The 70,878-nt window shown below is 51.3% G+C and overlaps 2 protein-coding genes and 1 pseudogene across 2 annotated transcripts; 2 read left to right on the forward strand and 1 right to left on the reverse strand.

Annotated features, from left to right (window-relative positions):
* Nucleotides 1–39,019: 39,019 nt before the first annotated feature.
* On the forward strand, nt 39,020–39,807 carry LOC139684077 (olfactory receptor 14C36-like; annotated as a pseudogene).
* A 7,226-nt stretch (nt 39,808–47,033) lies between these two features.
* LOC139684078 (olfactory receptor 14A16-like) lies at nt 47,034–47,801 on the reverse strand. The gene has a single exon (XM_071579679.1). It carries the CDS (start codon nt 47,799–47,801, stop codon nt 47,034–47,036), a length of 768 nt encoding a protein of 255 aa, XP_071435780.1.
* Nucleotides 47,802–58,447: 10,646 nt separating this feature from the next.
* LOC139684079 (olfactory receptor 14J1-like) lies at nt 58,448–59,413 on the forward strand. The gene has a single exon (XM_071579680.1). It carries the CDS (start codon nt 58,448–58,450, stop codon nt 59,411–59,413), a length of 966 nt encoding a protein of 321 aa, XP_071435781.1.
* The last annotated feature ends 11,465 nt before the right edge of the window (nt 59,414–70,878 follow it).

Here is a 70,878-nt window from a genome sequence, read left to right on the forward strand (position 1 = left end):
GAGTCAGCGTTTGCTTTGGCAGCAGAATTTGTCTTGGATGAGATACTTTCCAGATTTTGCTTTGCCCCCTCTCTCCCATGGTTTTATTTTTTTATCTGGTTCCCCCAGGGGAAAAGGGGAATGGGAAGCACAAGTTGATAACCATCTATACATAAAAGGGAGTTGAGGGCGGAGAGACAAAGTGATTTCTCTCTCTCTTGTTGCTTTGAACTCTTGATATTGTTGTCTTTGCTGCTGTATTTCTTCTCACTAAACTGCTACTTTTTCACTTAATACCTCCTCTTATTTTGTCTCTCTGTACTGGTGGGGAATAAAAGGGGAGTGAATTAATTTAATAGGATTTTCCATCACAGTATTTGTCTTTAAGCCCAGACAGGTTGCTCAAGGCCTCCCTGAAAGGTGGCATCAACCACAAAGGACTTGAAAATCATTTGGTCCCATTGTATAGAGAGATAATAAAGATGTTCTACAGTGGTATTCAAGGGCTGATCACTAGGAGATCTCACCAGGATGTTTCTGCCAACTGGAATTTTTTCTATTGATTTTATTTGACACTCTTTGTTCAGCCAAATTCCCACCCACCACAGGTTCCACTTCTTCACTCCAGCTCTCACCAATCTGGCCATAAGGACACCATAGAAGACCATGTCAAAGCTCTTGCTAAAGTCTTGGCACACAACACCCCCTTTTTGTCCATCCCACATGGGTTCTGCCATCCCTTCCTTGTCCTTCCAAAACCTGGAGATGGCTGCAGAGGACTTCCCATATCCCCTTCTCTGCTGAGCCTGACCAGTCTGGAACTCTCTCAGTCCTCCTCCCTGCCCTGTTTGCAAACTGGTTCCATCTCTGCTTTTCCCAAGTCCCCAGGAATCTCTATGATGGCTCTGGCCTTCCCAAGGTGTGTGAGAGAGGACTCACAATGACACTGCCCACCCTCCTCAATATCCCTGAAACCAAAGGCCTTTTCCATATCCCACAGTTCCAGTTTAGTGCCCACAACACAACACAGGCCTGTCCAGCTCCTTGGGGCCATTCATAAGGGTGGCAGCAGGGATTTCTTCCTACAGGAACACCACCCTTTGTGCACTCCATGGTTGCCCAGAGCACTTTCCCTGGTGCCTCCCTGCCCTGAATGTTTCTGGCCATCAGGCTGTAGGTGAGAGGGGTGAGCAGGTGCTGAGGATGATGTAGAACAAGGGCTGTGTCAGACTCTCTCAGGAGGGCTGTGCTGGGCAAGGCTGAGGGTGCTGCAGAAAACAGTGACACTGTTGAGGTGAGAGGGGCAGGTGGAGAGACCTTGTGGCTGCCTGTGCTGGGCAGGAGCTGCCCCAGGATGGCAGCTCTGAAGTGTTGGGATTTTATATGCTCTTAGATCTAAAGTGTGAGTTGTGTATTGAACTTGTTTCTGTACTTAGCGTGTTGTAGCTTCTAGGACTAATTAATGAGGTCAGCGGCTCCTGTCACCCTCTCAACAGATGTGTGTAATCGGCCAATTAGAGCGGGCATTGTCATGTAAACAGCATTGTTAACCAATTATCAGTGCCAAGGTGGCAGAGCTGCGGAGGGATTCAGCTTTTGAAGTGTATAAGAGTTTTGTGAGCGGATGAATAAAGTTGCCTGTTGCAGTAACTTCTGTGAAGTTGTCTCAGCAGGTCACAAACCCGCCTCCCTCCGTTACATCCCAGGGTTCCTTTGGCTCCGTTAGGCTCTGCATTGTGACAATGGCCCCAGGATTCCATGAGGTTCCTCAGTGTCCAAGGCTCCCTTTTTTTCCACGAGTTTCTGCAGTGCCCTGAAGTCCCTTTGGGACTATGAGGCTCTGCACTATTACAGGCCTTTAAACTTGATATCAGGCAGGAGGGCACAATATCAGGCTTGTCCCTGGATACCTGTGGCATAATAGGAAAAAGTTAAAGGACAGGGGTTACCTGTGAGGGCCCTGTGTGCTGACACTGGCATGGACCAGCCACACTGGGGCACACCTGATGTCTGACAGAGATGGGACAGGCACTTCTGGGATAGTAGAAGCCAACAAGGAAATATTGGAGAAAGTCCCTCAGAGCCAAAGGAGGCTTAAGAGGGAACAGCTGCATCAAGCACAAGCAGCCAACCTTGTTCAGGTGGAAGCAAAGAATACCCAGGAGTTGGAAGTGGGCTCAGGGTACTTGGAATGAATGCAGAGAGGTGGTCAGGATATGTAGAAAGGAGACAAGGAAGGCCAATGCCCATCTGGAATTAAATGTGGCCAAAGATGTCAAGCACAACAAGGAAAGTTTCTTCAAATATATTAATAGCAAAAGGGAAACGAAGGATCCTGTGGGCTCATTTCTAAGTGGAGAGGAGACCTTGGAAATAGAGGATGAAGAGGCTCAACAACTCAAACTCTCTCAGCCTCTCCCCACCAGAGAGGTGCTCCAGCCCTCTGATCATCTTGCTGGCCTCCCCTGGAACTGCTCCAACAGGTCCGTGTCTTTCCTGTGCTGAGGACCCTCTGGAGCTACATGAGATGCAGGGGCTGGCAGGGAAATCACCAAAAGTGATTCCCATTCAGAGCAGGTGCATTACAGAGACAGAGAGGTGCCCAGAGCTGGAAGCAGCACTGCAGGTGGGATGTCACCTGAGCAGAGCAGAGGGGCAGAACTCACCCTCACCTGCTGCCCATGCTGTGGGATGAGCTCAGGACATGGGGGATTTCCAGACTCTGAGCTCACATTGCTGGGTCACATCCTGCTTTTTATCCACAAGCATCCCCATGTCCTTCTGTGCAGGTCTGCTCTGGATCCCCTCACCCCAACCTGGCCGGGTATCTGAGAGAATTTTGCATCCTCTGGCTCCCTTTATACCCTCTCCTTTCCATCCCAGATCTTGGCAGAGGACCCAGGGCTTCCAGGCTTCCTGTGCCCCTCCTTTCCCCTGTGCTCCTTTGGGATGCAGCTCATGAAGCCCTGGCCAGAAGCTGTTCCCTGATGTGTTTCCAAACCCAGATTCCCCAGGGACTGTCCCTGTGCCCCTCACCTTCCCTGGCCCCTGAGGGGATACACCAGAGTGCCCAAACCCGCCCTGCTTGGGGGGCACATGGAGAGGGTAAAGGGGATTTCCCATGCAGAGACCCCCAGGAGCCCCCTGAGAGCTCTGCTGATTGTTGGAGTGTGGGCAGAGAGGCACTGGGTGTGCAGGGGCTGGAGAGGGGAGGGGACAGAGACATGGGAACCCACATGGACATGGGGACACACACACAGACACGGGAACACACATGGACAAGGGAACAAACACACAGACTCAGAGCATTGCTTTGCTGAAGGGGTTTATTGATCATTCCTGGGTGATTGCCAGGGCTGCCAAGGGGTCAGAGGTGTCCTCCAGGGATGATGATCTCCTCATACCGCTGGAGAGGGACAGGACATGGGTGTCATCAACAGTTCCAATCCTGAAAGGCAGAGCCCAAAACATCAGCCTCAGTGTCCACTGGGACATGAGAGAGACATTGTCCCTACCCAATCTGTCTGAAGGGACCTGGAGAAAAGACAGGAATTAAATCCTGAGATCCATGTGGCCCAAAGAGTACCTAAGCCTGGGATGCCTTGAAATCTCCCAGAGCCCCTCAGTGCCTTTCTGATGACACTGGGGGTCTGCAGAGCCCCCTGAGTGCAAGGAAAGGTGTGGGGGCAGTTCTGTCCAGCTCAGCTGGGACACAGGTCAGGGACAGCCACCTCTGTGTCCATTTGCTGTGCCCACGATCTCCCCAACCCAGAGGGTTCAGCCATCACCCAGAAACCTCCCAGGCCTATTTCTGGGTGCTGAGGACCCTCTGATATTTCTCACCTGGAGAGGCATCCAGAGAGGCAACTGAGCATCACTCGCGCAGAAGCTTCACCTGCTCAGCCACAGGGGGCTGTGGGGAAAGGCAGGGTTAGAGACACTGGGATGTACTGGGGCATACTGGGATGTACTGTGAAACATTGGGATGGCCTGGAGGGTCGTGGCCATGAGAGGGGAGAGTCTGGGCCCAGCAGGACTCAGGGTACCCACCTCAGACCTCTTCACTCGACCAACGTTGACACCTCCCTGTAGAGAGACCATGAAGTGTCACTGGTTCATTCCCACTCCTAGGACATGATGGGGGGGAGAGGGGGGGGACTAAACTGCCCCTCCTCTTTCCCACCCTGTGTGTCCCTCAAATCCAGTACTTACCCCAATACATGCAAGTGCACCTGATGCCGTGGTTGGCTGGGGAAGGAGAGCACAGGTTTAAGCAGGATTGGCCCCTGTGGGGCTGTGGGTGACACAGGTGTCCCCAGCCCCCCTGGGACTGCCCCCTGGACTAAGGGGGAAAATCCCTTCTGCTCCTCCCAATCCCAAACTGCCCAGTTTCACTTGAGATCCCTGATCCTGCAGGGACCAGGGTGGGGATGGAGACAAGGAGAGCCAGGGAAAATCAGGGTGTCCAAAGAGGACGGGGGTGAGAGGGAGGGCACCCAAAGATGGAGAACTGGGGGAAACTGGGGATCAAACGAGATGGGCATTGGGGTCTAGAAGGGATGGGACTATAAGGGAGGCAGGTGAGGAGAAAAGAATTCCAGTGGAGGGGAAATGGGGAATGAAGCAGGGGATGAGTGAGGTCAGGAGAAATGGGAAAAGAAAAAAAACTCAAAGGGATTGGGAGGGGCTTTGGTACTGGGGAGTCAAGGAAGGGGATTTAGGGGCATCACTGTCTAATGAAATGGGAAAGGGAAAGGATTAGTGGGGAAAGAGGGGAAGAAATGTTCTGGGAATGATATTCTATGTGTGTGTACTGGGGTGGACTGGGTAGTATGGTAATACAGTGGGGGCCATGAGGAAGGGGCCTCTCCAGGAAACACTGGGGTGGACTTGGAAGCACTGGGATGCCCTGGAAGGTTTTGGCCATGAGAGGGCAGGGTCTCTTCCCAGAAAAACTGCTGGTACTCACCATGCCAGGCCCAGAAGTGACGGTGCCTTCCTGCAGAGAGACCATGAGATGTCACTGGTCACTGGGGTGTCCCCAGTCTCAGTAAGGGATAAGAGAACCAAACTGCCCCCCAGTTCCCCCACTGGGTGACCCCAAATCCAGGACTTACCTCACCACAGCCACCACCAGCAGCGTTGATGGGGGCCTGCAGAGGGAGAGCAAAGACTTGGTTGGGATTGGCCCTTGCAGGGCTGTGGGGGGCACACAGGTGTCCCCACCCCCCAGCCCACGGCTACACGCCGGTCTGAGCGGGAGTGCTTGGGATTGAGGGTCTCATGGAAATGGGTGACAGAGGGGAAAGACAAGGGGTTGAGGGGAAAGACTGGAGGAAAGCCCCTGGGAAACATCCACGGGAGGACATGTCCCAGTTCAGCCTGGCTACGCCTTGCCCCAGTTCAGCCCAGTTTGGAGCTTGGTCCTGATTTTTCTAATTTTACTCAATTTGACCATGGTCCAGTTTTGCCCAGTTTAGATTCAGCCTTATCCTTGGATGGGAAAGAGAGGAGATCCTGGGGAGAGGCCTGAGGGGACCAATAGGATGGGATGGGAAGGTCCAAAAAGGTGGGATCTGGGGGCAGGAAGAGCAGAATCCAGTCTGACTCTGCCAGGACAGAGCTGAGTCCAACCATGCCAGGAGGAACCAGAGCTCCAGCAGCAGGAGTGGAATTGTGGGAAGGGCAAGGACAGAGGGAATTGTGGTAGGAAGAAAGTGTCATAGGCTGGGGCTGGGAGTGCTGGGCAGTCCTGGGGGAGCCCCTGAGTTGGGAAGGGGCCCATCCCTGAACCTATCCCGGTGGCATCGTAATCTCACCAAGGCATCTGCCGGATGGCTCAGCAGGATGGTGAAGAGCAGGGCCACGCTGAGCACAGCGACCTTCATCTTCCTCTCTCAGTGGGGAGCACTGGGTGAGGCTGGAGAAGGTGAGGAGCACATTTATCCCTGCTGGGACTCCTCCCTGCACCCTCCCCAAGAGCCTTCCAGGCAAAGCCTGACTTGGCACAGCCCCCAGCCCTGGCAACAAAGCCAGGCCTGGCATGGATCCAGCCACCTTCCCTGGCATCCATCCAGCTCCCTGCATGGGACACCTGCCCCTGGAAGTGCCCAGTCATCTGAGGGTACAAAGAGGGGGTAAGCAGGAATAATAAAACAGCTGCACACCCAGTGGGGACCACCCCTGCTCCAACACAATCCATCCTCCAACAGCCCCCTGAAGCCTTATCCCCCCATCTCCTGGTGCCTGTCCTTTCCCAGAGCTTTCCCTCTGACAACACCAGAGCTGAGCCCAGCCCCAAACCTGGCACATCGGAACACAATTATCCCTGTTCCCACTTCAGACCCTTGGCTGAATGGGGGGCGGACACTGAGCCCTCTGCTTGGGGCACCAGGACCCCAGGATGAGGGAAAACAGGGAGATGGCAGATAAAGAAGGTCACAGCCCATGGGAACAGCCTGGGATCTCCAGTCTCTGGTTAGCTCTGGAGGAACTGGGGAGCACTGGGGAGTGTTGGCACTGGGAGAGAAGGGCTTGGCTTTGAGAAATGCTGGGGTGGTTGCAGTGCTGGGTCCAACCCATATCCTGCCACTGCAACCCCAAACTGGTCAAGGCCCAGCCACTCCCTTTCCACGCACAGCCCAAAGGAGAAGATCCCCTGCCCTTGCCCTGCCCCTGTCCCAACTGGGGACAGTGTGTCCTCCTGAATCACCTGGGTCCTATCTCTGCTGAGGTGTCCCAGACAGGGGGTCCCAGTGACTCCAGTCCAGCAGGGCTCTGGTTGCAGACTGGGCTGAGACTGGGACACAGCTCCCACAGACCCCCCTCTCCTCAGGGATGTCCCTTCCCTGCCCTCAGCCCCCTGCTCTCCCAAGCAGGATGGGACCTTCACACCTGAGTGTCCCTCACTCCCATCCCAGCTCAGAGGCCCCTGTCAGGTGTGACCCCCATGGGCAGAGATCAATGACAGTCACTGATCAGGGGCTCCCGGGAGGTGCCAGAACCTCAATTGTCCACTGACATTCAGTGACATTTCCGGGAGATGTTCCACCCTTACGGGACACTGACCATACAGAGAGAGCAGTTGTGGGGCAGGTGGGAAAACATTTCAGGTGACTGACTTGACTATTTGCTTTGGATTTTCCTGAGGAGCTGGCAGTGACCTGGAAGGTTTCCCTTTGTCCCTTTTCTGCTTTGTGCCTCATTTATTGGATAATTGAGGAACGTTGACTGGGCAGAGGCTCAGGAGAGCTGAAGCTGCTCAGGTGGGCACTTGGAGCCCCTAACACAAAAGGTACCCTTCTGGACAATCCCAGTGGTGCCATTCCAGACCTGCTCATGGTTGTGAATCAGCAGCTCATTGGAAGAGGGAAATGTCTGGAGTTTGGTGTGGAATGTTGTGGGATGGTGCTCAGCAGGTGCAGGATAGGCCCAGCCACATCTCTCAGGCAGAGCCAGGGCCAGGGCTCCCTTGTTTCCAACCTCCTAATACTCTGTCAGGAGGCCCAGTCCTTGTTTGGGTTTAGGTCCCAACTGTTGGATGTGAAAACCATCAGAGGTACCTGCTTGTGTTCTCAATTGTCCAGCAAAAACAGGAGCAGGGCACAGGCCAGAGGAACTGATGGTCAATAGCTCAGAGTCCCAATGGACACAAGTGACCAGTGGTGTCCCTCAGAGCCCATCCTGGGACCTGTGGTATTTTATAGCTTGGTTAAGGAGGTAGAGAAAGGGATTGAGGGCACCCTTAGCAGGTGACACTGAGCTGAGCAGTGCAGGTGACACACCTGAGAGACACAATGGCATCCAGTGGGACCTGGACAAGCAAGAGAAATGGTCCCATGGGAATCTCCTGAGGTTTAACAAGACCAAGTGCAGCTGCTGCTTGTGGGTCAGGGCAATCCACAGTATCAATCCAAGCTGGAGGATGAAGGGATGGGAGTGCCCCGGGACAGGGATCAGGGGGTGCTGGCAGGTGACAAATGGGACACAACCCAGCTCGGAAAGCCCCCACATCCTGGGCTCATCCTGGGCAGCAGGGAAGGAGGGGAATCTGCCCCTCTGCTCTGCTCAGGTGAGACCCAACCTGCAGTGCTGCCTCCAGCTTTGGGGTCACCAGCACAGGAAGGACATGGACCTGTTCCAATGGATCCAGAAGAGACCACAAAGATGCCCTTATAGCTCGAGCATCTCTGCTCTGGAGACAGACAGGGACAAATGGGATTGCTCAGCCAGAGAAGAGAAGGCTCCAGTGTCTAGAAGGGCTCCAAGAAAGCTGGAGAGGGATTTTGGACAAGGACCTGTAGTGATGGGAGAAGGGGGAATGGCTTCCCACTGACAGAGGGCAGAGTTAGGTGGATGTTGGGAAGAAAATTTTCCCTGGGAGGCTGGTGAAGCCCTGGAGCAGGTTATCCAGAGAAGCTGTGGCTGCCCCATCCCTGGAAGTGTCCAAGGCCATGTTGGATGGGGCATGGAGCAACCTGCTCTAGTGGAAGGTGTCTGTGCCCAAGGCAGGGGGTGGTGTGAGATGGGCATTAAGGTCCCTTCACACCTAAACCGTTCCATGACTCTGTGATATTATGCTGAGATGAGGCAGGTCACTGGCATGGCCTGTAAACCAGTCAGTTATCCCAGTCACAACCAGTACAACAGGGCAGAGACCTCCTGCTGAGTTCGGTCCCCCACCATGCACAGGTACTGAGGGACTCTGGGAGCCAGAGAGCAGCAGGAAGTTGGGATGTGAGATGTAAATTTGGGGAGAACAGGGCCCCCTTCTCTCCTCCCCTTTCCCTCTGAGAGTCACTGTGACACCTCCCTGCAGGTCACGGGCTGAGAATGGCCAGGCCCAAAATTGATTTGAAGCCTGAGTGTGGGAAAAATGCCACAGAAGGGACTGCAGGGACAGGAGGAATTTGACTAGGTCCTCCCAGCCTTGCTCAGGGTGGGGAAAGGAGACAGTCCAGGTGGGATCAGCTGCACCCTGGTCATGTCTCTCGTTTATCTCTGTCAAACACCAAACTCCAGACATTTCCCTCTTCCAATGAGCTGCTGATTCACAACCATGAGCAGGTCTGGAATGGCACCACTGGGATTGTCCAGAAGGGTACCTTTTGTGTTAGGGGCTCCAAGTGCCCACCTGAGCAGCTTCAGCTCTCCTGAGCCTCTGCCCAGTCAACGTTCCTCAATTATCCAATAAATGAGGCACAAAGCAGAAAAGGGACAAAGGGAAACCTTCCAGGTCACTGCCAGCTCCTCAGGAAAATCCAAAGCAAATAGTCAAGTCAGTCACCTGAAATGTTTTCCCACCTGCCCCACAACTGCTCTCTCTGTATGGTCAGTGTCCCGTAAGGGTGGAACATCTCCCGGAAATGTCACTGAATGTCAGTGGACAATTGAGGTTCTGGCACCTCCCGGGAGCCCCCGATCAGTGACTGTCATTGATCTCTGCCCATGGGGGTCACACCTGACAGGGGCCTCTGAGCTGGGATGGGAGTGAGGGACACTCAGGTGGAAAGGTCCCATCCTGCTCAGGGAGAGCAGGGGGCTGAGGGCAGGGAAGGGACATCCCTGAGGAGAGGGGGGTCTGTGGGAGCTGTGTCCCAGTCTCAGCCCAGTCTGCAACCAGAGCCCTGCTGGACTGGAGTCACTGGGACCCCCTGTCTGGGACACCTCAGCAGAGATAGGACCCAGGTGATTCAGGAGGACACACTGTCCCCAGTTGGGACAGGGGCAGGGCAAGGGCAGGGGATCTTCTCCTTTGGGCTGTGCGTGGAAAGGGAGTGGCTGGGCCTTGACCAGTTTGGGGCTGCAGTGGCAGGAAATGGTCTGGACCCAGCACTGCAACTACCCCAGCATTTCTCAAAGCCAAGCCCTTCTCTCCCAGTGCCAACACTCCCCAGTGCTCCCCAGTTCCTCCAGAGCTAACCAGAGACTGGAGATCCCAGGCTGTTCCCATGGGCTGTGACCTTCTTTATCTGCCATCTCCCTGTTTTCCCTCATCCTGGGGTCCTGGTGCCCCAAGCAGAGGGCTCAGTGTCCGCCCCCCATTCAGCCAAGGGTCTGGAGTGGGAACCGGGATAATTCTGCTCCGATGTGCCAGGTTTGGGGCTGGGCTCAGCTCTGGTGTTGTCAGAGGGAAGCTCTGGGAAAGGACAGGCACCAGGAGATGGGGGGTCAGGCTTTAGGGGGCTGTTGGAGGATGGATTGTGTTGGAGCAGGGGTGGTCCCCACTGGGTGTGCAGCTGTTTTATTATTCCTGCTTACCCCCTCTTTGTACCCTCAGATGACTGGGCACTTCCAGGGGCAGGTGTCCCATGCAGGGAGCTGGATGGATGCCAGGGAAGGTGGCTGGATCCATGCCAGGCCTGGCTTTGTTGCCAGGGCTGGGGGCTGTGCCAAGTCAGGCTTTGCCTGGAAGGCTCTTGGGGAGGGTGCAGGGAGGAGTCCCAGCAGGGATAAATGTGCTCCTCACCATCTCCAGCCTCACCCAGTGCTCCCCACTGAGAGAGGAAGATGAAGGTCGCTGTGCTCAGCGTGGCCCTGCTCTTCACCATCCTACTGAGCCATCCGGCAGATGCCCAGGTGAGATTCTGATGCCACCAGGACAGGTCCAGGTATGGGCCCCTTCCCAATCCAGGGGCTCCCCCAGGACTGCCCATCACCCGCAGCCCCAGTCAATGCCACTTTTTGCCTGCCATAATTCCCTCTGTCCTTGCCCTTCCCACAATTCTACTCCTGCTGCTGGAGCTCTGGTTCCTCCTGGCATGGTTGGACTCAGCTTTGTCCTGGCAGAGTCCCACCGGATTCTGCTATACCTGCCCCCAAATCCCACCTTTTTGGGCCTCCCCATCCCATCCTCTTGGTCCCCCCAGGCATTTCCCCAGGATCTCCTTTGTTTCCCATTCAACATAAAGGCTGAACCCAAATGGGGCTTAACTGGACCAAGGCCAAATTAAATCATATTGGGACTAATAGGACTAAGCTCCAAACTAGGCCAAAGTGGGACATGTCCTCCCATGGATGTTTCCAAGGGTTGTTCCCCTCAAGCCTTTGCCTTTCCCCCTGCCCCCAGTCTCCAGGAGACCCTCAATCCCAAGCACTCCTGCTCAGACTGGTGTGCAGCCATGGGCTGAGGGGGTGGGGACACCTGTGTGCCCCCCACAGCCCTGAAGGGCCAATTCAGACCAAACCTTTCCTCTCTTTCTGCAGCCCGTTGGAATTGCTGGTGGAGGCTGTGGTGGGGTAAGTCCTGGATTTGGGGGCACCCAGTGTGGGAACTGGGGGCCAATGTTTTCCCTTTATCCCTTACTGAGACTGGAGACACCCCAGTGACCAGTGACATCTCATGGTCTCTCTGCAGGTAGGTGCCATGGCTGGAGCACCTACCCAGGTGAGTACCAGCAGTTGTTCTGGGAACAGACCCTCCCCTCTCAAGGCCAAAACCCTCCAGGGCTTCCCAATCCACCCCAGTGTTTCCTGGAGAAGCCCCTTCCTCATGGCCCCCACTTTATTATCACACACCCCAGTCCACCCCAGTACACACACACAGGATATCATTCCCAGAATATTTCTTCCCCTCTATCCCCACTAATCCTTTCCCATTGCACTTGACAGTGATGCCCCTAAATCCCCTTCCTTGACTCCCCAGTACCAAAGCCCCTCCCAGTCTCTTTGAGTTTTCTCCTGACCCCACCCTCCTCTTCTTCATTCCCCATGTTTCCTACACTGGAACTCCTTCCTCCTCACCTGCCTCCCTTATAGTCCCATCCCTTCTAGACCCCAGTGCCCATCTCGTTTGATCCCCAGTTTCCCCCAGTTCTCCATCTTTGGGTGCCCTCCCTCTCACCCCCATCCTCCTTGGACACCCTCAATTGCCCTCACTCTCTTTGTCTCCATCCCCACCCTGGTCCCTGCAGGTGAAAATGGGCAGTTTGGGATTGGGAGGAGCAGAGGGGATTTTCCCCCTCAGTACAGGGGGCAGTCCCAGGGGGGCTGGGGACACCTGTGTCACCCACAGCCCCACAGGGGCCAATCCTGCTTAAACCTGTGCTCTCCTTCCCCAGGGACTCGCAGCATCAGGTGCAGGGGCATGTGTTATGGTAAGTACTGGAGTTGGGGGGCACCCAGGGTGGGAAATGGGGGGAAATTTAGTCCCCCCCATTCTTTACTGGGAGTGGAAATGAACCAGTGACACCTCATGGTCTCTCTACAGGGGGCTCTCGGTGGCGGTCGAGTGAAGAGGTCTGAGGTGGGTACCCTGAGTCCTTCTAGGCCCAGAGTCTCCCCTCTCATGGCCACGACCCTCCAGGGCATCCCAGTGTTTCTCACTACATCCCAGTGTGCCCCAGTACATCCCAGTGTCTCTAATCCTGCCTTTCCCCACAGCCCCCTGTGGCTGAGCAGGTGGAGCTTCTGCGCCAGTGATGCCCAGTTGCCTCTCTGGATGCCTCTCCAGGTGAGAAATATCAGAGGCTCCTCAGGTCCTCAAAATGGTTCTGGGAGGGTTCTGGGTGAACCTTCTGGGTTGGGGAGATCTTGGGCACAGCAAATGGACACAGAGGTGGCTGTCCCTGACCTGTGTCCCAGCTGAGCTGGACAGAGCTGCCCCCACACCTTTTCTTGCACTCAGGGGGCTCTGCAGACCCCCAGCGGCACCAGGAAGGCACTGAGGGGCTCTGGGAGATTTCAGAGCATTCCAGGCTGAGGTACTGCAGGGGCCACATGGATCTCAGGATTTATTTCCTGTCTTTTCTCCAGGTCCCTTCAGACAGATGGGGTAGTGACAATGTCTCTCTCATGTCCCAGTGGACACTGGGGCTGATGTTTTGGGCTCTGCCTTTCAGGATTGGAACTGCTGATGACACCCATGTCCTGTCCCTCTCCAGCGGTATGAGGAGATCATCATCCCTGGAGGACACCTCTGACCCCTTGGCAGCCCTGGCAATCACCCAGGAATGATCAATAAACCCCTTCAGCAAAGCAATGCTCTCAGTCTGTGTGTTTGTTCCCTTCTCCATGTGTGTTTTCGTGTCTATTTGTGTGTGTCCCCAAGTCCATGTGAGTTCCCATGTCTCTGTCCCCTCCCCTCTCCAGCCCCTGCACACCCAGTGCCTCTCTGCCCACACTCCAACAATCAGCAGAGCTCTCAGGGGGCTCCTGGGGGTCTCTGCATGGGAAATCCTCTTTACCCTCTCCATGTGCCCCCCAAGCAGGGCGGGTTTGGGCACTCTGGTGTATCCCCTCAGGGGCCAGGGAAGGTGAGGGGCACAGGGACAGTCCCTGGGGAATCTGGGTTTGGAAACACATCAGGGAACAGCTTCTGGCCAGGGCTTCATGAGCTGCATCCCAAAGGAGCACAGGGGAAGGGAGGGGCACAGGAAGCCTGGAAGCACTGGGTCCTCTGCCCAGATCTGGAATGAAAAGGAGAGGGTATAAAGGGAGCCAGAGGATGCAAAATTCTCTCAGATACCCGGCCAGGTTGGGGTGAGGGGATCCAGAGCAGACCTGCACAGAAGGACATGGGGATGCTTGTGGATAAAAAGCAGGATGTGACCCAGCAATGTGAGCTCAGAGTCTGGAAATCCCCCATGTCCTGAGCTCATCCCACAGCATGGGCAGCAGGTGAGGGTGAGTTCTGCCCCTCTGCTCTGCTCAGGTGACATCCCACCTGCAGTGCTGCTTCCAGCTCTGGGCACCTCTCTGTCTCTGTAATGCACCTGCTCTGAATGGGAATCACTTTTGGTGATTTCCCTGCCAGCCCCTGCATCTCATGTAGCTCCAGAGGGTCCTCATCACATGGAAGACACGGACCTGTTGGAGCAGTTCCAGGGGAGGCCAGCAAGATGATCAGAGGGCTGGAACACCTCTCTGGTGGAGACAGGCTGTGAGAGTTGGGGTTGTTGAGCCTGGAGAAGAAAATTATGTGGGGAGACATAAGGTGGTTTATTAGAAATGTGTGGGTGTGTCAGAAAAGGACAAGGGGTGAGGAATTTGAAATAAAGTAGAAGAGGGTCAGTTCAGATGACAGATAAAGAAAAAATATTTTATGATGGGTATGGTGGAACAGTGGAACACATTTCCAGGGAGGCAGTGGATGCCCCATCCCTGGAAACATTCAAGGCCAAGCTGGATGGGGCTTTCAGCAACCTGATATGGTGACAGCAGTCTCTGCTCCCCCCTCCAGGTGACCTCCTGCCCTGTGGTGTTGGCTACCAGAGGGACTGACATCTCTGGCAGGTGCCCCAGAGAGCAGAGGGAACACACAGTAGCTGTGTTAGCAGGGGCATATTCAGATGAAGATGGTGATATTTTGAATCAACACTCTCAGGCCACTCTGCTTTGCCTCTCTCTGTAAGGGTTTGGGGGGGAGGATCCCCCCACTACAAGCCCTTTTAAGGGGGTGCATCCTTCCCATTTAAGGGTGTTTGGGGAGACCCCTCACCCCATATGCCCCTTTTAGGGGGTCTTGCCCCTTTAGGTCGCTTTGGGAAGAGGCCCCTCCCCACACAAGCCCCTTACAAAGTGGCCTGACCCCTTTAAGAGTTTTTTTGAGGGCACTCCACCACCCTGAAGCCTTTTTAGGGGTGTTTTACCACCCAGGGTGTATGTTTGGGGTTCCCTTTACCATCTCCACTTTAAGACCTCCCTTCAGGCGGCCCATTCTATACCCTCCTCCTTAAAAGGGCAACACCACTCCCCGTTTATTCTCACAGTGGAGCTCGCAGGGGGTTGGGAGTTACGGAGGGGATTTGGTTTTTTGGGGGGTACCTGTGCGATGGGGGGGTATTGGGGGGCTCTTAGTACTTTCTTTGGGGCAGTGAGAGTCCCCCCAGGAATCTCGGGGGGAAAACAGCTCGGGGTACCCCCAGGAAGGGGTTGGGGGAGACCAGAGAGAGTTTTGGAGGGGGTTGGGAGGGGCCCAGGAGGGGGTCGGGGGGTCCCCCAGGACGGGATTTGAGGGGTCTAGGGATGTTCCAAGATTTTGGAAGGGTTGGGGGGACCCGTCAGGAGGGGCCCAGGGGAACCCAGCAATCGCAGGAGGAGTTCGGGGGGTCCCCAGGAGTTTTGGGGAGAATTTGGGGGGACCCCCGACCTCGCTCGACACCGCCATGGCCTCGCTGGGGCCGCACGTGGGCGAGGCCGGGATCAATCAGCACCGATCGGGATCGATGGCGACGGCGCCCCACCCCGAGACCGCCTGGCAACCGATGACGTCACTGAAATCGCGACGTTCTATTGGATGTGTCACACTAAAGGCGGGTAGAGAGACGAGCACATTCCTCCCAGCAACTGGTGACGTCACAAAACAGCGCCATCCTATTGGCTGCAGCGCACGAGGGAGCCTCAAAACCTGTTCATTGCTGGAGTTGGTGGGGGGAGCAAACCGGGATGGCCGGGAATGGGAATCGGGGGGATTGGGGGCAGGTTCCAGTGCGCAGGAAGGGGGCACAGACCTGTCCCGGCTGTCTCTCAATGGCCCCCCAGCCCATCCCAGTCTTTCCCCTCTCTCTCCCAGTACCCTCCCAGCCCAGCCCAGTCTCTCTCCTCTCTCCCATTGCCCCCCCCAGCCCATCCCAGTGTCTCCCAGTGCTCCCCGTGTCCATGTCACTGGTGCCGCGGAACTCCCAGCCTGGCCCAGCCCCTGCTCTTCCCCCGGGAAAATACAGCAAAAGCTCCTGGTGGTTTCTTGGAGCAGCAACAAAGTGTTTTGGTTGGATTATTGTGGGAAGAAACGTGACACATTCACAGTTCAGGGCTGGGCTGTGGCACACAGAATGCAGTCAGGATATAATAAAACTACCATTTTCTTTTTCTTCTTCTGATACAGGAAAAAACAACCAAACAGGTCCTGATATGTGTGTCAAGTCAAGAGGAGGGGAAAAGCTTTTTTGATTTTTAGATGACAGAGACAGATTTACTTTGTAGCAACTGGACAGGTAATGAAACTGGTTTTTTCAAAGTATGCATTTCAAACCTTTTTTCTATAGGTTTTCCTTTAATAGTGTAATAAATTTGCAGTTCAAGGTAATGTAAAATACACGTTTCATCATCTTAACATAGTTTAAATCAAAACAAAATAAAATCTAATAAATACAAGTTGCAAGAGCTGCATCCCTGTAAGTGCTGTGGAAGGACCAGAGAACCCAAAGAGGAATAAACCACAGGAAAGGTCTGAGCAGAGGAAGAGAAAAAAAGGGAAAATATGAGTTCAGAAAGGAAAAAGCTGCCCATGCTTTTGCAAACCCAAAGAATGACAAATCTCTTGTGTGTGATTGCAGCTTGTAGTTCCTGGAAATGGAGAATTTTGTTTAATATTTGTAAATATTTCCCTGGACAACCCAGATAAGTATAGTTTGTAATGCAGGTGATGAACTAATAACTAATAATTTCATGCAAAAATTAATATCTTTTCTTTTTAGCTGGGCCTGCTGATACTGAGGCCCAGCTAAAACTAAAGCCAGAACTACCACAACTATATTCATGCATATATATCTATATATAAAATGAAAAATTACAGACAGTTCTCACTCCAAATTAGCTCCCCTTGTGGTACACAACATGTTTCCCCATCTTTTTGCCTTACCCACCAAGTGCAACCAGGTCCTTGAACAAAAACAATCCCTCAGATGGGTTTGCATTTGCTTGAGGTGGGATTAATCCAAACAGTCTTTCCTAACATGCCTCCCATATGTACCACAGGGACCTCATCTACAGTATTCAAGAGTTCTTATTGGACAGGGCCAGCTCAATTGGTGGAGCCTCAGGTGGTGACCAAGCAGGTGGCCTTTGGTAAATGCAGCTCCCAGTGTTTGTAATTTCCCCCACTCAGCATCTTCAAGGTGGTTTTCAGCAGTCCATTGCACCGCTCAACTTTCCCGGCAGCTGGTGCATGGGAGGGGACATGATACACCCACTCAAGGCCGTGCTCTCTGGCCCAGGTGTCTATGAGGCAATTCTAGAAATGGGTGCCATTGTCAGACTCTGTTCTCTCTGGGGTGCCGTGTCTCCACAGGACTTGTTTCTCAAGGCCCAGGATGGTATTCTGGGCAGTGACGTGAGGCACGGGGTATGTCTCCAGCCATCCAGTGGTTGTCTCTACCATGGTCAGCACGTGGCGCTTGCCGTGGCGTGTTTGGGGAAGTGTGATGTAGTCAACTTGCCAGGCTTCCCCATACCTGTATTTCGACCACCATCCACCATACCACAGAGGCTTCACCCGCTTGGCCTGCTTGATGGCAGCACATGTGTCACAGTCACAGATAACCTGTGAGACTCTGTCCATGGTTAGATCCACCCCTCGGCCCCGAGCCCATCTGTATGTCGCATCTCTGCCCTGATGACCAGAGGCATCATGGGCCCATCGAGCTAGAAACAATTCTCCCTTGTGCTGCCAATCCAGATCTAACTGAGGGACTTTAATCCTGGCAGCTCGATCCACCTGCTCGTTGTTACGATGCTCCTCATTAGCCCGGCTCTTGGGTACATGAGCATCTACGTGACGGACCTTCACACTCAGCTTCTCTACCTGGGCAGTGATGTCCTGCCACATCTCAGCCGCCCAGATGGGTTTCCCTTTGCGCTGCCAGCCGGCCTTTCTCCATCGCTCCAGCCATCCCCACAGAGCACTGGCCACCATCCACGAGTCAGTGTAGAGGTAGAGTTTTGGCCACTTCTCTCATTCAGCGATATCCAAAGCCAGCTGAATGGCTTTCAGCTCTGCAACCTGACTTGATCCACCCTGTCCTTCAGTGGCTTCTGCAACTCGCCCTGTAGGACTCCATACAGCTGCTTTCCATTTCCAGCTTGTCCCTACAATGCGGCAGGAGCCATCCGTGAGGACAGCATATCACTTTTCCTCTTCTGGTAGCTGGTTATAATGGTGGAGCCTCTTCAGCTCGTGTCACCTGCTCCTCTTCTTCTCCAGAGGATAGTCCAAAACTCTCACCTTCCAGGCAGTTGCTGATGAATTCCAAAATCCCAGGGCGATTAGGATTCCCCACCCGGGTTTGCTGCATAATCAGAGTGATCCACTTACTCCATGTGGCATCAGTGGTGTGATGGTTATAAGGAGCTTCTCTTTTGAACATCCAGCCCAGTACTGGTAGTCGGGGTGCCAGGAGGAGCTGTGCCTCAGTGCCAATCACTTCTGAGGCTGCTTGAACTTCCTCATAAGCTGCCAGGATCTCTTTCTCAGTTGGGGTATAGCTGGCTTCAGATCCTTTGTGTCCCCAACTCCAGAATCCCAGAGGTCGTCCTCGGGTCTCCCCAGGTACTTTCTGCCAGAGGCTCCAGGATGGGCCATTCTCCCTGGCTGCAGTGTAGAGGACATTCTTCACATCCTGTCCTGACCTGACTGGCCCAAGAGCTACTGTGTGGGCAATCTCCTGTTTAATCTACTCAAAGGCTTGTTGTTGTTCAGGCCCCCACTGGAAATCATTTCTCTTCCATGTCACAAGGTAGAGAGGGCTTACAATCTGACTGTACTCAGCAATATGCATCTTCCAAAAGCCCACGGTGCCTGGGAAAGCCTGAGTTTCCTTCTTGCTGGTCGGTGGAGACACAGCTGCTGTTTTGTTGATCACCTCTGATGGAATCTGGCCATGTCCGTCTTGCCACTTCACTCCTAGGAAGTGAATTTCCTGAGCAGGTCCCTTGACCTTACTTTGTTTAATGGCAAAACCAGCTCTTAGGAGAATCTGGATTATTTCTTTCCTGCTGTGTTCCCCATACAATGATGTCATTGATGTACTGTAGATGTTCTGGAGCCTCACCCTTTTCCAATGCAGTCTGGATCAGTCCATGGCAAATGGTGGGACTGTGTTTCCACCCCGGGGCAGTCTATTCTTGGTGTACTGCACACCCCTCCAGATGAAAATAAACTGTGGCCTGCACTCTGCTGCCAAAGGAGTTGAGAAAAAGGCATTGGCAATGTCGATGGTGGCACCTCTTGGCTGCCTTGGACTCCAGCTCATACTGAAGCTCCAGCATGTCCGGCACAGCGGCACTCCGGGGGGTGTGACCTCATTGAGGCCATGGTAATCCACCTTCAGCCTCCACTCTCCACTGGACTTCTGCGCTGGCCATATGGGGCTATTAAAGGGTGAGTGGGTCTTGCTGACCACCCCTTGGCTCTCCAGCTCAGGAATCATCTTGTGTATGGGGGTCACAGAGTCTCGGTCAGTGCGGTATTGCCGACGGTGCACTGTGGCTGTGGCCAGCGGTACCAACTGTTCTTCAGCTTCCAGCAGTCCCACAGCAGAAGGGTCCTCTGAGAGGCCAGGCAAGGTGCTCAGCTGTCTGATTTCCTGTCTGCACAGCAGCTATGCCAAAAGCCCAAAAAAGTCTTTTTGGGTCTTTGAAATACCCACTCCTCAGGTAGTCTATGCCAAGGATACACAGGGCCTCTGGACCAGTCACAAAGGGGTGTCTGTGCCATTCCTTCCCAGTCAAGCTGACTTCAGCTTCCAGTACAGTCAGCTGTTGGGATCCCCCTGTCACCCCAGAAATAGAGATGGATTCTGCCCCTGCGTATCTTGATGTCCTCAATATGCATGTCAGCTTAAGCCTTGTATCTGTGTGTGTGTGGGGTGGGGGGTGAGTGTAAATGCATCCCTTAAGGAAAGCTGTTTGGAGGTTCTACCTTGAAGAGAACAGAGCTACCTGGAGTATGTGCGGTGACTTCTGACCAATGAGAAGCTGTGGTGTATGCAAGGTGAATTGGTTAACCAATTATGTGATAGCATGTTGGATATGAGAGTACTTAAAAGGTGTGGATATTACTGCATGAGAGAGAGATTTGCTAGGATGTGAGAATGAGTCAGATCTAGATCTACTGTTGTAATAGGAACTAACTTCTTCTCCTATGAGCTATGAGAACTGTCTGTTAACCTATCTTGAATAAACTCCCTAAGTTGTGAGCCTTGTGATCAAGCCTTCTGATGTCTGGTGTGCCTGAGCTCTTCTGACCACCAGTCCACAACCCAGCTCGGTGTAGGTGGCTCCACTGATAGGTGTGATGTACCAGGCCATCGAATTCACATGGTCCATAAACCCAAATGTCCCTCTCCTCTGCCGTGCTAGAGGCAGGGCCCCCCTTGTTCTGGTCGTGGAACTCACTGCAGTCTTCCTGTAAATATGACCTGAAGGGCCCTTCAAGAGTGTCCCAGTTCAGCAGGAGGGAGCAGCTAACCCTGTGTGGGGGTGATCAAAGCTGTGTATTCTACCCCCTCTATTCATTCCCCAAGGACAATGGGCCATTAGCAGCAGCTGCCCAGGGAGCTATTATCACCTTCACACCCAGCCTGAGGGGGGCGGAGCTGCTAATGGGCCATCAACAGTTCAATACCCCCTGGCTCCCAGAGTTAACCACCCATTGTGTGAGTCCCCACCCAGGGGGAGGGATTGGGTGCTCCCTGAGGGTACATAAGTGGTGGGTAAGAAGACCTCGGGAACTTCTCGTCGGATCCAGAGCAGCAGCAGGACCTTGACAGGTGGAGATCACCGCTCTTGCCCAGACCACAGCCCTCGCCTGCACCAACAGCAGGTTTTTCTTTTCTTTTTCCTCTGGACTTGGGGGAACCACAGGGGTCTCAGCACAAGGGCAAACAAACCCCCTTGGGTTTGTGCCCCAGAACACTGGGTTATACTGCTGGGGTTTTTTGAGTTGAAAGCAATTTCCCTTTTGTGTCAGTGTTGTTATTGTAATATTGTTATTAAATCTTAGCTCTGACTTATAATCTCTCTCGTGGTGAGTTCATTTCCCCTGCTGTTTAACCTTTAAACCAGCACAAAGAGGAACGGACATGACATCACTCTTATACCATCTGGAGTCTTGCCCACAAGAGACCGGAGCAGCATTTAACCTTGAAGAGTTTCTTGTGGTAGTTGTGCCTCTTTTCAGTTCATGTACCTGTGCTGCTAAGAAGAGCTGAGTTTTCCATCCACTTCCTCATATTTTCTCCATGCTCATGGAGGAAAAAACATAGATTGCCATGTGGAGTGTACCCTTTCTACTTGGCTGGGGGATGCCTGCTCCTGATGGCAGAGACTCTTATTTGTCCTGGTAAGATATGGAAGATTCCTTCCTTAATCTTCTCTTCCAGTTCAACCAGTTTTGTTTCCAGAGCTGAGATGTGGGCTCGTAATGGGGCAGTGACAGTGTCTTCATAAATCTCCAGTTTGCTTTACCAGCACACCCACCTTGTCCTCTCCTTCTCTCCACTGCCACATTGCAAGGTAGCGAGAATACAGTTCTGCCCCAAGCCGTGCAAACTTTAACCACATCTGGGATGTGCACTGTACAGCATCTGGACTTTTAGGGCATCTCTCGTCCTCTGAAAAGATTATCTCCAGTGTGGCTAATTCCCTTAAGCACTGGACACCTTGTTGCAACATGTTCCACTGTCCTTGCTTTACATGGAGGTCCTCCTTGCAAAGATATCTCTCCCTCACGCTTGACAACAGTCGCCACCAGAGGCTGAGAGTTTCCTGCCTTTTTCCAGTCTCCTGGTCAATGACGACATCCCGAGACAGGGATCCCAGCTGCCTTGCCTCACTCCCATCTAGAATTGTATCATTGGCCACGGTGTCCCAGATTCGGAGCAGCCAGGTCAAGATGGACTCATTCGCCTGTCGTGTGAACTCTCTCCGGAGCTCACACAGCTCACCCAGGGATAGGGACCGGCTGATTATTTCTGGCTCCGTTTCTTCTGCTTGATGTGAAGGTCCTGCCTCTTCCTTGTCATTCCCTACACAAAGTGATTTGGTCTTTGATTTTCTGTTCTGGACAGGGACAATGGCTATTAGTTTCAGTTCCCTTCTGGCTCCTCAGCAGTTTGCGTGGACATGATGTTGGTTGATGTATTTCTTTATCTCTCTGGCTCAGCTGTGGTTTGGGTGGACACGCTGCCTGTGCAATTGCTTCTCTTCTCCTCCTCCTGATGGGGCTGTTCCACACCAAGCAGTGCCCGGTAGGCCCGTGAAAGGGCCCAGCAGGTTGCTGTGAGCTGCCCATCTCTGGATCTGCCAGAGCATTTCCCTTTCACGTGGCTTATTCTTCCAACAGGGTCCTGCAGTTGTTCAGGGTTGAATTTCCTCATCATTGGAGGAGAGAAACTCTCCAAATACTGGCCCATGTCCTCCCACTTCCCGTGCCACTCAGCATTATCCACTCTCAGGGTAGGCCTCCAAACAACCTCCCTAGAAGGCCCTGTGCTGACCCCTAAGCATGGTGTGTACAGTACAGAGGAGACAAAGCAACACTAACAACAGTATTACACTGTCCTTAATATCAAAAGGAAACTCAATATTCTCAAAGACTGTTGTAGCAGGTCTGAAGGGGGAGAAAAAGGTGAAAAGGTGGAAAGAACCATTCCCTTCTGTTACCCCACAGGCTGGGTGCTATTTTTATTGAGGCCCCAGAGGCAGCAACCCAAGCTAGGACAGGCAAACAGGACTGAATACACATTCACAATGAAGCTCACTGCTTCTGATGTTATGATGATATAAAAATAATGTATTAATAACAGAATTTTGGTCCCTCTCCCTGGTCTTAAAAGTGGCATCAAATAGGGAAAAAGTTCCCATATGTTGAAATATGAACAGGCTGAGAGACACATCCATGGGAATACATCAAGCAACATGGTAATCAGGGAGTTTCTGTACCCAAATACACAGATGTTTAAAATGAAATTGTAAGTCTGACTTCTCTCTCGTGCCCCACATTGGGCTTTAAAAGATGTGCTGGTTTAAAGGTAAACCAAGAGGAGAAATGAAACCAACATGAGAGAGATGAAGTCAGAGTTACAATTTAATAAAAATATGACAATGAATGCAATGATACAAAGAGAAATTGGTTTTGACCCAAAAACCCAGAAGTATAACCCAGCACCCTGGGGCACAAACAGAATGGTGTTTGTTGGCCCCTGTGCTGAGTCCCACGTGATTCCTCTGCGTCTAAAGTAAAAGGAAGAGAAAAACCTGTTGGTGCAGATGACAGTCACAGTCTGGACAGGAGTGGTGGTCTCAGTCCTGTTGGGGTTCCGCTTCTCCTCTGGATCTGACAGGTGGTCCCAGAAGTCCCCAAACCCCAAGATTCTATGCCCTCTGGTTCAGATGGGAACACCCAGTACGTCCCCCAGGGAGGGGAGTTCCACAATGGGTGATCTGGCTGTGTCAGTCATGGGGTATATTTGGAGTCATTGATGGCCCATTAGCAGACATGACCCCTCAGGCTGGGTGTGAAGGCACTAAGGACTCCCCAGAGGGGAGTTATCACAGCTCCTCTCTCACAGGTGTCTTTCACACCCAGCACAGATCCTGGGGGGTGTGCCCTGGGGAGCTGCTGCAAATGGTCCATTATTAACAGTTCATGAGAAATGACACAGGGGGTTTAGAATACACAGCTTTGGTCACACCCAGACAGTGATAAACTGGTCTCAGTTTGCTGAACTAGGACTGTTGTGTAGTTGCTAATAAAGCATTTGCCAGCAGTTGGATTACGTCTCCTAATACAGACCACCGTACAGGCTCTCGTTCCATCTGGTGGGTTTAGTGGCTCAGATCAATCCCAATACTTGGTAGCTCGAGCTGGTGCCTCAGCAGAGCGACCTGAACAAAGAAATCCCTGGGCAGGTCCACCCTTACGATCTAAACTGCCCATCCTGCACACAACAGTCTGCACCAATGGAAATATCAGCAGCTGAGGTCTTGTCACTCTGCAATGGATTTGCTGTTTTGTTGCCAAGTGTTTGTCACAGGGTTATTGGTAAAACTGACCGAATTATTGAGGCCAACATTCAAAACTTAATTTTTAGTCATTTATTGCAGCAACAATAGACAAATAATTCACGGCAGCAACTATTAGACAAAGAAGCAAACAGGACATCCTAGGAAATGCCCTGGGCGACCAGCTTAGGAGCCCAGTGCTCCCAGCTGGCTCGCAAAGGATACAAGTTATAGGCTTGGTTTTTATAGACTGTGATTGTTCCTTGTTGTCGCTCCTAATTCAGGTGGGTCTGAAGGACCAGCCTACAAGTCTCGTTTTCACCTAAAAGGACATGTTTCCAGCCTCAGCCTATGGAATCAGACCTCCGTACCTGGGGCGGGGTCACTTAAGGAGATATATACCTGTATTTTTGAATAAACTTTGGATCTTGCTTGCACATCATACTGGTGTGTGCGGTCTCACTAGCGCCTGGTCTGTAACATCTGGTGGACCTCGACGTGATTCAAGACATGAAAGCCATCTGCAGACCTGCCTAGACCCTTAAGTAGTGGCCCCTGAGAGCTGCTGTTCCCCAATTTTCTGGGAGGTTTGTGTATAGGCCCCTGAGAGCTTCTGTCTCCTGTAAACTCGGGAGGTTTTGGAAGTGGCCTTTGAGAGCTGCTGGAAGAACGTGGACTGAAAGAAAAAACCATGACCTTCAAACCAGTGAGTTAAACATGGGAAATTCCAAGTTGACTAAGACGAACTTATTGCTTGATAAATTTGAAAAATTAGCTCTTGTTACAAAAACATTGAAAGACAAGCCTTACAAAAATTTCTGGACTGGTGCTTTAGTCAGGGCATTTAACCGATGCCAGCTCCACGCTTTCCATAGAATTGTGTGACAATATCGGGGCAGATTTGTGGAATTTATCGCAAATTGCCCCCGAAGATCTCTTGCCGCTTATCCCGTCACATACAGCTATAAGGAAAATGCTGTTAGAGGTAGATCGAGCCCGAAAAAACTCAAGCTACCTGAGAGAAGGGAAAAGAGTCTCCTTTTGCAGAGCGACTTTTCCCCTGAGCACCCTTCTGCACCGCCGTGGGCGCCGCCGTTCGCGGAGCCCCCACCGCGGTACCCTTCTGCACCGCCCGTGCCGCCCGTCGGACCCCCGCTGCCGTTCCCTTCAGCATCGCCACCGCCCTATCCGCAAGCGCGGAGCCCGGAGCCGAGCCGCGGAGCCAGCGCTGTGCCATGCCCGTCGTTGCCGCCCGCCCCCGCTCCGGGAGATCCGACGAGACCACACCAGCCATGGGACCAAGGCTTTTCCACGCCGTTCGTCGCCGCAAACAGCAGAGATATCCAACAGTACCAAGGAGTAAGTGATTTTAATTCATGTTCCAAGTCTGCGGTAGAGCTGCGCGCCATAGCTGAGTTTGAAACCGAAACCGTGAGAGGCTTTGAAAACCTCATGGAAATGCCCGCGAAATCAAACAAAGGGATTGCGCGCGCTTACCACGAGGCGCCAGGACCGCCCCATTCCCCTCCCTACAGTATGCCCATCAAGGCGCATGCGCGAGGCGCAGGTCCCCCCGCAGCCCGCAGGTGCCGGGGTCGGCTCCACGTCGGCTCAACGGGAGGAATCGGCCCGCCCCCACGGCAGATCAGTTCCCGCGCCACCCCCACTACCTCCAGCGTGGATAGATTGCGTCATGGAGAGGGGAGAGGCCCCTCCCCAGTGGAGCGGAGCCAGCAAAGCCCACCCTGCGTGTTCCATCCACTGTGCGCCGTCCACAGTGCGTGCGTCCTGAGAGCAAGTTCCCACAGCGACGGGCGCGCGGGACCCAGGCCCTGCAGCGCCGGCAGGGACTTCCCCTGCACCGGCAACCCAGTACCTGCAGTCTTCATCATTGACAGCCACACCCACCAGCTGCATCCCAGCAGCAATGGCGCAGGAAGAAGCCTCTGTTTGGGACATGATGGCGGGAGCCGGGAATCGCGAGGTAGTTAACTTAATTTCAAAGCCTTCTGATACCCAGGTACCAGATTCGGTAGATGGAGCAACAGCGCCACCTCGCGACCTCACATTTAACAGCCAGCAAAGGTACAAAGAGTCTCTTTGGCGGCTGACACAGGTACACCTTCACCTTCCCTGCGACCTCTGGTTTCTGCGCCTCTGATGAACACTACACAAGGCTCAAAATGGGAACCACTTGATTGGAAAATTGCACAAAAAATACACACTATAGTCTTTCAATACGGCTATGACAATGCCTTATTAAAAAACCAAATCACAGCCTTTATAAAATACAACAACCTAGTTCCAGCAGACACTAATTAATGGAGTTAATTCTACCTCCTACTGCTTATATGATATTTCTACAGAAATGGAAAGAGCAGCTAATGGAGGAACAGGAAAAAAATATACACTTAGAAACTGGACATCCCTTAAGATTAGCATCTTTAGACCAGCTAATGGGATCAGGAGCTTATGAAGACCCACAAACACAAGCTGCATTACATTTTCATATTCTGCAACAGTCAAAGAATGCTGCTTTGACCGCATTCTCTAATCTGCCTAAGAAGGGAAAACCTCTACCTTATATGCAAATAATGCAGAAACCTGGACAAACATGTATGGAATTTGTAGACAAAGTAAAAGAAGCCCTGGACATGGCTCCAAATCTTACCCCTGAAATGAAACCAGTATTATTGAAAGATCTGGTAATTAATAATGCCAATCCTCAATGCAAACAGCTCATAGCCTCTCTACCAGCTACAGCTACTTTGGTACAGTTAATTGAAGCCTGTGCCAGATTGCCCTGGGTAGAGGAGGAAGAAAAAGCAAAGCTACATCCCTCTGCCCTAGCCACAGCTCTTAACAAACAATCTACCCAAAAAAGGGGGAAAAGACCCTGGAATTTAACAACAAAATCTTGTCCAGCACAACCAAAATATAGCAGAACTCAAAGCTTCACCGGGAAATGTAACCGTTGTCACAGGCTTGGCCACAGGGCCCAAGATTGTCATTCTAGATATAAAAAGGATGGCACTCCTCTAACAAACATGGGATGGGGAGCTGGGCCTCCAGAAAACCAGAGGGGCTACAGGCCATGGGGCACAGCCAGTCAAATACCTCATAGAAACTGGAGCCAAGCTGCCTTCCCCATATGGCAACCACAACCACAAGCAGTAGTAGCCTAGGACTAGTCATTGACTGTCCAATCAAACAAGAACAGTCCAGTTCAAGAGCATGTTGCTTAGTCTGTCTCTCCAAGTTACAAACAAATCCTAAAAGCTGTAATTTTGGTATTTCAGCATTTCTCTCATCAGCCCGTTAACCTTGTTGTCGATTCTCTGTATGTAGCAGGAATTGTTACTAGAATTTCCCGTTCCTTATTAGGGTACGTTTCAAATTCAAAACTGCAACCCTTGTTCATCACATTATGGAATTTAGTTGAACATCGTCAGCACCCTTTCTGTGTACTCACATTCACAGTCACTCAGATGGAGAAGGCATACTTGTTCAAGGTAATGCATTTATTGATCAGGCTGTTTCTGCTGCTGCAGTCACAACACCAACTCCTTTTGAACAAGCTACCCGGTCACATTCCTTTTCCCACCAATCAGCTAAAGCCATACATAATGAATTTTCTCTGTCACGATCACAAGCCAGGGCTATTATTGCTTCCTGCCCTGACTGTGCCAAAATAGCACCCATTCAATCTGGAGGAGTGAACCCACGAGGGTTAGAAGCTCGGAAAATTTGGCAGACTGATGTCACTGAAATTGTATCTTTTGACATTTAAGGTACGTTCATGTGTCAGCTGACACCTGTTCTAAAGCAATGGCAGCCAGTGCTGACGTCTCCACTGCTGCCAAGGCATGTATTAAGCATTGGCTTAGTGCTTTTGCTGCATTGGGTAAGCCTGACATTATCAAAACAGATAATGCTCCAGCATATAAAGGCAAAATATGTGGCACCTTTTTTAATCAATGGCAGATTAATCATGTCACTGGCATCCCCCATAACTCTGGAGGACAAGCAATCATTGAACGCCACCACCAAGATTTAAAACGCATGGTGTCAGTTTTAAAAAGAGAGGGGGAAATGGAGATGCGTAGCCCACAGAATGTGCTGATGAAAGCTTGTTATGTTTTAAATTGGTTAAACCCAAGGGAGACTAATGATCCCCCAATTTTTTCACGCTTCTCAGAAAATTTACACAATTTCTCAGCCTCAGATGTTCAAGTTGCAGTGTATCAACCTGCCTCGAACATATGGAAAGGTCCCTTTCAGCTGATAACGTGGGGCCGTGGATACGCTTGAGTATCTTCGGATCAAGGCAGTGAGTGGATACCAGCAAAATGGGTAAAGCCCTGGATCTGAAAAGATCCAGCCAAATCTGCAGGGAACAACATGCCTGTTAACCCTACAGATGGCAGAGGATCCACAGCTCACTTAACCAGTAATGCTGACACATGAATCTGAGTACTAGTTAAAAAGTCTAACTTCTGACCAAAAGTTTAATTTCACTGTTCAAATAAGTTCACAAAGTGCCTGAAGTGACTGAATCTCAAGGCTTTTCTCAGTCTACGATGGCCACGTAGAACTGAGAATTGCTCTTGTGAAGTTGCATAGGGAATTAGCTCAGCTGGACTGAAGCTAACCCTTGATAAGTGAAGTCACTGCACTCAGACACTATTCATTAAATTTGTTGTTTTGTTTACCATGGTCAGTGTGGTGACGGCCACACGAAAGGACCAAGAAGTCTCACGTGAGAAAAGTTTTCTTGTTTTGCACTGATTGTAATTTATGACAAATTACTGTGTTAGTTTTGTATTATGTTGTCTGTATTTTCATTTTGTTCTTTGAAACAAAAGGGGGAGATGATGTCGCCCCTAATTCAGGTGGGTCTGAAGGACCAGCCTACAAGTTTCGTTTTCACCTTAAAAGGACATGTTTCCAGCCTCAGCCTATGGAATCAGACCTCCGTACCTGGGGCGGGGTCACTTAAGGTGATATATACCTGTATTTTTGAATAAACTGGGGATCCTGCTTGTACATCAGACTGGTGTGTGCGATCTCACTAGCACCTGGTCTGCAATAGTTCCTCTTTTTAGCTTAGGTTTTTTCATTATTGATAATGTCTTAGTCTCTATTTTTAATTAGTCCCTCCCAGCCTTGGCTTGTGATGGCTCTTGATCTTCATCTCATCAGGCTCGTGATAGCTCATGATGTTCACCTCTGCGTAGGTTTGGCTCTGTTGCTGGGGGTTTGCTTTCTTTTGATTGGACATAGAGTGGTCTTAGGGGGGTCTTCAGGCTCTTCTTCTCATGCGCAGTTCACATGTATGATATGCAGGTGGTGGTCGCAGCTACGGCGCTGATGATGAGGTCGTTGCCCAGGAGGGCAGCCAGGGAGATGCCCAGGCAGAGCCACAAGTGCAGGAGCTGCAGCTGCCGCGTGTCTGCCAAAGGCAGGAGGAGGAAGTGGCTGATGGAGCTGCTGTTGCACATCTATTGCTTCTTAGCAGAGGGTCTTCTCAGAAAAAGAAAAGAAAGATTATTAAGCATAGAGGTCAAAGTCAGTCTGTTTCTAACCAAAATCAAAGATGTCAAATATTGCCAAATGTTTTGCCAAGGAGCCAGTTTTCCTCTGCTGCAGTGGGACATGGAAATCTTTTCTCACAGCTTTGACATTCACAAGGTGTATCAGATTCAACCCATCTTGAATGCAAAAGTTTCTTTTCTGCACTCGTAACTCAGAAGAGACATCTGATAAAAGTTCTTTTCCACTTTAAGAACTCTCAATTTTCTTGCCCAGCACAAAGTGCCCAGCAGAGCTCAGGGAAGTGCCCCCAGAGCTGCATGAATGCCACCCCCCCCACACCCCCCATCCCCAAGGCTGCCTTGAAGGCGCTTTTCCCCCACTCCCTGCCCAGGCCTTTGCTGCCAGCAGCTGCTTCCCTGTGCCCAGGGCTGGGCCCTGGCAGTGCTCCCAGAGCCCATCCCAGCCCTGGGTGCTCAGCTCTGCCCTGCAGAGCCCTCCCAGCACAGGGCACTGCCCAGGGGCAGCTCTGGCTGTGCAGGCTCTGATGGGATCGTCTGAGCAACTCCGAGGAGGCTGGAAAAGTGACACTGATGATGAGTTTAAGGCACAGTGTGGTGGTTGGAGAGATTTCCTTAAAGTAAAATGATTGAAGATTCAGAGCTTTCTCATGAACTGAGAAATTAATTTCTGTGTCCCACTGCCCACACAGAAACCTTGGAGCAAAAGATAGAAAGGACATAAAGAACATGCAGCCCCCGACTTCCAATGTTTCATTTAAACTTCCCTGTTTTAATGCCTTTAGTGATCTGCAGCTGTGAACAGCTGTGAAACCTGCCCTCACCTGCCAGAGATTGCTCCTTTCCCACAGCCCTGTGAGCAGCTCCCTGGGCCAGCTGAGAGCTGACCCTGGCAGGCAGCAGAGTCCCTGCCCCAGCACAGCGCCCTGGGCTGCAGGACCCTGCTCTGCACCAGTCCTGGCCACCCCTGGCTGCACCCCCCAGCTCCAAAGCTATTCCAAAGTGCCCCCCAATAGCCCTCTCCTGACACATCCCAGCAGCTGGGGCTGTGCCAGCCTTAGGAGATGCCTCCAGGAGCTGCCCCTGCACTGCCCTGCACCCACAGACTCACCGTATCCAGCACTGCAAAGATTTCTCCTCCAAGAGCTCTCAGTCATCCTGCCAATCCTGAGCACATTTAAGCTCTGTCTGTGCCCCACTCGTGTCCCTGAGATGCCCTGTCAGTGCCCAGATCCCTGCTGGGCTGTGCACAGGAGCTGCTCCTGGGCAGAGCTGTCTCTCTGCAGCACTGCCCGCTTGCCAGGAGCTCCCTGTGTGCCAGGAGCCCGGCCCAGCTCAGCAGCACAGCAACAGCCCAGGGCATTTAATGACCCTCTGGGGGCACTGATGTTGTTTACATTAGACTCAGTCCATATGAGTAAGTTTAAACAACTTCTCAAGAAGTCAAAGTGAGATTGAAACACTGAACCATCTTGTAGTCCTAATGGGTCCCACTGAGGAACAGGACGGAGAAAGTGTCCCCAGATTCCAGTTAGAGCAGAAAACTGACACAGTAATGACAAGTATGGACAAAAGAAAGATGGCTCTGATACTGAGGAAACTTGGACGTGTTTCACAATCTAAAGGACTGAACCCTGACACCCAGCCCCTGGGAAGTAGGATCCTGTCCCTGCCTCATTCCTCAGGGCTCTTTTTGGGGCACTGGGATGTGGGGATGTGAAATGCCAAGGGCAGGAGGATGGGGTGGCACCTCCCAGGCTGCTGAACAGGGACAAGGAGGCAATGAGGCCCCAGGGCTGCAATGGTCACTTGTCTTCTCATGCCATCAGTGGCACACACAGCAGCCATGGCCAAAGGCCTGCACAAGTTGGCTCTGGCAGGGCCTTTCAGCTTCTGCACATCCCTGTCTCCTCTCCAGCCCAGGCTGTCCTATGGTGTCCATGCCCTGCCCCTTTCCCTGCAGGCTGTTGTCATCCCCCTGACTGCCCCACCTGGCTGGCACCTTCCTGCACTGACATCTCTCCCTCCTCCCTGGCTCTTCCATAAAGCCTTGGGCTGATCCAGGCTCCTTCTGGGGGATGTGTTTCACCACACCTTGACCTTGGAAAGAAATTCCTTTCTCCTTGTTTCCAGTCTGCACCTCCTCCATTGTCCTTGGTGACCTTTTTTCTTTCTTACTCTATTTCCAACTGCAAAGGGAAAAAAAGCTCCACCATCTCTGAAACCACCATTGTGTCACTGCTGAACCTCATGGAATGAAGGGTCCATTTTGGCTTTGTGGGGCCTCATGGAATGAAAAGAAACCTGAGATACTGTGGAAATTCATGGAATCAGGGGACCATAGTGACATTGGGCAAGCCCATGGAACCAAAGGTGTCTTGAGACTTTGTGGAATCTCATTGTGTCACAGCAAATATGGAAGGCTTAGACAAAGTTTATTAGAGAAGGCACCTCATTGAGCTATGAGGTGCAGAAAGGACCCCATTGCTTTCTAAACCCTTCTTAGAGAGGAGCCTGAGTGTGACAGGGTCCAATATTAGCCTCAGGTTTACTTTGGGGTTAAAATTTAGGGAATTATAGAGATGTGATTGAATCACTTTCTCCTGCAGGTTTTAATGATGGCATATCAGATGTACTTATATCTAATGTATTATTTATTATGATAAATGGACAGAGAAAGAAACAGATAAGTGAACAGATTAAAGATCTAAATCAGAATTATTTACTACACTGTGGAAAGGCTAAAAACCTCCTAGTATAGTATATTATAGCATAAAATAGTGCAGTGCACTGTATCAAAAGAATTCTTTTAAAGCAGTTGTATCAAAGCCAGCAAAAAGAAACAATCATTCAGCAGGGATTGTTGTAATTTACCACACAGATAAAGAGGGCAGATCTCTGTCCCTCCCTTAACCCCTGGGCGGTGACCATGAAGAACCCTCCTTCTTCATGGGAGAAGCTCCACACACTTCAAGGCAGTCTGTGGAAGGATGTGCCATATGAGAGTTGGGCTGGGATTTAAAGTTACACAGTGAGGGATTGCAGGTCCTGTATTTCCAGGCCAGTGAGCAGCTTATCTGTCAGCTCCTGTTTCAAAAAGCAGGATGTGTATTTGCAGTTTGGTGAACCAGGCTGGTTTTAGCAGAATTCAACACCAAACCAGCACCTTGGTGCCAGCAGTAACTCAGCACAGAGAGCCTGCACTGTTTGCATTCTCTGAGCAGATTCTGGGCCTGATCAGGGTACAACATCCCGTCACTGTCCATAAGGCTCTGCAGAGCCACAGTGGCACCTTGATGCCATGAGGTTCCAAAATGTCCTGGGGTTGATCTGGTTCCAGGAGGCCCCACAAAAGACAAAGGCCCCTTGGTTCAATGAGATTCTGAAAAGTCTCAGTGTTCCCTGTGTTCCCTGAGGCCCTGCAGTGTCATGGTGGCCCCGTATCTCCAAGAGGTTCCACGGTGTCCCTCTGTCCATTTGGTTTGGTGAGGCCTCAAGTGTCACAGTGGCCCATTGACTCCTTGAAGTTGTTGGTTTTAAGTGCAGTGAACAAATTCAGTTCCTGCTTGTCTTTGGCCTTTCAAGTTCTTCCCCTCCATAACTTCATCATATCCTCGTAGTCCCTTTCAACTTTCCTGGCCCTTCTTTCAGAGGTGGTCCACTCTCTTTTATCCTTTGAGTTACAGCCTAAGTTCTCTGTTTAACCAGGTAGGTCTTTTCTACACCTGCTTTTCTGAGGGCCATTTGGCACAGCCTGCTCATGGAGCTTTGAGATTTCCTTCTTTAAGCACCTCCAGCCTGCCAGAACTGTTTTTTCCTTCGGGACTGACTCCCAAGGAACTCCTTCAAACATTCTCCCAGACAGGCCGAAGTCTGCCCACCAGCAGTCCAAGGTGTCAGTTCTGCTGTCCCCTCCTTCCTTCACCCACAATGGAAAACACCACTATTTCATGGTGTCTGTACCCAGACAGCCCCAACCACCACATCACCCACCAGTCTCAGAATCACAGAATTTTGGGGTGTGAAGGGCCCTTAAAGAGTATTTAATTCCAGCCCCCTGCCATGGACAGGGACACCTTCCACTGGACTGGGCTTCGCATCCAACCTGGCCTTGAAGAACTTCCAGAGATGGGGCAGCCAGAACTTCTCTGCACAACCTGTACCAGGGCCTCACCACCCTAACCATGAGGAATTTCTTCCTAATATCTCATTTAACCCTCCCCTCTATCAATGTGAAGCCATTTCTCCTTGTCCTGTCACTCCAGGCCCATGTAAATAGTCTCTCTCCATCGTTCTTGTTGGGTCCCTTCAGGTCTGGAAGGGCACAATTAGGTCACCCCAAAGCCTTCTCTTCTCCATGTTGAACAATTCCAGTTCTCTCAGCCTTTCCTCATGGCAGAGCTGCTCCATCCCTTTGATGATCTTGGTGTCTCCTCTGGACTCTCTCCAACAGCTCCATGTCCTTGCTGTGCTGGGACCCCAGAGCTGGAGGCAGCTCTGCAGGTGGGGCAACATCCACCCATGTGTGTTCCTGCAAGTGCAGTGTGGAACCTCATGGAACCAAAGGGCCATTGTGACACCACAGAACCTCATGGAACCAAAGGGACATTGTGACACCACAGAACCTCATGGAACCAAAGGGCCATTGTGACACTACAGAACCTCATGGAACCAAAGGGACATTGTGACAACACAGAACCTCATGGAACCAAAGGGACATTGTGACACCACAGAACCTCATGGAACCAAAGGGGACATTGTGACACCACAGAACCTCATGGAACCAAAGGGGACATTGTGACACTTCAGATTCTCATCGAACCAAAGGAAATCTGGACCATTTCTGAAAGTCAAGGAGTCAATGGGCCACTGTGACACTTGAGGCCTCACCAAACCAAATGGACACAGGGACACCGTGGAACCTCTTGGAGATACGGGGCCACCATGACACTGCAGGGCCTCAGGGAACACAGGGAACACTGAGACTTTTCAGAATCTCATTGAACCAAGAGGCCTTTTTCTTTTGTGGGGCCTCCTGGAACCAGATCAACCCCAGGACATTTTGGAACCTCATGGCATCAAGGTGCCACTGTGTCTCTGCAGAGCCTTATGGACAGTGACGGGATGTTGTACCCTGATCAGGCCCAGAATCTGCTCAGAGAATGCAAACAGTGCAGGCTCTGTGTGCTGAGTTACTGCTGGCACCAAGGTGCTGGTTTGGTGTTGAATTCTGCTAAAACCAGCCTGGTTCACCAAACTGCAAATACACATCCTGCTTTTTGAAACAGGAGCTGACAGATAAGCTGCTCACTGGCCTGGAAATACAGGACCTGCAATCCCTCCCTGTGTAACTTTAAATCCCAGCCCAACTCTCATATGGCACGTCCTTCCACAGACTGCCTTGAAGTGTGTGGAGCTTCTCCCATGAAGAAGGAGGGTTCTTCATGGTCACTGTCAAGGGGTTAAGGGAAGAAGAGAGATGCCCCTTCTTTAATTGAGTGGTGAGAAATGTCATTTTCTGTTTAATGATTTTTTTCTTTTTGCTGGCTTTGTTACAACTGCTTTAAAATAATTGCTTTGATACAGAGCAGTGCAATTTTTTATGCTATAAAATACTCTACTGGTAGGGTTTTAGTTTTCCACAGTGTAGTAAATATTGAAGTAAATGATTAAGAATTTTCATCTGTTCACTTGTCTGTTGTTTTGTCTATTCATTTCTCATAAGAAATAGTTATTTTGATACAGGTGTATCTGATTTGCCATCATTAAAACCTGCAGGAGAATGTGATTTGATGAGACTTCTTTAATTCCTTAAATTTCAACCACAGAGTAAACCTGAGGCTAAGATTGGATCCTGTCACACTCAGGCTGCTTTCTCAGAAGGAGTGTGGAAAGCAAGGGGGCCTTTTCTGCACCTCTCAGCTCAATGAGACAGCTTCTCTAATAAACTCTGTCTGATACTTCTATTTCCCCCGTGACACCACGAGATTCCACAGTGTCCCAAGACTCCTTTCATTCCATGAGCTTCCACAATGTCCCAGAATTCCTTTGGTTCTACGACCTCCTGCAGTGTCACAATGACCCTTGGATTCCATGAGGTTGCACACAGTGACAATGATCCCTTTGGATCAATAAGACTCTGCAGTGTCACACTGGGCCGTTCATCCCATGAGGTTCCACAGTGTCACACTGGTCCTTTATGCTCCACAAGGCCCTGTCCTGTGACAATGGCCCCTTAAATCCATGAGATTTCACAGTGACCCTGTGACTCCAAGAGGTTCTGCAGTGTCACAATGGTGGTTTCAGCAATAGTGAAGCTTTTATTTTAATAATACAAAATAGAAAGAAAAAGAAATAAGGTCACCAAGGGCATCCAAGAAGGTCCAGACTGGACAGATGGAGAAAGGAATTTCACTCCCAAAACAAGTCCACTGACACAAAACATCACCAAGGACTCTAGATCAGTTGAAAGCTTTGTATTCCAAAGAAGAGCCAGTGAGGAGGGAGAGATGTCAGTGCAGGAAGGTGCCAGCCAGGTGGGGCAGTCAGGGGGATGACAACAGCCTGCAGGGAAAGGGGCAGGGCATGGACACTGTAGGACAGTCTGGGCTGGAGAGGAGACAGGGATGTGCAGAAGCTGAAAGGCCCTGCCAGAGCCAACTTGTGCAGGCCTTTGGCCATGGCTGCTGTGTGTGCCACTGATGGCATGAGGAGACAAGTGAGCCTTGCAGCCCTGGGGCCTCATTGCCTCCTTGTCCCTGTTCAGCAGCCTGGGAGGTGCCACCCCATCCTCCTGCCCTTGGCATTTCACATCCCCACATCCCAGTGCCCCAGGAAGAGCCCTGAGGAATGAGAGGGAGAGACAGGATCTCCCTTTCCAGGGACTGGGTGGCATGGCTGTGACATTTCCTTAACGTGGTCCAGGCTTAGACCTCTGGATTAGTGAAACACATCCAGGTTTATTCAGCATCAGAGCCAACTTTACTTTGCCTGTCCCCAGCTGTCAGCACTACCTCCAGTTTTCTGCTCTAACTGGAACCTGGGGACATTTTCTCCTTTGTGTCCCTCAGTGAGACCCATTCAAACTACAAGAAACTTTGGAGCTGCAACACGACTTTGAATTCCTGTGAGGTCTCCTCAAGTTCCACTCAGGGCCTGATGTTCAGGGAGTCAGGACCAAACTCCCACCAGGGTTTGTTGTTTTGATGCTGAGCTGGGCAGGGCTCCTGGCACACAGGGAGCTCCTGGCAAGCGGGCAGTGCTGCAGAGAGACAGCTCTGCCCAGGAGCAGCTCCTGTGCACAGCCCAGCAGGGCTCAGGGCACTGCCTGCAGACACCCAGGGCACAGGAGAGCAGTGAGAGGGAAGTTAAGCACAGTTTGGAAGAAGACAGAGGAGAGCTTGCTTATATCTCACTAGAGGAGAAATTATCACTCTGAAACAGTCAAACTTTAAGGAGGATAAACTTCAGTTCCTGGAAGGATCTCCTAAACTGGCACATCCTGCAGCTTTTAGGACCTTCCTGGAGGACTCTCCCAGTTCCTCCAGTGCAGAGGAGGTGGCCACACAGCAGAGCTGGGTTTGCCTCCTGCACGATCCGAGGGACAGAGCAAGGCAATCCCTGTTCCCATTGTGTGCTGCAGGTCTGTGAAGGTGGGTGTGCAGCCAGGGGTGCCCAGGGCTGTGGTGCAGAGCAGGGTCCTGCAGCCCAGGGTGCTGTGCTGGGGCAGGGACTCTGCTGCCTGCCAGGGGCAGCTCTCAGCCAGCCCGGGGAGCTGCTCACAGGTCTGGGGAGAAGCTGTGGGAGGAAGGAGCAGCCCTGAGCAGGGCAGGGTCCTGCTGCTGAGAGGGTGCTGTGTGGGTCAGGGCTGCTCACAGCTCCAGATCCACCTGGGAATGGCTCTGGATGACACTTCCTGAGAAGATGGTAAATCAGAGATTATTGTAACAAGGTGCTTTCCTGAGTGTGTTTTCAATTTTCTCCTTGGAGCAGGGTGAGATTGTTGGGGGATGAGAGAAGCAGAATAGGAGGTGTAATCACAGAATCACAGAATCTTCTGACTTGGAAGGGGCACACAAGGACCATCCACACAATGTCTGAACATGTACTGAGACTGCTGATGTGTAACTTTGAGTCAGTCTGTCTTCTGGGATCCTCCTGAAGTGCCTCAGCTATGGACAGCACCAGGATCACCTTTCCTGGGCCCATCAGGGTTGTTGTGACCTGCCCTTTCCCACCTGCAAAGAGAACATGCCCCAGGCAGTGCCCTGCAGACAGGCAGGTTTCTGTAGGGTTGGGGTGAGTGCACAGAGGGTGGGATGGGACTGGGAGTGCTGAGAGGGAAAAGGCACCTGCCAGGAGGAAAATGTCCAGGCAGCAGGGATATGATCAGGGAATGAAGGGGAGCTAAAAGGAGAAATGCTGTGGGAAGGAGGGCACTGTTGGTGTCTGTGAGGTGGCACAGCTGGGTCAGGGTAACACTGTCCTCAGTGCCTGCTGTCTCTGCCTTGGCCTCTCAGAGAAGGCACCACAATATTTTTCCTTCTTTCTCCACTACTCTGATACTGTTCTTGTCTTGTTCTCTCAGTGAGGCTCTGGGATTTGCAGCATCTGAGTCAGGCACTGCCCTTGTGATTCCTGTCATGCAGGTGTGTCCTTAGGAATGCAATGTTAAAGCTTTCCTCTAACCTGTGGGCTGTGGGCAGTGTGTGTGACAAGGGGAATGAGCTGACTCTCCCTTAATGAGCCACCATCCCCAGGGCACTCAGGGATCTCCTTGTCCTGTCCTTCCAAGCACTAAGCTGCCCTCCTGGATGCAAATCTCTCCTACAGCATATTTGTGCTACCAGAATTCCCCATGGAGAAGCACAGAGATGTTATAACTGAGGAAACACTGTTGGGTTTGTCAAATGAACTGTGTCTTTGGCACAATTGATTCTTCCCCAAAGACCTTAAGAAAGGCTGAGACATTTAGTGATCCCTCTGCTCTCAGCAGGGTCTGGTTTCTTCTCAGGGTAACATGGAGGAGGTGATTGTCATCTGATCCCCAAAGGTGCAAACACAGGGCAATGGGGAAGAAGACTGTCCAATTCTTTACCTTGCCCTGAGGTACAGAAATCCCTTTACCTCCCAGACCTGGCTGTGGCTCATTCTGTGTGCAGCAGAAATGCTGGGGATTTCTGACCTCAGAGAAGCAGGCATGGAAAGTGGCCAGGAAAAGTATTCCCTAAATCCCCTTCCTGCCATCCCTGTCCTTTAGAACTGAGAGTGTAGATGCTAATAAGTTTTCTGCATTAGGAATGATTCCATCTGACAAATCCAGAATATGCCACATGTCCCCAAAGGCACCGCAGTGGGGCAGGGATGGCTTCTCCAGAGCCCACACACACAGGCCTGGCTGCTCTTGGCACACTCAGACAGCCAAAAGGGAGCTCAAGTCAGGGACTGAGATGAGGCTTTTCCTCAGAGAAGGAACAAGGGTGGTTGAGACAAAGGGGGACAGTCTACAGGAAATGGCACCAGTTTAGCTCGAAGCAGCCTGTCCTGACTTGTCCCTGCCTTTTTCTCCATCAACAGATAACCATACCCTGAGGCAGCAAATGTCCAACAGCAGCTCCATCAGCCACTTCCTCCTCCTGCCATTGGCAGACACGCGGCAGCTGCAGCTCCTGCACTTGTGGCTCTTCCTGGGCATCTTCCTGGCTGCCCTCCTGGGCAACGGCCTCATCATCAGCGCCGTAGCCTCTGACCACCACCTGCACACCCCCATGCACTTCTTCCTGCTCAACCTGTCCCTCATAGACCTGGGCTCCATCTGCACCACTGTCCCCAAGGCCATGCACAACTCCCTCTGGAACATCAGAACCATCTCCTATAAGGGATGTGTTGCACAGGTCTTTCTGATTTTCCTCTTAGTTGGAGTAGAGTCACCATCATGTGCTACGACCGCTACGTTGCCATCTGCAAACCCCTGCACTACGGGACCCTCCTGGGCAGCAGAGCTTGTGCCCACATGGCAGCAGCTGCCTGGACTAATGGGTTTTTTTATGGTTTCCTGCACACAGCCAATACATTTTCCCTGCCCTTATGCCATGGCAATGCCCTGGGCCAGTTCTTCTGTGAAGTGCCCCAGATCCTCAAGCTCTCCTGCTCACACTCCTACCTGAGAGAACTTGGGCTTCTTGTGGTTAGTGGGGGGGGGTTTGTGGGATGTTTCATTTTCATTGTTTTCTCCTATGTGCAGATCTTCAGGGCTGTGCTGAGGATCCCCTCTGAGCAGGGAAGGCACAAAGCCTTTTCCACGTGCCTCCCTCACCTGGCTGTGGTCTCCCTGTTTCTCAGCACTGTCTTCTGTGCCTACCTAAAGCCCCTTTCTCTCTCCTCCCCATCCCTGGACCTGGTTCTGGCAGTTCTGTACTCGGTGCTGCCTCCAACACTCAACCCCTTCATCTACAGCCTGAGGAACCAAGAACTCAGGGATGCTGTGAAGAAAAAGATGACTGGATGCTTTTCAGGAACCAGAGACTGCTTGCTTTCCTCTGTCAATGGTCTGTAGTTTATGTCATGAGAGATGAATATAACCTCATTTTTCATTGTTTTTTCCCTTTCTAATATTATGGTCTTCAATGATATTTCATTATTAACTTCATTCTAGCTCCTCCATTTTCTGTGACCCAGCCCAGGAACTCCTCTGGGCATCCCATCATAGGGGCTGTTCCCCATCCTGGATGCTCCTGACCTGGGCTGGGGCTGCAGAGGGAGCTGTGGGACCAACTGTGGGGCAGTGGGGCACAAAGGGGCCACAGAGTCACTGCCAGGGGGTGGGAGCAAGGCCAGGCACAGACAAGGAATTCCTGGGCATGGCCTGAGCTGTGCATGTGGAACTGTGGGAAAGGCAAAGCTCCCCTGGAGTTGGTGGCTGCAGGAAAAGTCAAGAGCCAAAAGAGCCTCAGTGGCTGTACTGGAGACCAAGGCTGAAGGAGGGAGATGCTGGGCTGCTGTGGGATGGGGAGGGGGATTTAATTCCAGCAGAGACTGCTGTGGTGCTGAGGGACTCCATGGCTTCTCTGCCTGAGTCTTTACTGGAAAGGTCTCTCAGGCCTCTGTGCTCAGGGAAAGCTTGAGGGAGGAGGAGAGCCCATCTTGGCAGGAACCTCCTGCAATGCCAGAGGACAAATGGCAGTGTGTGCCCCTGCAGGGGCCTCCCCTGGCCATGGCACAGGCTGGGAGCTGCCTGGCTGGGAGCAGCCCTGTAAGGCAGCTGTGGGTGGGCAGGAGCTGGGCAGGAGGCAGCCGTGTGCCCTGGCAGCAAGGGAGGCCAGGAGCACCCTGGGCTGTGTGACCAGCACAGCAAGGACGTGGGTCATCCAGGTTGCTGAGGCTGAGGAAAGCTGCACAAAGAGCTGTGATGTTTAGAAATGTTACTGTGTTTATTTTTTCTCTGGGCAATGAAGGGACTGTGCCTCTAAGCATCACCAGTTCCCAACCTCCCAAAGAACACAAACCTGATGAGTTTTGGTTCCTACTTCAGTGGCACTTGGCTCTCCCTCCATGCTCAGAGCACAGAGCTCCCTTTTCTCACAAAGTTCTTGGAAATGAAGAGACTGAGGACACAGGACAGGCTGTGGGGATCAGTTGCAGAGCATTGCCAGGGACTGGGGGTACTTGTGACCCCAGTGCAGGACCTGGCACTCGGTCTTGTTCAACCACATCCAGGTGGCCTGGGCCCATCGATCCAGCCTGTCCAGAGCCCTCTGCAGAGCCTTCCTGCCCTCCAGCAGGTCAGCAATCCCCCTCAGCCTGGTGTGATCTGCAAACTGACTAAGGGTGCACTCAATGCCCTTGTCAAGGTCGTTTATAACAATAATTGAACTAAGCTGACCCCAACACTGAGCCCTGGGAACACCCATCCATGTAACTTGATTCCCCCCCACTCCCTTGGCTTGATCATCCAGCCAGATTTTTACCCAGTAAAGAGATGCTGCAGAAAATGTTTGATTAAGTTCCTGGAACCCCAGAATATTTGGGATTAGAGCATTGCTGATGCCCAGGACAATTCTTATCCCCTCTCAACAAACACCCTCCTCCAGGTGCCACCCTTGTCTCTTGGGAAACACAAAGGGATTGGACGGGAGTGTTTCACTGACAACAAGGAGAATTTTGGATGGGTACCTTTACACACACAGATATTGATGTGTCCACTCATCTCTGCCTGTGAGTGTGTGTGAATTGAGTGTGGTGTGAATGTTGTTATTGTGACTCTGTAGTTGAGTCACTCTTAAAATTGCTAATCAATGCTATTGAAGCAGATGGTAACTGTCAAATTGGTCAATGGTTAAGGGCTGCTAATCTCTTTTGCCCTATTTTGTATCTGATTCCTTTTCACCCTGGCCCTCTTGCATTTGAAGTGTCTGTGTAAATCATCCCCATTCATTAAAAAATAAATATTTTTGTCAGGTCCATATTGAAATTTTCCTTCTTAACTAAACTCCAAATAATACAAGTCTTCAAGACTTGAAGTCAATTAAAGGAAGAGAAAGAAATTGATTTTTCTGTGCTTTAATGAGCCCTACTGTGTATTTGGAGATGAGTTCATGGTCCTCAGGAACTGATAAAACAATGAAGAAGTTCTCAAGAAGTCAGAAGCCAAACTCTAAGTCTCCTGAAGCATCAATGGGCCCCACTGAGGGCAGGCACTGACAAAGCCTCCCCAGGGACTCGTTAGAGCAGATCCTTGGAGGCCCTGATTGCAGGGAGACAAAGGCTCTGTGCAGGCACCTGGAAAGCTGAGAAAACCCTGGGTTTCTCTGAGGAAGCACAAAGGCCAAGGCCTGAGTCTCAGGCCCTGGGCCAACAGGTCCTGTCCCTCACTGGTGGCTCAGGGCTGTTTGTGGGGCAGGAGGGGGTGAGGGTGTGAAATGACAAATGTCAAAATTTCTGCAACCCCTCCCAGTCTCCAAAGGGAGGGGTTAGGGAGAAACAAGGTGCAGACCCTCAAAGGAAAGATCCTTATGCTGGCCTCAGTGGCAGAGGTACCTGTCAGAGTGCTGGGGACAAAGCCCTGGGTGCCTTTGTGCCTTCCAGCCCTGCCAGAGCCCTTGGCCATCTCTCCTGCAGTCTGTCCTGCCCTGTCCCTGCTGCTCCTCTGGCCTTGCAGGCTGCACACACCCATCCTGCTTTGCCTCCCAGCCCTCCCAGCAGCATTTCTGTGCCCTCACTGATGTCTGTGCAACCATCACTGCCTGTTCCCTGGAACACAAAGCCATGGCATGGTCCAGACTCTCTCTGCGTGACCTCTTGCACCACAAGGCTCCCCTTTGAGGGATATTTCTATTTCCTCACCTCCACTCTCAACATTCCAGATCTGACTATGTGGCTTTCTTTCTCATTCCACCACCAAGAACATCTCCATCCTGCCTGATCTCCTCTGGCCCAACTCCAGTTCTTCTTCATTCCTCCCCAAGGATGAGCCTCATAGACAGACAGACCAGTCCAGAAGTGTTACCCCAGGGCTGAGTCCAGAGGGGTGACAACTTCCCTGTCTGGGTGGCCACACTGCCCCCAAGTCAGCCCCACATCCTGTTGTCCTTATTAACTTTCATCCCGAGCCCCTGTGCCTCAGGACATCCCTCACAGAGCCCAGGGCCTTCTCCTCAGGGTCACTCCAGAGCTGTTCATGTCCCTGTCCTCAGCTCTGGGTCATTGTGCCCCCAGGGCAGGACTGGCCTCTTTCCCTTCCAAAACTCCATGAGGTTTGTATTGCCAGAGCCCAGAGCTCCTCAGGGCCCCTGAGAGGGACTCTCAGCTGGGGCAGCTCTCAGTGTGTGTGCACAGGGGGCTCAGCTGCCTCTGGGTGCCCAAGGCTGCTGCTGCCTGGCAGGGAGGTGACAGATGGCACCTGGCAGCCCCTTCCCAGCCACAGGCCCCCTGGAGATGCTGAGGCACAGCTGACTCCTCACAGCATTGCCACCCATCTGCTCCTTGTGTCCCACAAGCTGATCAGGTCCAGGTCACCTCACATTCCTCTCCCAACACCTTGTGCCTGCTCTGGGCCCTCAAGGTTCCTGCCCAGCTCCCAAGGGCTGTGTGGGGGTCGTTAATTGTCAGGGGTTGGTGTATAGAGGTTCGTGTCAGGATTAGGTAGAAGTTTAGGGAGGTTTGGTGTTGTGCTGACAGGGTTGGAGTCATGTTTAGGGGAGGAGCTTTTTCGTCCTGTTTAGGATTAAAGCTTGGGTTTCATACTAAGAATGCAGGTTTGGGATTGGGGCATTAGAGTCTAAATAAGAGTCTGGAGTTCTGTGTTTGGGCTTTTCCTTCGAGGTCAGGTTGAGGTTGGCATCAGAGCAGTGGATCCTTTCACTGGGAGAGGCAGCACTTTTAGGCTGGGGCTTGAGGTTGGAAATCGGGTAAAGGTCTATCAGAGGTGTTTGCACAGTCAGTGTTTCAGCACTCTCAGCATGACCTGAACCTGTTTGGAAATCATCAAAATGTTTCCTCTCTTTTGTCCAAGCTCCCCTTTCCTTCCCCAACTGTCCCAGTGCCTCCCAATCTCCCCAGAACTTCCAACAGGATGGTCTCAGCTTTGTGATGGCACTGCAACCTCATGGAGTCAAGGGGCCATTGTCACACTTGCAGGGCCTTATGAAGCCAAAGGGACCCTGGGACACTGCAGGAGCTCATGGAATCAAGGGGCCATTGTGACATGCGGGGCCTCATGGACAAAAATAACCCTGAAATGTTTCAGAACCTCATGGAATCAAGGGGTCATTTTGTCACTGCTGAGTGTCATGGAAATAAAGTGACCCTGGGACACTGAGGAGCCTTTTCAGATCAAGGGGCAGTTGTGACACCACAGGACCTGATGGAGCCAGAGGAACCTGGGGACACTGTTCAGCCTCATAACTCAAGATGGCATAGGGACACTGTGGAGCCTCATGGAAACAAGGGGCCACTGTGACAGTGCAGGACTTCATGGAACCAAAGGAACCCAGGAACACTGTGGAAAAGCATGGGACCAAGAGGCCATTGGACATTCAGGGCCTCAGGGAACACAAGGGGCCCTGTGACATGGAGTAACCTCATGGAATCGAGGGGCCATTCTGACAGTGAGGAACTTTATGGACTCAAGGGGCCACTGTGCCCCTGCACAGTCTCATGGAACAAAATGAACCCTGGGACACAGTGGAACCTCATGACATCAACGGTCCATTGTGACACTGCAGGGGCTCATTGAACCAAAGGAGTATGGGGACAGTGAGATATCCCATGGAATCAAGGGGCCATTGTGACATGTGAGTCCTCGTGGAACCAAAGGAACCCTGAGGCATTTCAGAACCTCAGGAGCCAAGGGGCCAGTGTGATCCTAGAACTCCAAGGGATCAGCAGACCCGCTGCCTCCCCCCCACTGCCACATGGACCGGAGTCGTGGCTGCTCCTTGGGCCCCTCTGGAGTCAGCGTTTGCTTTGGCAGCAGAACTTGTCTTGGATGAGATACTTTCCAGATTTTGCTTTGCCCCCTCTCTCCCATGGTTTTATTTTTTAATCTTGTTCCCTCAGGGGAAAAGGGGAATGGGAAGCACATGTTGATAACCATCTATACATAAAAGGGAGTTGAGGGCGGAGAGACAAAGTGATTTCTCTCTCTCTTGTTGCTTTGAACTCTTGATATTGTTGTCTTTGCTGCTGTATTTCTTCTCACTAAACTTCTACTTTTTTCACTTAATACCTCTTCTTGTTTTGTCTCTCTGTACTGGTGGGGAATAAAAGGGGAGTGAATTAATTTAATAGGATTTTCCATCACAATATTTGTCTTTAAGCCCAGACAGGTTGCTCAAGGCCTCCCTAAAAGGTGGCATCAACCACAAAGGACTTGAAAAAGCATTTAGTCCCATTGTATAGAGAGATAATAAAGATGTTCTACAGTGGTATTGAAGGGCTGATCACTGGGATATCTCACCAGGATGTTTCTGCCAAGTGGAATTTTTTCTGTTGATTTTATTTGACACTCTTTGTTCAGCCAAATTCCCACCCACCACAGGTTCCACTTCTTCACTCCAGCTCTCACCAATCTGGCCATAAGGACACCATAGAAGACCATGTCAAAGCTCTTGCTAAAGTCTTGGCACACAACACCCCCTTTTTTCCATCCCACATGGGTTCTGCCATCCCTTCCTTGTCCTTCCAAAACCTGGAGATGGCTGCAGAGGACTTGCCATATCCCCTTCTCTGCTGAGCCTGACCAGTCTGGAACTCTCTCAGTCCTCCTCCTCCATGCCCTGTTTGCAAACTGGTTCCATCTCTGCTTTTCCCAAGTCCCCAGGAATCTCTATGATGGCTCTGGCCTTCCCAAGGTGTGTGAGAGAGGACTCACAATGACACTGCCCACCCTCCTCAATATCCCTGAAACCAAAGGCCTTTTCCATATCCCACAGTTCCAGTTTAGTGCCCACAACACAACACAGGCCTGTCCAGCTCCTTGGGGCCATTCATAAGGGAGGCAGCAGGGATTTCTTCCTACAGGAACACCACCCTCTGTGCACTCCATGGCTGCCCAGAGCACTTTCCCTGGTGCCTCCCTGCCCGGAATGTTTCTGGCCATCAGGCTGTAGGTGAGAGGGGTGAGCAGGTGCTGAGGATGATGTAGAACAAGGGCTGTGTCAGACTCTCTCAGGAGGGCTGTGCTGGGCAAGGCTGAGGGTGCTGCAGAAAACAGTGACACTGTTGAGGTGAGAGGGGCAGGTGGAGAGACCTTGTGGCTGCCTGTGCTGGGCAGGAGCTGCCCCAGGATGGCAGCTCTGAAGCACACACAAGTTGCCAGTGTGATCAGGAAGGGGAGGGCTGGATCAGAAAATCAGGCTTGGAACACAAAGAGCAGCAGTGACATGGTGTCACTGCAGGAGAGTTCCAGCACTGGAGCAAGAATACAGAAGTGGTGCAGTATGTCAGGGCCATAAAGGTGTCTGGGACAAGAAGGAAATGATGACTGTGGGTGACAGGACTCCCAAAGGTCAGGGTGCAGCTTTACTGGAGACAGAAATTCCTTGTTTATGCCTGGCCTTGCTGTCACCTCCTGGCAGTGGCTCCATGGCCCCTTTGTGTCCCACTGCCCATCAGATGGTGCCACAGCCCCCTGTGCAGCCCCAGCCCAGGGCAAGGGCAACCAGGGTGGGGAATGGCCCCTCTGGTAGGATGCCCAGGGCAGTCCCTGGGCTTGGTGACAGAAATGGGTGTCTAAGTAGAAAAATGAATTTAATAAGGACATTTCATTGAAAACAGTAACATCAGAAGAGGAAAAAACAGTTATAAATGAGGACAGACTTGGTCTCTCATGACATACACTATAAGCCATTGACAGAGCAAAGCAGGGAGGTTTTGGCAGCTGAAAAGCATCCAGTCATCCTTTAAAGTAAACAAACTTTCACAGAGAGAAAGGACTTCACAGCACGAATCTCTGAGATTCAAAGTAAAGACATTTTATTTCACACAGCACACGGTTTATATGGGGTTAGAGGTGCATCTTATTGGCTGAAAAGGTCTCACCCCAACACCCTAGAACTTCTAATTGGTTAAAAGCCCATCTCTCACAAGTCCAGTGTTTGTATTATCTCCTCCCGATGTTTTGAGGTCCATGTCCAGAGATCAGGAAGGCAGTTGAGACGTTCTCATGAAAACACTTGCAAGGAGTGACCGTCGCCTACCGGACAAACAGCAGGTGTGTGTCCTTGCAGGCTGAAGTATCAGCATGATTCTCATGGAGCTGAAGCAGTTTGGACTGCTCAGAAATTAACTTTTTGCAAGCAATTTCACAACAATCATTTTCCTCACAGCATCCTTGAGCTCCTGGTTCCTCAGGCTGTAGATGAGGGGGTTGAGTGTTGGAGACACCATTGTGTACAGAACTGACACCACCAGGTCCAGGGATGGGGAAAAGATAGAAGGAGGCTTCAAATAGGCCAAGAAGACAGTGCTGAGAAACAGGGAGACCACAGCCAGGTGAGGGAGGCACATGGAAAAGGTTTTGTGCCGTCCCTGCTCAGAGGGGATCCTCAGCACAGCCCTGAAGATCTGCACATAGGAGAAAACAATGAAAATGAAACATCCCAATAATAGAAAACAACTAACAGCAATGAGACCAAGTTCCCTGAGGTAGGAGTGTGAGCAGGAGAGCTTGAGGATGTGGGGGATTTCACAGAAGAACTGGCCCAGGGCATTGCCCTGGCACAGGGGCAGGGAAAATGTATTGACTGTGTGCAGCAGAGCATAGAGACAGGCACTGGCCCAGGCAGCTGCTGCCATGTGGGCACAAGCTCTGCTGCCCAGGAGGGTCCCGTAGTGCAGGGGTTTGCAGATGGCAACGTAGCGGTCGTAGCACATGATGGTGAGGAGAGAGAATTCTGTTGCCAAGAAGAAGATAACCAGAAAAATTTGAGCAGCACATCCCATGTAGGAGATGTCCCTGGTGTTCCAGAGGGAATTGTGCATGGCCTTGGGGACAGTGGTGCAGATGGAGCCCAGGTCTGTGAGGGACAGGTTGAGCAGGAAGAAGTGCATGGGGGTGTGCAGGTGGTGGTCAGAGGCTACGGCGCTGATGATGAGGCCGTTGCCCAGGAGGGCAGCCAGGAAGGTGCCCAGGAAGAGCCACACGTACAGGAGCTGCAGCTGCCGCGTGTCTGCCAATGGCAGGAGGAGGAAGTGGCTGATGGAGCTGCTGTTGGACATTTGCTGCCTCTGGGTATGGGGACCTGTTCATGTAGAAAAGACAGGGACAAGTCAGGACAGGCTGCTTTGAACTAAAATGGTGCTATTTCCCGTAGACTGTCTCACTTTGACTCATCTACCCTTGTTCCTTCTCTGGGAAAATCCTTCATCCAGGTTTCTGATTTGAGCTCCCCTTGCACTGTCTGGGTGTGCCATGAGCAGTCAGGCCTGTGTCTGTTGGGCCTGGAGGAGCCATCTCTGCCCCACTGCAGTGGGTTTGTGTTCATGTGGCAGAAGGACTGGCTTGAACAGTCAGCATTTTTCAATGCAATCACTCCTAATGCAGAAAGGCTTGTTGGCATCTGCACTTCCAATTTTAAAGGACTGTTTTTCCTACCCACATTCCATGCCTGGTTCTCTGAGGTCAGAAATTCCCAGCCTTTCTGCTGCACTCGGACTGAGCCACTGAGAGGTGTGGGAGGCAAAGGGATTCCTGTGGCTCAGGGCAAGGTGAGTGGCTGGACAGGCTCACTCCAAATGGCCCTGTGTTTGCACCTTTGGGGATCAGAGGACAATCACTTTTCATGTACCCTGAGAAGAAACCAGAATATGCTGAGAGCAGAGGGATCACTAAATGTCTCAGTCTTTCTGAAGGTCTCTGATGAAGACTGACTTCTGCCAAAGACAAACAGAGTTCATTTGACAAACCCAACAGCATTTCCTCAGTTGTAACATCTCTGTGCTTCTCCATGGGGCATTCAGGTAACACCAGTGTGCTATAGGAGAGATTTGCATGCAGGAGGGCAGCTCAGTGCTTGGAAGGACATGACAAGGAGACCCCTGAGTGCCCTGGGGATGGTGGCTCATTAAGGGAGAGTCAGCTCATTCCCCTGTCACACACACTGATTTGCCTGCAGCCAAGAGTGTAGAGGAAAAGGTTGAACATTCCATTCCAAGGACACACCTGCATGACAGGAATCACAAGGGCAGTGCCTGACTCAGATGTTGCAAATCCCAGAGCCTCACTGAGAGAACAAGACAATAAGAACAAGATAAGAATTGTAGAGAAACAAAGGAAAATATTGTGGTTCTCTCTCTGAGACACCAGGGCAGAGACAGCAGGCACTGAGGACAGTGTTACCCTGACCCAGCTGTGCCACCTCACAGACACCAACAGTGCCCTCCTTCCCACAGCAGTTCTCCTTTTACCTCCCCTTCATTCCCTGATCATATCCCTGCTGCCTGGACATTTTCCTCCTGGCAGGTGCCTTTTCCCTCTCAGCACTCCCAGTCCCATCCCAACCTCTGTGCACTCACCCCAACCCTACAGAAACCTGCCTGTCTGCAGGGCACTGCCTGGGGCATGTTCTCTTTGCAGGTGGGAAAGGGCAGGTCACAACAACCCTGAGGGGCCCAGAAAAGGTGATCCTGGTGCTGTCCATAGCTGAGGCATTTCAGGGGGATCCCAGGAGACAGACTGACTCAGAGTTACACATCAGCAGTCTCAGTACATGTTCAACCATTGTGTGCATGGTCCTTGTGTGCCCCTTCCAAGTCAGAAGATTCTGTGATTCTGTGGTTACACCTCCTATTGTGCTTCTCTCATCCCCCAACAATCTCACCCTGCTCCAAGGAGTAAACTGAAAACACACTCAGGAAAGCACCTTATTACAATAATCCCTGATTTACCATCTTCTCAGAAAGTGTCATCCAGAGCCTTTCCCAGGTGGATCTGGAGCTGTGAGCAGCCCTGACCCACACAGCACCCTCTCAGCAGCAGGACCCTGCCCTGCTCAGGGCTGCTCCTTCCTCCCACAGCTTCTCCCCAGACCTGTGAGCAGCAGCCCGGGCTGGCTGAGAGCTGCCCCTGGCAGGCAGCAGAGTCCCTGCCCCAGCACAGCACCCTGGGCTGCAGGACCCTGCTCTGCACCACAGCCCTGGGCACCCCTGGCTGCACACCCACCTTCACAGACCTGCAGCACACAATGGGAACAGGGATTGCCTTGCTCTGTCCCTCGGATGGTGCAGGAGGCAAACCCAGCTCTGCTGTGTGGCCACCTCCTCTGCACTGGAGGAACTGGGAGAGTCCTCCAGGAAGCTCCTAAAAGCTGCAGGATGTGCCAGTTTAGGAGATCCCTCCAGGAACTGAAGTTTATCCTCCTTAAAGTCGACTGTTTCAGAGTGATAATTTCTCCTCTAGTGAGATATAAGCAAGCTCTCCTCTGTCTTCTTCCAAACTGTGCTTAACTTCTCTCTCACTTCTCTGCTGTGCCCTGGGTGTCTGCAGGCAGTGCCCTGAGCCCTGCTGGGTTGTGCACAGGAGCTGCTCCTGGGCAGAGCTGTCTCTCTGCAGCACTGCCCGCTTGCCAGGAGCTCCCTGTGTGCCAGGAGCCCGGCCCAGCTCAGCATCTAAAGAACAAACCCTGGTGGGAGTTTGGTCCTGACTCCCTGAACATCAGGCCCTGAGTGGAACTTGAGGAAACCTCACAGGAATTCAAAGTCGTGTTGCAACTCCAAAGTTTCTTGTAGTTTGAATGGGTCTCACTGAGGGACACAAAGGAGAAAATGTCCCCAGGTTCCAGTTAGAGCAGAAAACTGGAGGTAGTGCTGACAGCTGGGGACAGGCAAAGTAAAGTTGGCTCTGATGCTGAATAAACCTGGATTTGTTTCACTAATCCAGAGGTCTAAACCTTGACCACGTTAAGGAAATGTCACAGCCATGCCACCCAGTCCCTGGAAAGGGAGATCCTGTCCCTCCCTCTCATTCCTCAGGGCTCTTCCTGGGGCACAGGGATGTGGGGATGTGAAATGCCAAGGGCAGGAGTATGGGGTGGCACCTCCCGGGCTGCTGAACAGGGACAAGGAGGCAATGAGGCCCCAGGGCTGCAAGGCTCACTTGTCTCCTCATGCCATCAGTGGCACACACAGCAGCCATGGCCAAAGGCCTGCACAAGTTGGCTCTGTCAGGGCCTTTCAGCTTCTGCACACCCCTGTCTCCTCTCCAGCCCAGACTGTCCTACAGTGTCCATGCCCTGCCCCTTTCCCTGCAGGCTGTTGTCATCCCCCTGACTGCCCCACCTGGCTGGCACCTTCTTGCACTGACATCTCTCCCTCCTCCCTGGCTCTTCCTTGGAATACAAAGCCTTGGGCTGATCCAGACTTTTTCTGGGGGCGTGTTGCCCCACAGCACTGCTCTCAGAGGGGAATTCCTTTCTCCTCATATCCACCCTGAATCTCCCCAGCTGCCCTTGGTGGCATTATTTCTTTCTCATGCTGTTTCTCACTACAAAGGAAAGTTTCACCATCTATGGTGGAGAGCACTTCAAGCACTCTCAGGCCTCTCCTGTGCTCTACTCAGTCTCCACACCACTGAGCCCTGGGCTTTCAGTCCTTATCTATTGCTCATGTGCTTGAGGCCTCCAAGTGCATTCATGGGCCATCTCTGGTCCCTCTCCACGTGTTTAGCCATGACAATGCAGAGCTGCTTGTCCAAGAAAGATGGAGTGACACTTTTTGCCAAGGGTTGTATTGGCAGAAGAAGGCACAGTACCTGAAACTGATTGAGGGGAGATTTACATTGGATGTCAGGAAGAAATATTTTATATGAAGGTGGAAGGAGCCTGGAATAGGTTGCCCACTATGTGCAAAAACCCGCCCCTGGAGGTGTCCAAGGTTGGGAGCTTTGGGCAACCTGAACTCGTGGAAGGTGTCCCTGGATAATGAAAGGGAAAGTTGGTCGAGAGGCTCTTTCAGGTCTCTTCCAACCCAACCCATTTTATCAGTCTTTCATTTCTATATCTCCAATACCCTCACCACAGTGCTGCAAATATCTGCATACACAATGTCAGCATTTTGATGTGACCCAATCCCCAGAGCTTTATAGAAATGAATGAACTGCCATTTTAAAGACATGAATTTCATGGTATTTGGAGGAACCATTCAAAACTCTGAAGTTCCAAAGGAACTAAGAGAAATTTACAACATCTCTACATGAAAAGCTCACCGAGTACTCTGAGTTGGGCCTGTGGCCTTCAGTGTGTTGGGGCTGCCCTGGGGCTTCTCCTCCAGTGGGATGTGCCCTGGTCATGGAACAGCAAAGGCACTTCCTACCCCAGCAATCTGCATCCTTCTGCATGTCAGGCCCTCACTCACTGTCCCTCACTCTGCTCAGTGTTTGCCTTGGCTCGTGGGTGCACTTGATTAGATCTGCTTGAGTGTTCTGAGGCACAATCCAACACTTATTGCCTTCTGCACCCACAGCATAAGAAATACCACTTGCCCTTTCTATGGGGATGGACCTGATGGATGTTTTTGCATTACTGCTTTTAATTCCCCCTTTTGGAAGATGACATTTTCCCAAGCTGGATCAAGATGTTGGGCTCTTTCACAGTTACCTGAAGTAACTCAGAATCATAGAATGTCCTGAGTTTCAGAGACCTTAAAAGATCATCTAATTCCAACCCCAGTGACATGGACAGGGACACCTTCCACTAGGCCTCATTGCCCAGAGCTCAGTCCAACCTGGCCTTGAACACTCCAGGGATGGGGCAGCCACAGCTTCTCTGGGAAACCTGTGCCAGATCCTCAGCACCCTCAGAGAGAAGAATTTCTCCCTAATATCTCATCTGAACCTGCTCTCTGTCAGTGTGAAGCCATTCCCTCTTGTCCTGTCACTCCAGGTCCTTGTAAACAGTCTGTGTCCATCTTTCTTGTTTGCTCCCTTTGGGTCCTGGAAGGCCACAATTTGGTCACCCCAAAGGTTCTCTTCTCCAGGCTGAACAATCCCAATTCTCTCAGCCTTTCCCCATGGCAGAGCTGCTCCATCCCTCTGATCATCTTGGTGCCTCCTCTGCACTCATTCCAACAGCCACCTGTGCTGGGACCCCAGAGCTGGAGGCAGCTCTGCAGGTGGGGCAACATCCACCCATGTGTGTTCCTGGGAGTGCAGTGTGGAACCTCATGGAAACAAAGGGACATTGTGACACCACAGAACCTCATGGAACCAAAGGGACATTGTGACACTTCAGATTCTCATAGAAACAAAGGAAATCTGGAACATTTCTGAACTTCAAGGAGTCAATGGGCCACTGTGACACTTGAGGCCTCACCAAACCAAATGGACACAGGGACACTGTGGAACCTCTTGGAGATACGGGGCCACCATGACACTGCAGGGCCTCAGGGAACACAGGGAACACTGAGACTTTTCAGAATCTCATTGAACCAAGGGGCCTTTGTCTTTTGTGGGGCCTCCTGGAACCAAATGAACCCCAGGACATTTTGGAAGCTCATGGCATCAAGGTGCCACTGTGGCTCTGCAGAGCCTTATGGACAGTGACGGGATGTTGTACCCTGATCAGGCCCAGAATCTGCTCAGAGAATGCAAACAGTGCAGGCTCTCTGTGCTGAGTTACTGCTGGCACCAAGGTGCTGGTTTGGTGTTGAATTCTGCTAAAACCAGCCTGGTTCACCAAACTGCAAATACACATCCTGCTTTTTGAAACAGGATCTGACAGATAAGCTGCTCACTGGCCTGGAAATACAGGACCTGCAATCCCTCCCTGTGTAACTTTAAATCCCAGCCCAAATCTCATATGGCACGTCCTTCCACAGACTGCCTTGAAGTGTGTGGAGCTTCTCCCATGAAGAAGGAGGGTTCTTCATGGTCACTGCCCAGGGGTTAAGGGAAGGACAGAGATCTGCCCTCTTTATCTGTGTGGTAAATTACAACAATCCCTGCTGAATGATTGTTTCTTTTTTGCTGGCTTTGATACAACTGCTTTAAAATAATGCTTTTGATACAGAGCACTGCACTATTTTAGGCTATAATATACTATACTAGGAGGTTTTTAGCCTTTCCACAGTGTAGTAAATAATTCTGATTTAGATCTTTAATCTGTTCACTTATCTGTTTCTTTCTCTGTCCATTTATGATAATAAATAATACATTAGATATAAGTACATCTGATATGCCATCATTAAAACCTGCAGGAGAAAGTGATTCAATCACATCTCTATAATTCCCTAAATTTTAACCACAGAGTAAACCTGAGTCTAAGATTGGACCTTGTCACACTCAGGCTCCTCTCTAAGAAGGGTTTAGAAAGCAATGGGGTCCTTTCTGCACCTCATAGCTCAATGAGGTGCCTTCTCTAATAACCTTTGTCTAAGCCTTCCATATTTGCTGTGACACAATGAGATTCCACAAAGTCTCAAGACACCTTTGGTTCCATGGGCTTTCCCAATGTCACTATGGTCCCCTGATTCCATGAATTTCCACAGTATCTCAGGTTTCTTTTCATTCCATGAGGCCCCACAGAGCCAAAATGGACCCTTCATTCCATGAGGTTCAGCAGTGACACAGTGGTGGTTTCAGAGATGGTGGAGCTTTTTTTTCCCTTTGCAGTTGGAAATAGAATGAGAAAGAAATAAGGTCACCAAGGGCAATGGAGGAGGTGCAGACTGGAAACAGGGAGAAAGGAATTTCTTTCCAAGGTCAGAGCTGTGGTGAAACACATCCCCCAGAAGGAGCCTGGATCAGCCCAAGGCTTTATGGAAGAGCCAGGGAGGAGGGAGAGATGTCAGTGCAGGAAGGTGCCAGCCAGGTGGGGCAGTCAGGGGGATGACAACAGCCTGCAGGGAAAGGGGCAGGGCATGGACACTGTAGGACAGCCTGGGCTGGAGAGGAGACAGGGATGTGCAGAAGCTGAAAGGCCCTGACAGAGCCAACTTGTGCAGGCCTTTGGCCATGGCTGCTGTGTGTGCCACTGATGGCATGAGGAGGCAAGTGAGCCTTGCAGCCCCTGGCCCTCATTAACCATAGAATCATAGATTTGATTGGATTGGAAAAGACCTCTGAGATCATCAGGTCCAACCCTTGGTCCAACTCCAGTCCCTTTACTAGACCATGGCACTCAGTGTCATGTCCAATCTCACTTGAAAAATCTGCAGGGATGGTGAATCAACCCCCTCTCTGGGCAGCCCATACCAATGCCTGATTACTCTCTCTATAAAGACTTTTTTTCTCATCTCCAATTTAAATTTCCGCTGGCAGAGCTTGAGCCCATCGTGCCCCCTTGTCCTATTGCTGAGTGCCTGGGAGAAGAGACCAACCCCCACCTGGCCACCTGAGGTCACCTCTGAGCCTCCTCTTCTCCAGGCTAAACAACCTGAGCTCCCTCAGCCTCTCCTCACAGCACTTGTGCTCCAGTCCCTTCCCAGCCTTGTTGCTCTTCTGTACACCCACACCAGCCCCTCAAGATCTTTCCTGAAATGAGGGGCCCAGAACTGAACACAACACTCAAGGTGTGGCCTCACCAATGCAGAGTACAGGGGAAGGGTCACTTCCCTGGTCCTGCTGGCCACGCTAGTTTTGCTCCAAGACAGGATCCCATTGGCCTTCTTGGCCACCTGGGCACACTGTTGGCTCATGTCGAGCTTCCTGTCACTCAGTACCCCCAGGTCCCTCTGCCTGGCTGCTCTCCAGCCACTCTGTGCCCAGCCTGGAGCAATGCAGGGGGTTGTTGTGGCCAAAGGGCAGGACCTGGCACTTGGCCTTGCTGAACTTCATCCCATTGGAATCAGCCCATCTCTCAAGTCTCTCCAGATCCCTCTGCAGAGCCCTCCTGCCTTCCAGCAGGTCGACGCTCCCTCCCAACTTGGTGTCATCAGCAAATTTGCTGATGATGGTCTCAATCCCCTCATCTAAATCATCAATAACGATGTTAAACAGGACTGGACCCAACAATGACCCCTGGGGAACACCACTGGTGACCGGCCACCAGCTGGATGACTCCTTGTCCCTGTTCAGCAGCCTGGGAGATGCCACCCCATCATCCTGCCCCTGGCATTTCACATCTCCACATCCCCACATCCCAGTGCCCCACCAAGAGCCCTGAGGAATGAGGGAGGAACAGGATCTGCCTTCCCAGGGGCTGGGTGGCATGGCTGTGATATTTCCTTTACAAGGTCAAGGCTTAGACCTCTCGATTAGTTAAACACATCTGTGTTTATTAACATCAAAGCCAACTTTACTTTGCTTGTCCCACCTTCCATCACTACCTCCAGTTTTCTGCTCTAACTGAATGCTGGGGACATTTTCTCCATTGTGTCCCTCAGTGGGACCCATTAAATCTACAAGAAACTTTGCAGTTCAAAGAAGACTTTCTATTCTTGAGAGGTTTTCTCAAGTTCCACTCAGGGCCTGGTGTTCAGGGATTAAGCACGAAATTCCCCCCAGGGGCTGTTGCTGTGCTGCTGAGCTGGGCCGGGCTCCTGGCACACAGGGAGCTCCTGGCAAGCGGGCAGTGCTACAGAGAGACAGCTCTGCCCAGGAGCAGCTCCTGTGCACAGCCCAGCAGGGCTCAGGGCACTGCCTGCAGACACCCAGGGCACAGGAGAGAAGTAAGACACTGATGAGAGGCTTTGTGGAGTGTCAGAATGCTGAGAGTTCACTGATGGAATCACCTGAACAGTCCTTAACACAGTAAGTCTCTGGGTTCAGGGCGATACAGGAGTGTGCTGGAGGGCTCTCCCAGAGCTCACACATGTTGCTGCAGCTCACATTTGGCAGGATGGCTCTCAGGGTTCCTTTTTGTGGAGGACGACATACTCCAGAGCAAGGATTACCTGTGCCATCAACAGAGAGACACAGCATGAAATCTTTCTTCTGGGGATGGCACAAGGGTGGGAAGGTGGGTGCTTAGCCAGGGGTGCCCAGGGCTTCTCTGTCCGAGCAGGGTCCCTTCATTCAGGGGACTGAGTGTCAGGGCAGGGGCTCTGCTGCTGCCAGGGGCACTCTCAGCCTTCCTGGGGATCTCCCAGGGTGCTCCAGGGATAAGATCTGGGTGAAGGTGTGACACCTGTCAGGGCAGGGTCCTTCTGCAGGTGAATGGGTGCAGTGGGGTCAGAGCTGCTCACAGCTCCAGATCACCCAAGGTTACTTTAATAAAGACATCAAGGCAGCATTAACCTGAAGGGAGAGTCTGTGCTTTGGGTTTTCCACTCTTCGTGGTCTCGGGGGGGAGATGGAGATGGCAATTTATTTTTCTTCTCATATGAAGGCACTGAGATTCCATTTCTCATGAATTTCTGAGCTTCTTCCAAACCCCAGCACAACCAGAACTGCCTCTGGGCATTGCCCTGTGCTGGGAGGGCTCTACAGGGCAGAGCTGAGCACCCAGGGCCGGGATGGGCTTTGGGAGCACTGCCAGGGCACAGCCCTGGGCACAGGGAAGCAGCTGCTGGCAGGGACATCTCCAGGCAGCAGAGCCCTGGGCAGGGAGTGAGAGGGAGTTGCTGCTGAAATGCCGTGGCAGAGCAGTTAGGGCAGCTCTGGCCATCTCCTACTCTGCTGATTTTTTCCCAGAAGAAGCCCCTGATCTCCTCCAATAGCCAGGAGAGCCTCTACCTCAAAGGCCATGGGGTCAGGGGCATCTCTTGACACACAGAGCCCTGATGAGGGGAAACTCCCTTTGCCCATCTGCTTGTCCCTGTGGGGTGTCCAGAGGAGTGGGGCAAAATTTCCCCATTTCTCCTCCTCTTCATGCTGCCTTTGTTCCCAGCTCAGGTGGGAGCTCCAGGCAATGGGTCTACAGGACTCTCCACTGAGGATGTAACACCTCTGGGACATTCAGCCCTTTCCCTGGATGATCCTGCTGTGCTGCAGGCTGCCTTCCTGAAGGGCACAGCTGTGCCATTGCAGCTCTGTGTTCCCCACAGCCCCTCAGCACCGAGGCCATGGCAGTGGGGCTGCAAGGTGTGTGCAGGCAGCTGCAATGAGCCCTGTGTGCCCCTGGCTGGGAGGGGAGAGCTGAGATCTGCCTTGGGTAGGATGAGACAGGATGAGGAGTTTGGAGATGTGCACTTGCAAACTGAAGTCACCAGCTCTCAGCAGTGTGCAGCTTCTCCTCATGAGAACACTTGAGTGCCCTTGCCCTGCAGGTCAAAGAGGTGACAGCCTTGGGCAGCTGAGAGCAGGGCTGAAGGACACACTGTCTGCCCCACACTGCAGGAATGGACGATCCCTTTGATTCACAGGACCTGCCAGGTTTCTCTTAGACATGAGTATAAATGCAAAGGATTTGTGCCTTAAAAACTCCACTCCCTGTGGTGGAGCAACTAGAAGGAAAGAAAAAACAACTATGAGTCCACAGCTGTGCTGTGCAGTCGTTTGAACTGTGAGTGACAAGGCTGAGAAGCTGTTTAGTGCCATGAATGAGTTTAAAAAAACATCACTCCCAGTTCCTATTTATTTATCTGCTGTTGTAGAGTAAAACTGATTCCTGTAGAAAATCAGCAGAGCTCGTTAATCCTTAGAGCTTTCTGAGCCAGGCCTCTCCAGAAGTCCTAAAATGACCAGCCAAAGAATTCTTGAGAGTGAGAAGAGGTGATTTAAAGGGTTTACATGAGGACAGGCATAGTTCTTTTTTCAGAGACATCTACAGTAACTACTTACTGCTTTTTCTGCTTGGACAGGTGCCAGTACCCAGAGACAGTAAATGTCCAACAGCAGCTCCATCAGCCACTTCCTCCTCCTGCCATTGGCAGACACGCGGCAGCTCCAGCTCCTGCTCTTGTGGATCTTCCTGGGCATCTTCCTGGCTGCCCTCCTGGGCAACGGCCTCATCATCAGCACCATAGCCTGTAACCACCACCTGCACACCCCCATGCACTTCTTCCTGCTCAACCTGTCCCTCACAGACCTGGGCTCCATCTGCACCACTATCCCCAAAGCCATGCACAACTCCCTCTGGGGCACCAGAACCATCTCCTACATTGGGTGTGCTACTCAGGTCTTTTTTTTTCTCTTCTTCATCATAACAGAGTATTCCCTCCTCACCATCATGTGCTACGACCGCTACGTTGCCATCTGCAAACCCCTGCACTACGGGACCCTCCTGGGCAGCAGAGCTTGTGCCCACATGGCAGCAGCTGCCTGGGCCACTCCGTTTCTCTACTCTCTGCTGCACACAGTCAATACATTTTCCTTGCCCCTCTGCCATGGCAATGCCCTGGGCCAGTTTTTCTGTGAAATCCCCCAGATCCTCAAGCTCTCCTGCTCAAACTCCTACCTCAGGGAACTTGGTCTCATGGTGGTTAGTGCTTTTCTATTTGTGGGTTGTTTCATTTTCATTGTTTTCTCCTATGTGCAGATCTTCAGAGCTGTGCTGAGGATCCCCTCTGAGCAGGGACGGCACAAAGCCTTTTCCATGTGCCTCCCTCACCTGGCTGTGGTCTCCCTGTTTGTCACCACTGTCTTCTTTGCCTACCTGAAGCCCCTTTCTCTCTCCTCCCCATCCCTGGATCTGGTGGTGTCAGTTCTGTACTCAGTGGTACCTCCAACACTGAACCCCCTCATCTACAGCCTGAGGAACCAGGAGCTCAAGGATGGTCTGAGGAAAATGATGACTGGATGCTTTGCAGCAGCCAGAGACTCCCTGCTTTGCTTTGCCAATGGCTCATAGTGTATGTCATGAGAGACCAAGGCTGTTCTCATTTATAATTTTGCTTTTTTTCCTCCTCCTGATTTTATGTTATTCAAAAAATGTCATTATTCATTCTCCTCCACTTTTTTACCCCCTCCATTTTTTGTGACTAAGCCCAAGGACTGCCCTGGACTTGTGGATTGGGATAAGGCACTTTATTAAATCAAAAGCCACAGTTTGAGTGCACAAGTGGAGAGGAAAATAACCAGGTTTATTCTCTACATCCCATCAGCAGAGATGTCTGGCCCCCTCCCAGGAAGCCAGGCTTTGGCACATGGGGTGGCTGATCAGCAGGCAAATATTGTAAAGAATGGAAACCCCCATTCCTCCTCCTTTCCTCGGCTTTTATACCTGAGCTGATGTCACATGGTCTGGAATATCCCTTTGGTCAGTCTGGCTCCGCTGGCCTGGCTGTGTCCCCTCCCAGGATCTTGCCCTCGACTGGGGAAGGAATGTTGCAGAGCTGATGCTGTGCCAGCCCTGCTCAGCAGCAGCCACAACACTGCTGTGTTCTCAACCCCTGTCCAGCTCCCAGTGCAAAGCACAGCACTGGGAGGGCTGCTGTGGGGACATGAACTGCAGCTCAGCCAGAGGCAAAATATTTCCATAAGGTTCCTCAGTGCCCCAGGATTCCCTTGGTTCCATGAGGCCTTGAAGTGTCAAAATGGCATTTTGATTCCCTGACAGCTTGACAATGGTCCCTTGATTCTATGAATCCAAAGGTCTCAGGACTCCTTTGCTTTAACGAGGCTTCACATGTCACAATGGCCCATTGGTTCCATGTGTTTCCCCAGTGTTACAATTGCACAATGATTACATCAGATTCCAGAGTGTCCAAGGATTCCTTTGATTCCATGAGGTTCTGCACTGTCACAATTGTCTCTTTGGCTTCATAAGGCCCCTCAGTTTAACAATGACTCCTTGATTCCATGAGTTTCTGCAGTGTCCCAAGACTCCTTGCAGTCCATGAGGCCCTGTAGTCTCACAATGATCTCCTGATTCCATGAGGCTCCACAGCCTCACAGAGTCCCTTTTCCTTCCATGAGGCTCCACAGTGTCACAAAGGGCTTTGGTTTCCATGAGGTCCTGCAGTGTCACAACAGAACCTTGATTCCATGATGTTCCCAAGTGTCAGAATGGCCACTGGATTGATAACAAGGCATTCCACAGTGTCCCAGAGTTCCTTTGGCTCCATAAGGACCTAAAGTGTCACAAAGGACCCTTGATTCCATGAGTTTCCACAGAGTCCCAGAGTTCCTTTTGTTTCTGAGAGAAAATGACTGGAGGTAAAAACAGGGGAATCAAGTTATATTCACATCCTAACAGAAGTTGCAATGGTTCACAAAGTTCAGGTGAAGGTCCATCAGGAGTGTTTGCATAATCCTTATTTTAACACCCTCAGCATGAACTGAACCTGTTTGTACCTCATTAAATCTTTCCTCTCTTTTGGCCATCTCTTCTTCCCTCCCCCAAATACTCCATTCCTTTTGTCCCGGTTCCTCCTGACTCACCTAAATCCTTCACTTGGATGGGCTCAGCTTTGTGATGCCCTTCATGACCCCTGAGCATCTGCCTGCCCACCTTGGCCGGTCAGTCCCTGGGAACACACCTGACAGCACAGCCCTCCAGGGGACAGGATGTTCTGCTGTGCTGGAGAGGACCCTCCTCAGCCTGGCCAGCATTGCTGGAGGTGGGGGATTCCCTGCCCTCCCCAGCTGGTCCCTTCCTGCCCACCAGCTCCTGCTCCACAAGGGCTCACACACACCCTGGGGGACTTTTCACCCTTGGGTACTTGAGCTGCCCCGGGGCATCTCTGGGACAGTGTCCAACTGGGTGGCTGCTCTGGGAGGTCATGGCCTGAAGCCAGGAGTGTGGATTTTAGGACACATCTGAAACCTCTGCAGTCAGAAGTTGATAATTTTTAAAGACTTCCTGGCCTGTCATTACAAGGTCGAGTTTGTTTGTTTGTTTATTTTCAATTTCAATGACTTTTCATATTTTTTTCAGTGACAACACCACATACATGTACTAATCTGATTCACTCACTGTTTATGTGAAAATTCTTGTGTAATTATTTTTCATCATTGTACATTTCCTACCAATTATTTGAATGCAGGAAAATTGCTCAGAGAAGCTCCTGAAACTCTTTGGGCAGGTTTCATATCTCTAATTTTGCCTCTTTTATTCTTCCTCTCTCAATTTCTGCCTTCAAAGATCTCTGCAAGCTGTTCGTGCCTGGGAATGTTTTCATAGTCCCGAGTTGTGCTCTGGGCCATGTCAAAGGGGACAAAAGCACCTTCTAGAGAACACTGCCCCTCCTGCTCACAGAGCCTCTCTGACTGCTCAGGTGAGATGGTCCCCAGGCTGCTTTCCTGCTGTGGGATGAAAGGGACAGAAAGGCAGAGGAGGGCAATTGAGGAGACAGGGACATTTGCAATGGAACTATGTGAGGCCTGTGAGATGAATTTCACTGCAGCAGTGGAGGTTGTTCCTGGAGTCACAGCCAGAAGTGTCAGGGCTCTGACAGGTGCCCACACCTGAGCTGTGCTCATGCCCTGCTCACACCCCCAGGGCTGTTCAGAGACACGAGTCCTTCCCTTGCACACACAGATAGTTCCTGGCAGCAGGTGCAGTGTCTCCTTGAACTCCTGCTGCCACTGCCAGGGGCTGGAGGCACCTCAGCCCTGCAGAGCCCCCACCCTGCACACTCACAAACTTCAGATCAACAGGGGGGTTTTCCTCTCCCTGGCCCTTCCCAGTCCAGCCCCTCTCTGGTCCCCCCATCTCCCTGTTCCTGCCCCAGCCCAGCAGAGCAGCCCAGTCATGTTGCCCTGCACCAAGAAATGGAGGAAATGGAGGTCAGGGACAGTGACCTTCTGTGTGGAATGCTCAGGAGATCTTCAGTTCAGGCATCTCCTGCAGCCCCAAGGCCAGCCCTGCTCCCCAGGACAGCAGGAAAGACTCGGCCCCAAAGGCTCCTCAGGCAGCTCCTGCTGCCCCAGGGACAGGGCAGCCTCTTTCCATGTCTCCTCTGCACACACAGGCTGTCCTGCTCTTCTCCTGGCACATCCCATCTCCCCACAGAGCCTTTCCCCAGGGAAACACGTCTGTGCTGGCCTGACCAGCCATTCCTGCAGCCCCTCCCCGTGCTCCCCACAGCCCCTGAGCTGGGGGTGCTGCTCTGCAGGGCACGGGGGCTGTGGTGCCCAGGGCCATGGGGGGACTCTGCTGGGCTGTTCTGGTCAAGTTGGGAGGCAGAGCCAGCTGATGGTGGTCCCTGCCACTGACCACCTGCCACACCAGCTCTTGAGTGGCCACAGAGGGTGCTCAGAGGGGCCCTGCCTTGTGCCAGTGCTGGGAGATGGGTCTGGGGGCTGCACTGGATCTAATCTATGAACCTTCACTGACCAGAACATGAAGCCCTCACCAGACTCCTTTTCCAGTGCCTGTCATGGTCTGTGGGGTTGCAGAGCTCCCCTTTGCCAGTTCACACTCAGATGTATGTAGGGAAAAATTTGAACTTAGAAGCTTTTGTGCACAACCCAGCCCATGGAAAGAGGAACGAGGCCCCTGCATCCTTGAGCCTGCTTCAAGCAGAGCAGTAAACAACAGAAAGAATGTGGCAGCTGTTGGGAGAAGGAGGTAAACACATTGATAGAGAAGGGCATAGCTTGGAGAAAAGTACCAATCCCGTTGCATGGTAAACCAAGCACACCCTAGGCATTGACCAATGATATTCCTGTACTATTCGTGGACTCAGAAAGTATGCGATGTGTGTGTGTGTAATATAAACAATAAATCAGAGCACTGACCACACTTCTATGACGGACACGTCTTTGACTCTCGCGCCGAAACCTGGGGAGCTCAAACATATCGACATTTTGTACTTTAATTGGTGGAGTTCATGGGCAAAGAAGTGGCGATGAATTATCCACACAGGTCGATATGGGAGGCTGGACCAGGTGGCTGAGATCGGTGCCGGTGGAACTGGGCTGGTCGTTCGCTCTGAGGAGGTGGGGTAGGGGAGGCTGCCGGCGGAGCGAGGGGCACGGGCTGCGGTGAGCAAAAGCGAGAGTCGCTCTCTCCATCCTACCAAGGGTCTTGGCTTATTGAACAGATGGAAGCCGAGACAGCTGCTGCGATACGGCTTTTGCTGGGCATACTGGCTAAGCGTGGTGAGGCAGGCAGCGAAAAATTCTTTGAAAAGCTCGTTGTGTGGGCTACAGAGCAAGGCTTTTCCAAAGCCCTCCCACGTTATTTATGTGGGAAGCCATGAGAGAGAACCTCTGGTATGAACTCAGGACTAACAGGAAACTTGCAAGGGACGAGTTGCAGAGCATAAAAACCGAAGGCACTGCCGCAGGTTTCCATGCCAGCCGCGATCGGCTCCTGCTTCCGCCGCCGCAGCCCCCGCTGCAGCCACCCTGGGGGGACACCTTTGGAAGTCGCGCACAACCTCTGGCTTTCCCCTCGCTCCTGCTGCTGGTTCTCACCTGCCCGGAGCGGGCGTTGCGGGTCCGGCTCCGGTCTCTGTGGGAAGCTGCTGCCGCCCCTTCAGCCCCTCAGCCCTGGCCACCCCCGCTGCAGCTCCAGCTCTCGCCGCTTTCGGGCACTGCTGCCCGACCGCCCCACGCCGCTCCCGCCCGCTGCTGGTTTTTCTTTTCACTGCCTTGGGATCGCCGCTTTTCCCTCCTGCCACCCCTCGCTGCATTGCACACAATCCCAGGGTCGGCGCGAGAAAGAAAGGCAGCACAGAACGGGACACGGGACACGGGTCTGTACTTGCAAAGGACAGAACAGCCCGATCGTACCACGTGGGCTTTGTTCTGTATCGTCTGAGCCCCGCACGTTCTCTTCAGCCTGCAAGAAGCGATAAGTTGTCGGAAACTGCTCTCTTAACTCTGTTTCGCTTCGGTTTCATCTGTGGAGGCTACAAATCCTTGTTTCCTGTTGCATTCCAGCTTTCCGATGCCAGAGAATTTTTCCTGCGTGGTTTGAAAGTGGCGCTTCCTGCTCCGGGCTGGGAGGGGCCGGTCCCGCCTCCGATGGGGAGGGGCTGAGCTCCCTCCGGTGCGCCCCGAGCTTTAACTGCCATGCGCGAGTCTCGCAGGGCATTGTGGGGTTTGTAGTTGGACAGGCAGAGCGTTGCATTACGTCATCAGCTCCTCGCAATGGCTTATGGGAAATGTAGTCTCGCGAAGGACTCTGGTTGTTGTGGTTCCAGCACACCCCTGACGGTCTGCGAGCCTGTCGGTTCACCAGAAAGCAGCTGGAGTGCACTCGCTCTAACAAACATCAGCCCAGCTTGCCTTCCACACAACGGGACACAGGCACCTGATGCCCTGCGGTCACAGCCTTACAATACATCACGCACAGACAAAATGCAGCATCTTTCTCCAGCAATTCAGAGAGCAGCAGAGAAGCCTAGAAGAGATCTGTTGAGCTGATTTCTCTGTTAATTTTTGGCTTTTCTTAAATGCTTATAGAGTGTTCTAAGCATTTAATAATTTGGGAAAAGTTTCTATTTTTGTCTCCACAGGTTGAAGTCGGCGATGGATAAGAACAGCCAGGTTCCTCTGGCTGAATCAAGATCAGTTAGCTGAACATCTGAGTGGCTGATTAAAGCTTTAAGTTTGATCCCTCAGGTTCAAGATTCATAACGCCTGGTGATGCTTGATGTGTCTCCATCTGTTACTGTCCTAGTTCAGCAGGAGGGACCAGCTAACCCTGTGTGGGGGTGATCAAAGCTGTGTATTCTACCCCCTCTATTCATTCCCCAAGGACAATGGGCCATTAGCAGCAGCTGCCCAGGGAGCCATTATCACCTTCACACCCAGCCTGAGGGGGCGGAGCTGCTAATGGGCCATCAACAGTTCAATACCCCCTGGCTCCCAGAGTTAACCACCCATTGTGTGAGTCCCCGCCCAGGGGGAGGGACTGAGTGCTCCCTGAGGGTACATAAGTGGTGGGTAAGAAGACCTCAGGAACTTCTCGTTGGATCCAGAGGAGCAGCAGGACCTTGACAGGAGGAGATCACCGCTCTCGCCCAGACCACAGCCCTCGCCTGCACCAACAGGTTTTTCTTTTCCTTTTGCTCTGGACTTGGGGGAACCACAGGGGTCTCAGCACAAGGGCAAACAAACCCCCCTTGGGTTTGTGCCCCAGGACACTGGGTTATACTGCTGGGGTTTTGAGAGTTGAAAGCAATTTCCCTTGTGTGTCAGTGTTGTTATTGTAATATTGTTATTAAATCTTAGCTCTGACTTATAATCTCCCTCGTGGTGAGTTCATTTCCCCTGCTGGTTCACCTTTAAACCTGCACAGTTAGTTTTGAGCGTTTTCAAAACAAGCTCTTTTTAAAGTGATAAAGTGAATTAAAACAAACAATGGTTTTAATTATAAAGCATTAAATTGGTTAAGACATGTTCTTTTAGATACAAGAATGCATATTTACCATAAATAACACTAGGATTGCAAGACTTAGAAGTGTTAAGATCTGCTTTTATGAATATAAGGCTTGATGCAACATAGCAAGTTTATAGAAATAATGTTATGTAGTGTTGTTACATTTCTGTTAAGGTTTCTTAGGTTTTTCTTGATGCATCAATGGCAATGCCTGCAGGAATGTTTTTTCATTTGTTACAGATAATGATGTTAAGCAGATAGAATAATATTTGTTTTTTTTCTTTTGTTAAGACAATTAATTTGTTAAGCTGATAGTATAATATTTTTACTTTGTTAAAGGGTTAAGATGTTAAGCAGAATAAGTTAAGAGTTAGGGTGTTAATTGAGTTAGCAGAGTAATGTTAATTTGGTAAAGGTTTAAGTCATTAAAGTAAGGTTACATTTATAGCTTTGACTGTGTTGTTAACTGGCACTTTTCCTATTTAGAGTTAGCCTTGCTACATTGCAAATAGAGCAGCATTTAAGTTACTTGTTCTAAAAATAAAAGGGGGAGAGGAGTGACAGTAACAGTGAAAGACAGACTAAATAATAGAGTGAATGATAAATAAAAGTAGCTAAACAAATTGCTTCAAAATGGACTATAGATGCCTTATAACTAAAAAGTTTTTATCTATAGTGAAAACTAAATTGGAGATTTTTTGCAATTGTGACACTTGTGCTGCAGTTAACACCAAGTGCAACTGGTCTTCTGCAAGGGCCCTGCAGAAAGCTGTTGTTGCTATATTTTATGGCACAATTACTAAAAGGGAAAATTGTCAGAATGACAGTGTGTGTGTGTGTATCTATTCTCTGATGTTTGTGATGACTGATGAATGTGTCTTTAAAAGGCCAAAGAACTACCTGAAGAATTTAAATGCCCTGCAGATGGACTCGAGCTGCTCGATCTGCTCCTGCTGCCCCATCTTCGGATGAGCCTGTTCACACTCCCAGCGACAACGAGGAGGACGGCAGCTGGACGTGACCGAACCCACGGCTCTACTAAGCCCCTCGAGTGGAATCCTCGTGCTGTGACTGTATAAGATCCTTGGTCATAGGGGACAGGGTGGAGTGTGGGAATTCAGCATCTGGTAACGGTTGCCATCCAGGGTAGCCTCTGTGAAGAGTGTTTTGGGAATAGCCTGTCTAAGTTCTATAGTGCATCCACAACTTCCTGTAATATCCTAATTAGAATAGTTGAAGTGAGTTTGTTTTTAGACGCAATGGGTAAGGAAATTGTCAGTTGCTTCTGTTGTATATGTCTGCTGTGTGTGTTAGTTAGTCCTGGTACAGCCTCAATCCTTCACAAAATAGAGCCTAATAACAGCACTTGGGTTACTATTGCTAAGGAGACTGGAGAAGATTCCTTTTGTCTTTTGATGGCCACACCCGGAGACCCGTTTAGGTCCTGCCTGATAGGAGTCCCAACATTTGCCCCAAATTAAGGGATATGTAAGGAATGACACGCTGTGCACAATGAGTGATGCCACAGCCAAGGCCACCAAACCAATGTCTGCGTACAATTACACTGCTTGGTGGCAAGGCGTGTTAATTATGTCATTAAATAGAGCCATAGCAGAACCCCAGGAGTTAGACCTCATGGCATCAGCACCCCCAAGTTTTGGAGCTGTGCTGTTCAAGGGAAATAAAAAGACTGCTGCCCTACTGAAGTCCAGAAAAGCTCAATTGTCATCTGTGCAGACAGTATCACAGAGGTCCTCTGTCTATAGAGAGGTTTGAGAGAACAGCTACTGTCCTCCAAAATGTCTGTACTCTGACGTATGGGGGAATAACACTATGGGTCTAGCCTTGCCAGAAGGTCTGTTTTTAATTTCTGGAGATAGAGCATGGCCTGGTATCCCCAGTAATCCAGTTGGAGGCCCTTGCTATCTAAGTGAACTTACTCTGTTCAAGCCTGCCATAGCTCAAATGCTGAACAACACCTTATGGAATCACACCAAAGCATTACGTAGTAAACGATCAGTATAACAACCAGGGCCAACCTGTGATAGCAGAGTAGCCTTTTGGAGCACTCCCATCAATATCATCACATCAATAATATCTGGAATAGGCACTGCAAACTCTTTACGGGTAATTGGACAATTGGCTTGCTGGACTGCAAAAGAACTAAACATAACATCCAAAGTCCTTTCAGAATTGACCACTGATGTAGATGGCGTCAGGCTTGCAGTCCTGCAAAATAGGGCGACCACAGACTTCCTGCTGTTAGCTCAAGGACATGGGTGCAAAGACTTTGAAAGAATGTGTTGCATGAATCTATCTGATCACTCCCAATCTATACATAAAAGCCTTGAGCAGTTGCAAGAAGGTTTCAAATAACTGACAGTTTCAACTTCTCCTTTCAGTGATTGGCTGAAATCGTTGGGCATTACCGGGTGGTTACAAGATTCACTTAAGCAAAGTGTTGTGTGTTTAGCTACTATTTTAATCTGCTTGCTTGTGCTTCGCTGTGCCTCAGGTTGTATAAAACGGCTGATGGTAAAGTCAGTCAACCAGGCCTGAGCTGTGCAAAAAGAAAAAAGGGGATTTGTTGGAAGAAATTTGAACTTAGAAGTTCTTGTGCACAGCCCAGGCCATGGAGAGGGAAATGGGGCCCCTTTATCCCTGAGCCTGCTTCAAGAGGAGCAGTGAACAATAGAAAGAATGTGGCAGCTGTTGGGAGAAGCAGGTAAACACATTGATAGAAAAGGGCATAGTTTTGAGAAAAGTGCCAATCCGGCTGGTAGCACGCCCTGGCCACTGACCAATGATATTCCTGAACTATTTGTGGACTCAGAGAATATGCAGTATGTGTGTGTATAATGTAAACAATAAATCAGAACACTGACCACACTCCTATGGAGGTTACGTCTTTGATTCTCGTGTCGGAACCTGGGGAGCTCAAAAACTGACATTTCTTACTTTATGGCCAAGGGCTCTGGCAGGGCTTGAAAGCACAAAGGCACGCAGGGCTTTGTCCTCTGGGCTCTGGCAGGTGCCTCTGCCACTGAGGCCATCAGAAGGAACTTTCTTTGGAAGATTTGGACTTTCTTTCTGCCTCACCCCTCCCTGAGGAGTCTGAGAGATGTTGCACAGTTTCTGACATTTGTTTTTCCTCCCCCTTACATCCCACTGCCCCACAAACAGCCCTGAGCCACCAGTGAGGGACAGGACCTGCTGTCCCAGGGCCTGGGGCTCAGGGCTTGGCCTTTGTGCTCCACAAATAAACCCAGGTTTTCCTCAGCTTTCCAGGTGCCTGCACAGAACCTTTGCCCCCTGCAACCAGGGCCTCCAAGGATCTACTCTAAGGAGTCCCTAGAGAGGCTTTGCCAGTCCCTGCCTTCAATGGGGCCCGTTGATGCTTCAAGGCACTTGAAGTTTTGCTTCTGACTTCTTGAACAGCTTCCTCAATCTTCTCTCAGCACCTCAGGATTATGGACTCGTCTCCAAATGCACTGTGGGGCTCATTAAAACACTGAAAAACAATTTCTTTCTCTGTTTTAAAATTGTGTTCAAGACTTCAAGGCTTTAACAATTGAAGTTGTTTTGGAGTTTAGCAAAGGAGGAAGATTTCAAAGTGGACTTCATGAAAAATACATTTTTTTGTGAAAGGCAATGATTTACAGAGGCACTTGAGATCCAAGAGGACCGGGGTACAAAGGGTTTGGATCAAAAAGGGGGCAAAAGCAGTTAGTAGCACTCAATCACTTACAAATTAAACAGTTTTCAAGTGATTCAATAGCATTGATAAAGAATTTTAACAGTGACTCAACTACAGAGTCACAATAACAACATTCACAACACACTCAATTCACACACACTCACAGGCAGAGATGAGTGGACACATCAATATCTGTGTGTGTAAAGGTACCCATCCAAAATTCTCCTTGTTGTCAGTGAAACACTCCCGTCCAATCCCTTTGTGTTTCCCAAGAGACAAGGGTGGCACCTGGAGGAGTGTGTTTGTTGAGAGGGGATAAGAATTGTCCTGGGCATTAGCAATGCTCTAATCCCAAATATTCTGGGGTTCCAGGAACTTAATCAAACATTTTCTGCAGCATCTCTTTACTGGGTAAAAATCTGGCTGGATGATCAAGCCAAGGGAGTGGGGGGGAATCAAGTTACATCGAGGGGTGTTCCCAGGGCTCAGTGTTGGGGTCAGCTTAGTTCAATTATTGTTATAAACGACCTTGACAAGGGCATTGAGTGCACCCTTAGTCAGTTTGCAGATCACACCAGGCTGAGGGGGATTGCTGACCTGCTGGAGGGCAGGAAGGCTCTGCAGAGGGCTCTGGACAGGCTGGATCAATGGGCCCAGGCCACCTGGATGTGGTTGAACAAGGCCAAGTGCCAGGACCTGCACTGGGGTCACAAGTACCCCCAGTCCCTGGCAATGCTCTGCAACTGATCCCCACAGCCTGTCCTGTGTCCTCAGTCTCTTCATTTCCAAGAACTTTGTGAGAAAAGGGAGCTCTGTGCTCTGAGCATGGAGGGAGATCCAAGTGCCACTGAAGTAGGAACCAAAACTCATCAGGTTTGTGTTCTTTGGGAGGTTGGGAACTGGTGATGCTTAGAGGCACAGTCCCTTCATTGCCCAGAGACAAAATAAACACAGTAATATTTCTAAACACCACAGCAGTTTCCTCAGCTTTCCTCAGCCTCAGCAACCTGGATGACCCACGTCCTTGCTGTGCTGGTCACACAGCCCAGGGTGCTCCTGGCCTCCCTTGCTGCCAGGGCACACGGCTGCCTCCTGCCCAGCTCCTGCCCACCCACAGCTGCCTTACAGGGCTGCTCCCAGCCAGGCAGCTCCCAGCCTGTGCCATGGCCAGGGGAGGCCCCTGCAGGGGCACACACTGCCATTTGTCCTCTGGCATTGCAGGAGGTTCCTGCCAAGATGGGCTCTCCTCCTCCCTCAAGCTTTCCCTGAGCACAGAGGCCTGAGAGACCTTTCCAGTAAAGACTCAGGCAGAGAAGCCACGGAGTCCCTCAGCACCACAGCA

This window comes from Pithys albifrons, chromosome 31 (assembly GCF_047495875.1).
Source record: "Pithys albifrons albifrons isolate INPA30051 chromosome 31, PitAlb_v1, whole genome shotgun sequence".
Taxonomy (NCBI): Eukaryota; Metazoa; Chordata; class Aves; order Passeriformes; family Thamnophilidae; genus Pithys; species Pithys albifrons.

Coding starts and splice junctions, on each gene's coding strand:
- LOC139684079 (XM_071579680.1), top strand. CDS start 58,448: ATGTCCAACAGCAGCTCCATCAGCCACTTCCTCCTCCTGCCATTGGCA.
- LOC139684078 (XM_071579679.1), bottom strand. CDS start 47,801: ATGCACTTCTTCCTGCTCAACCTGTCCCTCACAGACCTGGGCTCCATC.